Here is a 71122-nt window from a genome sequence, read left to right as displayed (position 1 = left end):
TACATGGTATTACTGCAAAACATAAATTACAATAATTTACTAGACTTGAAAGTTGCAGTATATTCACTTCTTATGTCCCAAGTATGTATAGTTTTTTTGCAAAGGAAAAATGTTTAAGAACCGCAGGATGATGAGTAAAGCGGGCAGAGAGGTTAAAAGTGAAGTACAAACCCTGGCCTCCCTCTCAGCATCCAGTGAGCCCCCCGTCTGCTCTTGGAGGAGGGCATAGGCCCGCTGGAGAGCCTGGTACTCTCTGGTCAACTGACGGAAACGAAGCTCTGACTCTTCACGGGAAACACTCTATTTAAGAAAAATAGAAATTTAAAATATTAAAGATATATCAAGGAGGGACAGGGTCAAACGCACACACAAAGCTAACTTATTTGTAAGCCCATCTCTTATTCTGTAAATTATTTTTAATGGTCTGTCTTGTTTCTGTCCTGTCAGTTATCTCAATATTTATGCAGCACATCTTTTATCTGTTAGAAGTATAAAATATAGTTAAAATAATTCCTTTCAATGTAGATTAAGGATTTAATTACCTCTTCCAAATCCTCCTCTGGAGTTGCAGGTGTGCGGTCAGTGAGGTCAGTGTTAAAGGAGGTCAGAGAGGACGTCTCAGAGTCTATCGACTCCTCATCAAATCCAAAATATGTCTCCACAACATGCCTCTGCAGAGAGGAAGACAAGGGAAAAGAGGATATGCACATTGTTAAATAAAACCCAAACATACATTTTGTTACCTGAATTTAGAAAGCCAACAAATCCAACATTCATCCGGATTATATCACACTTGATTTCAGATTAAAGAATTTAAATTCAATAAAGATCCTAAATCCACCACACACGTCTGCTGATCTTTCAAAAAACTGCTTCCTTTTGTACAGTAATTCATCAACATTTTGTCTAAAACTTAAACACCAGGCACTGTCATGCTGTTGTTTATCAAAGGTAAAGTAAATCAGATCATATCAAATCAAGTCTCTGCTTGTTTGTTTACTTCTCCCGCAGAGTCCTTACCATCATATTTATAAGTCATCTCCTGGCAACCAGAGAAGTAGAGGCAGACTAGGGCACAGAGGCAAATGAAGGCAGAGAAGTAGAGGATAAGGAGGATATACTCCGTCATGTTGCTATTAGAATAAAAACACCAACACTAAACTATAAAGAATCTCCCCAAAATACAGCTATGATATCTTCTACTATACTTGCTGATCTATACAGCGCTCTGCAGGATTTTAGTAAAGTCCAAAAAGCACAATTACTTTCTGTTGCACGCCCAGACAAAATGGAAAAGCTGACAACAAAGCTTTTGGTCACCATCAAATTACTCAAAAACCAGAAGGCCAGCTTGTCTCCAAGTTCATGTATTCAGCTTCAGCTTTAAACTCCCAATAAGAGAGAAAAATTTCTAGGTGCAAGTCCAAGAGCCAAAGCCGCTGTGCCCAAACCTGTATCCACCTCGCCAAGGTGACAAACTGGTTCCAGCCGGAGAGGTAGGAGAAAACATCTGACACACATCTACAAACTCCTCCTCCTAGCAACATCATAGACTCTAAAATGTCCCCTGATGTATTGGCCCAAACATGCACACTCACACGTATCACAGCAATTATTTTTTTCTAACACAGTCACCTCACCCAATTAGATATGACCATCTCTTTCCCCCACTTTAGTCACACACAAGGAAGCACAGACACAAACTGCTGCACACAAATTAAGCTTGCACTTTTTGGAATAAATGTATACATGGTCCTACAATAACACTAAATACACAAAATAAAATAAAACAACAGGAAAAAGCAAATTATTTTCCACTAGCTGTGGGAATGGTTCATGCAGGAGTTGCGTGTGTGCTCAGCATGATGCTCCCAGCTGTGAGGGATACTGTCTATTATTGTCTCCTGAGACCAATTAAACACAAACATATACAGAGAGACACACACACTCAACTGAAAACAGTGCTTAAGGATCAGTCAACCACAGACAGGGTAGTTGCTTAGTTGCACACCACTGGATTGTTTTTAAAAAACTCATGGACACTTACTTTAGACATTTTGAGAGGTTTCCTCCTGTTCTTTTTGTTCATCACCAATCGGTCACGTTCCTAAAGACAAACACACAGCAGATCAACATCTAAAACTTTGTCCCTGGCAAGACCAGCCTCACATCTGAGATTTAGATGTGACTCGGTGAGCTGCACAGGCTTTACACAGTTCAATCAAAACATTAACTGTCATCAGAATATAACGTCTCATGCAGCAGTGTCCAAATCTGTCTGTTTATACAAAATTCGAGGTCAAATGAGAACACAAGAAAATAAGAAACTGTACTGATAATTGAGATGAAGTGGTAATGATGGACAGGAAACAATATAATCATAAGAATAAAGCACGTGGGTTGAAACTCTATTTAATGAGGAAATTAGCAGCTTGTGATGAGTCGGGCTGTGATGGAGAGGTAAAGAAGATGTGTGGGAGGGGAAAGACGGGAAGATGAATAAATTAGACATTTTTTGCTGAATTAGAGATGGTGTAGAAATGTTCTTAAACCAATAAAACATTCCGCCATGAACAACCACTGCGTCTTCTGAAAATATATAACTTATTCCCTTAATCCAGAGGGATCCAAAAGGCAGAGAGGAGCAGGAATTAAGGTCTAGTGCTTTCACAATGTGATGCTCGATAGGGATGAAATCCTATTATCACAGTATATGTAATTTTATATAATGATATTGATATATATTGTGATATAACACATTTTCTGGTAAATCAACTGAGAAATTGTTAATGGATAAAATAACCAAACAGGAATGTCTATGCCTATCCAGTGAGGTAAAGTACGTCATCATATTGATATAAAAGCACGTAAAACAACAGAGCTGTTAAAGGGAGAGCTACCATAGTACAAACAGCATGGCAAAATGGGAGACAAATTCATATTATCTGAAAGCATATATTGTTATATCGTCCAGCCCTGCTCTCATTTTACAACAAAACAAAAAGTGTGAGATATCAGCACTCATTAAAGAAACTACTAGAGGACTCATATGTTAAAACCAATTAGAAGAATAATAAAATATAACAGGAATCTGACCCTGGTGGTTTGAGCAAAATCCTGACCTGCGTGAGCTCGTCAATGATGCCACGTTGCTCAGAAACTTGCATCTTGAGGAACTCCACTTCCTGTTCCTCATGGGCATGGCTCAGGTCTGTCAGGGAGCTTGGCCGCTTCAGCTGGGGCTGAATGGATTGTTGTTGTGAGGGGGGCCGAGAGGAGGAGGCTTTTTCCTTCTGAGGGAAGGAGCCAGAGAGAGAGTACGGAGAATTATTTCACACTTTTTCCTCAAATGGCCAGTAGAGGTCCCACTTCCTTTTTGATGAAATTCTCAGCAACACCCAAAGTACAGTAACACAATCCCTCTTTAAAACTAAAATATCTGCTATTTTCTACTAGTATTTGAACTTTTTAATCTTTAACTAGAGAGAAGAGAGAAACAACAGAGAGTAGAGGTAAAACATACGCTGGGTGCATCTCACCATCTCAGCGTTCTCTCGGCTCAGGTTCTTCAGTTTCTCCTCCATGCGTTGCAATGTTTGAAGGAGGTCATCATTCTTCTTGGACAGCCGCTTGTTCTTCTCAAACACGGGCTTCATCTGGCTCTCTGCCTCTCGCACCCGCTTCAACTGGACAGAGGAAGGAAACAGGAAACACTGTAATTTTAAGTCTTGCCTTCTAGTGACACAGAATTTCCAGTTTGAGCAGGAGACGCAAGATCAAGGCTGGAGGGCTTAGAAAATACAATGTTTTAATACACGTTTCATGGCATGTATGTTTCTTTATGTGTTTTCATGCGTGTATGTTTGTACTGTAATAGTGTGTGTGTGTATTTGCATGCATAATCACTGCATGTATGTACTTCTGCATGTGTGTTCCTCACTAGTTCATTCCTCTCGTCAGCCAGCAGTGCATTTCTGTCCTCCAGTTTCCTGATGACCGAGTGGAGCTCTGCAATCTTCAGCTGGAACCTCCTCATGTCACGCTCCTCCACTTCCTGTGGAGTAGGGGGGAGAGGAGAGGAGGAGGAAGACAAAATCTAAAAAAGGACATACATGCAGGCAGGCAGGCAAGCAGGCAGGTAAAAGAGGTGGATGGGAAAGAGGAGGTGGTGGGATGAAGGATGAGATGCCATTTCACAGTGGAACTGTGAAGCTGTACACATAGTATATCCAGATGCTCATGAATGTATGAGCTATATGTGCAGGTGTGACAAAAAAAAGTCTAAAAGCTATCTCTGAGTTTATTTTAAAATTAAAATGGTGGGTGAGTCAGCCTAGTAAAGTAGCAAAAACACATACAGTACAGTGACTACAGGGAGATTTGAATGTTTAAAAGTTTTAGAGTCCCATAAAAGTTTCAATCAGGGGATTTGATGATTACACTTTTTCTCTATAATACCTAAAGCTAGGGTACTGGCAGCTAACGCCAAGAACCAATCCAAAGCTAGTGTTCTTTCTTTTATTTCAATGCTATTTCAATGCCATTTTAGAGGCTTTGTCACCCTTCAAAAATCAAAACACCTAATGTTTTGCACTCTTTGTATGAAAATGATCAAATTTAAAGAAAGTAAATATCAGAAAATATGTGCTATCTACATCACCAGTAAAAAAAAAAAGCCTTCAAAAACTCATGTTTATTCTGTTACATAACTTTAATGTCTATATTTTGGTCTTATGCATGTAGAGCATGTGCACATTTCAGATGGCCTGTGATGTTGCAAGTGTATTTATGCATTAATGCACATGTACAGATGCATGTGTACACATTTGGTTTTGTGTCTGTATATACCTGGTTGTTGAGAAGGTCTGAGTTGTCCCCCAGCCCAGGCATCACCTCTCTCTTGGGGCTGCCGTGGTTGTATCTCTCAGCCTCTCGTACCTGGCCCAGCTGCTCATCCAAGGCTTCCTTCTGAAGCTGAAGCTTCTGGGTGTAGCCGGTCTGCAGACCCAGCTCCCTCTCCAGGGCACACACCACCCGGTCCTTCGCTTTCAACTCATCCATCTGTAAGAGGGATGGATAGGAACATGGTGGTGGACAGACAGTTTTCCATTAAATCCCAGATACTCCCAATACTCAAAATGTTCACAATAAATTATGCAGATTTTTCTGATCATGTTGCAGAAAATACATAAAAAATGTTTATGAAATTCAGCAAAAATTGAGCTTGATCCATTTATTTCACTTGTTTTACCACCAATGTGTGAGTATCTGGTTTACATGAAGTACGTTGTCCCACACTGGCTACACCTTCAGTCTAATAAGCTGCATACTCAGATGGCCGAGAACAGAATAAGGGAGTGACAGTGTTTTAACTTTTAAAATATTGTGCTTCAGCTGTGAATAATTTATGAAGCTTTGTTCTTGCTCTGTGTTCTTCTAACAAATGTTCTCACTTCTACTTCCCTCCGTATTTTGTTCTTAAACACAGGTATTTCCTGCACTGCCTGCTATCCATCAATCAGCCATGCTTTACTCTTTTACCACTCTGATTCCAAATATTATAAAGTCTCCTTGCTCAAACATTCCTTGCCTGACAACAATACCTGTTATTGTAAGCCTATTGTGTGTAATGTGGTTAATGAGTAACTGCAGGTATACAGACTTTTATTTTTGTAGATAAGCGCCACATGGTGACGTAGGGCAAGACAGACAGTGCAGCAATTAGCCTCTAATCTTCATACAACGTCAGTGAGATAAACCCTGAACTGGAACTGAACTTCAGAAGCAGGAAAACAGATGTTGGTGTGTGAGGGACTCTTGGTGATAGTCAAATGTGGTTGGGACTATAAAAATAACAGCTGCTGGGTTTGTCAAGCTAACTTATCACAGGAAAAGTAAAATATGGTTTATAGTGCAGTGTAAGATCTGTCTTTTCATTGCATACATTACAGCTCCATATTTTGTAATTTAATTAAGGTGAGCTCATTGTGATGGACATAACAAGACAGATTTTACTCTCCAACACAGGCCCAAGGGGGAAATGATCATTTATGGTATCGGATTTTAAAGGCCCTGGAAAACTATTTTCTCAATCAGCTTTTCACTGTGAGCAATGGTGACCTACATGAACAAAACATTTTATGAGAAATTTAGAACTGAGATTTCTGTCTGTGTGTCTTGCACCAATCAGTATTTAACAACATTTTAATTTAAATGTGATAACAGTTGTTGCTTATTTATCAAATATGATCAAACCACGGTCCTGATGAGGTAGATTAACTCAGTTTTTCACTTAATGAATAAATAAATAAATCATGAATATTTCAAGTTATTGAGAAATATTATAGAAATATGTCTGGGCAAGCTGATACTGTAAATACAAATTTGTTAACTGGCGCACCAAGGTAAATAAAGGTTAAATAGATTAAATCATTTCTAATTCATTTCAATTATCTGTTGTGTAACATCTAGGTAATATTATAGTCACCAGCAAGCACCTTACACCATACATATCCTGTATACATAAATACCCTCAGGGACCCACAAACTGCTTTTACTGTTGCTACAGCACTTTACACTTATTTACACCTTCTTAGATTTATTTGTTTCTATTTCTATAACTCTTGTATAGTTGTCCTGTGTATTGCACTACATTTTTGTGTCTTGTTTTGTATCCTGTTGTTGAACCTTATGTGTAGTCTGAATGTTTGCTTCACTCCCACTCAATGCTGCATCATTCATTCTTTTTGTTTTGCACCGGGGACCAGGATAAACACAATTTCGTTCCTCTATGTACTGTTCTGCACTATATACAGATGGATAACAATAAAGTCTCTCTTATCTCTCTTATCTTATCTTAAGTATACCGTCAACAGTGTCTAGGTAATATTTTAATTTATTAGCCCTTATCTAAAGACTTAGCTAGTGGCCACGTCAGTTTAAGATAAGACATATGTAGTGTCTGTCTTCCCAGCGGCATTTGGTCTCACCACTCTGCGGATGTCTCTCTCACAGTCCCGTTTGATGCGATGCACCTCATCTTGGTGCTGTTGGTAGGCTGTGCGGAGATCTGCTGCTTTGGCTTTATCTGCCTGCAGAGCATTTCCAAGTGCCTCCTCAGCCTGCTTCCTGGCTGTCTTCTGCTCCTGGATCTAAAAGACCCCCCCCCCACACACACACGATAATATTAATACACTTAAAACCAAAAACAAACAAAGAGAGTGATACTCACACATTCATAAACACATGTCCTATCCCATTAGACAGTTGAATGATGTTTGTTTAGAAAGACTACAATAGAACAATGGCTTGGCAACAGGCTTTTCCACCCTGCTTCCTGTTTTTCACCAGCAAATTTACAAAACGTTTACACAGTCCCACACTCAACACAGACACACACACACACACACACACACACACACACACACACACACACACATGCACACACGTGCACTCTCAAGATGGTTTCAGAATGTGAACTTTCCACAAAAAACTGTTTGTCTTTATCTAAGAACATACAGTCCCCTCAGAAAATATCTAATCTGCAACACTCATTCCACAATGTTGTGAGGTCACAGCCTAAATACATCAGAAACACCATGAATGTGTAAGTGCTTTAAATATGGTGAGGTGCATTCGCACAAAGAATTTTGAGGCATATTAGGCTGAGCTCTACTTTGAGAGAAGCAGAGCATACCAGATATAATGTGAAAGCAGCGTTAGGATTGATTCTTGGGTGTACTGAGTGACAGTTACCATGTCCATATCTTTGTACAATCTATAATAAGAACACAACTTACTATCTACTACATTACGGTCACCTAAATACATGCCACAACCTACCTCCTGCTGTAGCCTTAGCCTCTCCCCGTCAAAAGCTCTCCTGGCCTCCTCCCGAGCCTCTCCGAGAAGCGCATTTTTGAGCTTGTCAGCAGCTCCATCTCTCAGTGCGTTTACAAGCCCCTGGAGCCTCTGCACCTCAGCATCCCGTATCTTGATGGCCCGGGCCAGCTCGACTTCATGCTGCCGCGCCAAACCCTCACGGACAGCCGCTATATCCCGTAACTTTTCTTCATGGAGTTTGGCGCGCAGGTCAGTGAGCGCTACAGCATGTTTGTGCTGCTCAAGCTCCCGAGCCTGTCGCTGCTCCTGGAGCCGCTCACGGAGCTTACATACCTGGGAGAGTGACACATTTTGCAGTTAAGAGTTGCATAAGAATACAATCAACCAGTCATCATCATATATATCACAGTTCATACATTTTGCCCCAGACTGTGTGCAGCTATCGAGTCGTGATTTATTCCCCAACAGGGAGCAGTAGACACTCAAATGGAGAACAGTAATGGTTCTGTGCTGACTTAAATAACTGTTAAATCAAAAATAATGTTTCCTTGCATGTACCTCCCTATATCTTTGTCTGCTCAGCTCAATATTATCATATTTTAAATGAGCCAAAAAAAAGATGTATCTATGTACCTGTCCCACTCTAACTGTCAATATTGGGCTTTATGCACTGCTGACATTTTTACACCCATTGCTCCATGTGGCATCTTGTAGATGCTTTTTGTGCATATCGTATAAGTGTATATGTTTTAAGCATGGCTTGCCCCAGTAACATCTGAATCCCTGCACTATTATTGCCATTCTCCAAGTACAACCATGAAGGATGAAGAGAAGGGCACAGAGAGCACAGAGAGGTAGTTTGTGTCAGTCAGAAGGTACAAGGAGAGGCAAACCACCCTAGCAGCTTTTCCAAGACTATGTACAGTGTTTGCAGGCCTAACAGCCACTGAATAAATATAATGATGATTAGTCATGTGGTGTACACTGATAAAAAACTTGGAACTGGCATATCATAGTATTTGCAGAGGTATAAGCTCATACTGAGTGCAATCACCATTATTACAGCTCCTATTATAAGTATTACTTCTTTATAAGTGTGCTTGTATTGAATATTAGCTGCAGTGAAGGTAAATAATTTATAAATAATTCTTTAAAATTGGCCACCCTCTCCTTCCTCTGCTTTTATTGTGATGATCTAAAGAGGACTACCTCTCTACTGTCATAATTCTTCTACACATTTTGCATCCACTTCTTCCTCTTCTTCTTCCTCCCCCTCACCTTGCCCCGCTCCTGCTGCATCTCAATCTGGATGTCCATGAGTTTGCTCCTCAGCTCCTCATTGGTGGCCTGCACCGAGTCAGCCATCAACTCAGATTTCTCCGGCTTCCTTCCCTTCTTAAAGGGTGGGACCGCAGGGGGTGTGGCTGATGACATAGCACTCTCGCCGCCCAATCGGGACGGACATAGAGTGCCAGGTGTGGCGAAAAGGAGGAGAGAGTCAGTCGCTGCTCCTCCTCCCTGTGAGCATCATCATCATGTCGTTGTCAAGTCTACATCATTGCTGGAGGTTGCTGAGTTTCTATTTGAGAGAGACAGACAGCAAAACAAAGACAAAAAGAAAAGATGGAAAAAGGGTGACTCAGTGTTAAAAACTGGGTTACATGAAACTACTCTGCACAATACTCTGGGCCCAGGCCACATGACACACTACAGCCTGGGGAAAACAGACTATTTTTGGGACTAACATTTACACTCTCCTCTGTTGCCCTCTTCTCTCCAACATATACAGGTGGGCTATTTATCATCATCCTATTTCAGTCCCTAGGCTGTACTTAGAAGCTCCATAGTGCATGAAAACGTGTCTGACCACCATAGTTATGGTCCCTGGCCTCTCATGTCTCCTTCAACACTTTTCTCTTTCAGTAGACTAATAAATTCACCCTTTACTTTGATGATTCCTTTGTCCAGAAATCCTGTAATCTGTTCTGGGCCTGTATACATACTGTACATAATAAAGAGCTCTCCTAGCTCCTGTAGTCCACTTAACCCTGACAGAATAAACAAATCATTGTGTACTTTATCCCTTTACTACAAATTCCCTGAACACTGACAGTCTGTACTAAAGGAGTTCAAGAGAAGTCTCCTTGGAAATTTCAATCTAGAAATCATTGCTTGATTCAATTTTTCTTGTTCATCTGTCTATCTTCTTTATTGCCTTCTTTTTGTTTTCACATCTTCTCGTCGTTAAATAAATTACTGTTTCAAATAGATATCTGATTGATTTTGTCTCGACTCTTTGAGAAATGTAGGCCGCAGCTGCTATTCGGTCCTTCCACTTTATCCATCAGTGCAATACAATTGCAAGATTTGTCTCCACCTTTCTTTTTCTAAACATACCGGACATCCTGGAAAGAGTGGCCATTGCATTATTTTTCTAGTTATAAGAGCCATGATATAAAACAGAGAAAAGCAGCAAATGTAGATCGACTAATCGCTTATTTGACTAATAGTTTCAGCTTTAATGTAAAATAAGGGTGACATCCAATTGAACTACACATACCAAGGCAAATATAAAAGGATTTAAATTAGGCCTCATGATTAATATACTTTCCACTCCTCCTCCTTTTTCCCCACTGAAGGCAGGTAACAGTTGTGTGAGCAGGTGTATTTTGGGCATATTTTATTGTAGATGTGTTGCTACAATGACACACATTCACTGAGCTGAAAGTGGACTCTTCTAATCCCTTTCTGGAATGAATTGTAACCCAATAACCTTTCTGTTAACTATTAAATAAATAATGCAACGATTGAAGCATTAAGACCGCAGGCGCCGCCATCTTTTTCTACAGACACATTACCAAACATTCATACAACATACACAGATGGCAGTAATAGTTACCAAGGCAACCCTTGCTCTCAAAAACTCATTCCTCTCATAGCAAAGGGTGATGAGAAGGAGGAGTTTCACACACACAACACAGAGACATGGTGCACACACAAAAACACACCACCGTATAGAGGCTGCACATTTGAAAAACGCACGCACATGCACACATGATTTCCTTATCTGGTCCAATCTCTGAGCCGAGGTTGACTGAGAGACAGAAATGCATTGATGCTGGAGGGCAAGGGAGCTTTCTTCCACATGGATTTCTACACAGCACGCACAGTCAAACGCTAGGAAAAAATGAGAGAAAGGATGGAGGAGGATTAAGCCTATAAGAGAAAGGCAGAGAAGAGGAAAGAGCACTCTCCTCTTACATTCTCTAACCTCTCTCATCCCTCCACCCCCACTTGCTGGCATGGTGATGTTACCGAGCAGAGGCAATCACAGTGATCTCACTCTCATTCACAGAGACAGAAAAAGAGTGAGGGACACAGAGAGAGAGATCATTCACACACAGAAAGCACTGACACAAGCACACATTCTTAAACAGAACAACTAGGGACAGATACAGCTGACATCTATTCACAGAGGCACCGAAAGCTCTCTCTACACTTATTCGCATTAACAACAAACGTATTTATTTAGAGTAGGTCAATAGAGTTGACTCACAACCATGTGTATGTGAATTTGCACACATCATTTACAAGAGAGAACACCTTGCACCCTGCCACTGTTTTAAGCATGTTTATGTATGTCTGTGCCATTATTAGAGACCAGGTGTATCCAAGCTGAAATGGCTGAGAGGCATGACGGATGGTTTCACTGTTTCTTCTTCACAGGGGAAGGAGGCGTGGATGCTCATCCTACCAACATCTGGATGTAACGTTTCCTCAGTGGAAACAGAGAGTGATACCTTAAGTGGTCTGATGCATGTCAATCATTTTTATACATATTTGTCTTCACATATTTTGAGTCAGAGCTAGTCTACTGATAACCTTTGCTCGCATCACAACAGAACTCTTGGTTAATAATGTATAGTATATTTTTCACTTGACACGAGTCCAGATTTTCCCTGAGAAAAACATGTGTACAGGCACAAACATATATATATATGCAATCAACCACACACAGTTCCCACAAAGCCATGTGCTCCCAGGCTGGCAGCCAGAACCTAACTCTGAGAGTTTATAGTGGAAACTGGAACATTTTATAGGGGCACAAAGAAGCTAACAAGCACTTTTAATGTTCTCAGAAGCAAACAAAAGCCAGCACAGGTCATAGACCTTAAATTACCTCATCGAGTAAAAACAGTTACCCAGCATATATTGCACTAGAAAGCCGAAATGTTTAAACAAAACCTTTCAACAGACGGCCAAGATCAAAAAGTCATCAACGACCCTGCTATCACCCACATATAGCCGATATAGCTAAAAAATAATAGCTAAAAAAATAATTATGACTCATCAAATCAATCACAAGTCATATTTTGCAAAAAGTTGTAGAAATTGAATAATACAGCAACAAAAAACACACCTTCAATGCCTATTTATAATGCAGTGAATGTAGCACTGAGTCAATCAGCTTAAACAAACAATGGCGCTAAAACACTTCATGGTGACTGCAGGAAAGAAGTGATGAAGAAATTCTGCAGCTGTCGAGGAGTTTCATAATTAAGCTAATTGCAGCTTGAGAAAAGCACTCTCTGACTTTGGGCCACCCTGCATCAGCACCAATACAGCATAAGAATATTAGCTGAAGCATAGCATAATCAAGGCTTTGGGCTGGTACCTGGCTACCACTGGCTGGTGTTGAAACCTTGATCCTTTCTAAACAGGCTGAACAAAGTATTTGACAAACATATAGGCTAGCTAGTTCCATAACAACCCCAGTAAATCCCCCCTTCTCTGTGTAAAATGGCAGGCCTGTATAGGGTTACAACAGTACACTGGTTGGTGGGTGTTCCTTGGCTTTGCCTTTTAGTTGAAGGATTTAAATGTAGGTTGTGACAATGTTTGTTTGTTTTTTCTTTGTAATAATTTTTTGTAATAAAAGTCAGTAGTGAACTGTACAGTATAGTGGACAGTGGTTCAGATGCCTAAAGTAACCTACTTTAACAGCTGGAGACTGTTTTGATCGTTTGAAACAAGAAGCCCTGGCAAAAAAAAAAATGTCCGCCTACCAGTTGGCAATAAAACCATTAAGTTTTCTATTGCTATTTCAGTCCGCTGCCATTTGCCTCTCTGTTTGCAGCAAACCAGCCATGGCAAATAAAACCATTAAGTTTTCTATTGCTGTTTTGCAGATACAACTGTGATGGCAATCAATCTTCTGATCATAAACCTTTAATCAATTATTTGCCTCTCTGTTTGCATCAACTTTCCTTTGTTTTGTTCTGCAACCTTCAAATTTTGAAGTCATCTCTGCAACCTTCAAATTTTTGGCATCTCTGCTTGAAAATTAACTTAAATGGTTAATCGATTATCAAAATAGTTGACAATTCATTTCTTGACTAATTTATTAGTCAACTAATCGTTTCAGTTATAGTTGCTTCTTCCAGTGAAAAGCCAAGTTGCTCTCCACTCACTGCCAGACTACCTGATTTATCACACCTCAAAATTCCTATTAAGTCTATTTTTAAGAAGTCATCTATTCAAAACAAATCAAGTGTGGTGAAATAAGTACTGGCATTAGTGCAATAAACCTGTCCTTAGAGGACATCTGAAAAATTAAGCCTTCAGAAGAGATATGCAATTGTATTAAATGACAGTGTTGCTGAGGGATGTCACCATCATGATTAACATACACGTAATTTACACTTCACAAAAAGTCATGATGCATGGTACAATTGTCCCTGAAAAAAAAAAAAAAAAAAATCCCAACATTTTTGAGAAAAACTTCACATTTAATAATACATTTACTTGGGCATTTTTTCATGCCATTTTTGTGATTGCATGTCTGTGAAATAAAAATGTATAATAATGCACTTTAAAAGCTGACCTTGTCCTTTAGCAGAGAAACTATTATAGGTTATAAATGAAGTATAAAATGTTAGGTAGACAGACGTCTTTGCGATGGGGACAAGCTTATTACACACTTACAGATGGACCTCCTCAAAGCTAGACAGACCACACACACACACACACACACACACACACACACACTCACAGTGTGTCAAACATTAACTAGACTTCAGTGAGACATGCCAGCCCAATAAATACATCACAGATCAAAAGATCAAACAAAGACTCCTTGCTGCTCCGTCTAGGTTACAAATCAACAGTGAGGGTGTGGACCGGTGAGATATACTCCTGTTTATACTACACATTTGTTACAATGCCTCATAGGCCTATATATGGACACAACACACACACGTTCTCATTGTAGTTACATCAGCAGAGTGTACACTGTCAGAACAGGTCTGGCCACAGTCCAGACATCCCTCCACAGTCCACACAGACACACTCAGCAGTCTAGTGATACTCTAAAGACACTGTAAAAATCCCATTGAACAGCTGAGTAACCCAGCCAAGTGCAACACTAGTGAAGCATATGACCTAAAAACTACTATGCCAACAGAATGACTACAAGTTACTGACCTCAATGATTAGTCAACCCAAACAGATAAACAAGAAGTCTATCTCTCGCTCTGTGTCTGTCACACACACACACACACACACACACACACACACACACACCACCTACTCAGTAATGCTATTGCTAGCTTTATTGCTCAGGGTTTAGATCTATAGTACCCAGTAATGTGTCAATTTGGTCATTCATTGCTGGAGGCATTGCATGTTTTTGGCCTGCGCATGTACATCTATGTATATGTATGCTGTTGCATGCATCTGTGTGTGTGTTAGCAATGATAGCCTCCCCCCAGAAAGACATGACAGTGCAGTCAGTAATGTGATTAACCTTGCCTCTCTCTCTCTCTTTGACTACACAGCACTTTGGTCAGTAGTGGCTGGTTGCTATTTAGCCCCAGGCTTACATATGAACATGAATACACAATACAGACATTTACACATCTGTCTCACTCTTTGCATTAAGAATATAGGGTGAACTACCCTCGTATTTCTTCATGAAAGGGTTATAATGAAGGAAGTGCAGCAATGAGAGGCATGCACATGTGGGTATCGTCCACAGGGATTATCCTGGTAGCAGCCTGTTACTCAAAGTGTTATGCTGAGGAAGGCAGGGGTATGAAGGGAGAGATAGGATTATGAATGAAGAATAAGTGGGATGAATTAAGTTAGGGAAAGGAGTGTGGATCAAGGCAGGGGGTGAAGGAAAAAAGAGGGGGAAACTATGACATAAACAGGAGTCCTGGTGAATGTCAGCATTCATTGACTTTATACCTAACATTGACAGGTTGAGGTCAGGGTGAAAAAAATAACATTAAATAACCATAAATAGACAGTGACCCTATAATAATAATCATAGTTTTGTTCCAGTACCTGCATGAGAGCTATCCCTTTCTTAGGATCAGTTAATAAAACACATACAATGAGCACAGCGTGCATCATAGTGTTTGCAGCATGCCCTGAACAGGCTGATCAAACAGAAGTGAAACATCAAACATGTTGGCTGTCCAGTGTTGGGCAGATTTACGAGCCTCGTCTACTACAGCAGCAGAGCTGTTATGACAGACAGAGTCCCTGCATGGCAGAAGACTGGTTTGGTAAAGGAATATGGATGGTGGAGATGCTGGGATGGCTTAATGCGATGTGGGCAGTGCTCTAATGAGCTGTCAAATGGGAGATTATAGAGTGCTGCTGGAGGAGGGAGCGCTTTTACACAGCCGACAGCCTGCCTGTCCGGCTTGCCAACCACACCCCACGGCGACATGCACGGGGCTGCAGCAGCATCCTCCAGCCACAGAGGTCGGATGTCCTTGCACTCAGGCTGTACGGTCTAATGTGTTGATGTTTCTGTGTGAACCACTGTCATGTAGCATTTCCACCGTGCTGTTCTGCTGTGACCACAGACTCATGCGGTCCATATTCCGCCAGTGGCCTCACTTACACCAGTAAGGACGAGGGTAGAAACATCGGTAATGTAACGGCAAAGTAAACATCAGGAGGATGAGGACAGTGAAAGCAGTTGAATATTAATCACTCGTGTCGGGTAACGTTATCATCACGCTTCATACTTCCTCTTTGGTTAGCTGGCAGAGATCAGCGGTGTGACATAGGTTCACGATGCAGCCAAAATCCACATTCCTGTCTGGGTCGATATGAGGCTTGGCAGTTAGCCTACTATAGCTTACGAGCCCAAACTCACATCGAAAGCCAGATATGATGAAGCCCGGTCGGTGGCTCTCCGTCCGTTACTGCACCGTTAGCACATGAAACACGGATGTCGGATATATATCGCAGCAGCTAACCGCCTGGCAGAGTCTACAAATTAGCCGGCAGAAGTTGTCTATCATTACAGACCGAGCAAACTTACCTGAAACTGAGGTCCTGTGGTCACAAGTGCCCTGATGTTGAAACGTCGCTGCCTAATTTTGCTTCACATCCAGGAAGGGAAGCTGGGCTTCGGTGTGGAAGAGCTGTATTAACTCACCTCCAGCACTTGAAAGATGTCGACCTCAGCTAACTGCAAACAGCTGCCATTTACAACTTTATTCCTCAAGATATTACACACATTATAACAGTTAACACAGGAAGTTGTATTTCCACCACTGATATTATGCTCTAGCTACAGACTGGATTCAGCTCCGGGCTTCTCCTCCTCTCGCGCCGCACGTTGACACTTTGCTCCACGCCCACACACACATTGGAGTGCACGCGCGACGTCATCCGTTCCTATACATTGCATCCTCATGAGTGAAAAAAATATATAAATAAAACAGTTTCTACGCCAGTGTTTGGGGTGGGGGGGAGTAAAAAGCCGGGCGGGCGTCGCCGGTAGCGTGATAGAAGCGCGACACCTGACTGCGTGTTCAAGAATGACACCGCGCGCAGTGAGTGCGTGAACACGCCGCCAGTGCGGGAGAGGGAAAAACGTAAGTCGTCAGGGCGTACGGTGGCACAGACAGAGTAGACTACACAAAAAGAATGTGTTCATGTGTTCCCATGTGTTTTCTTCAAATATTTTAAAGACATTTTGCTTTTATTGTCTGTAAGAGCAAGATCATTCAGAAGTAAGCTCAACTCAAAATGAACAAAAGACGGAAAGAAGATTGGGAACCAAAACATTTCTGTTTGTGAATAAATAACTTTATAAGAAACTTAACAATAGGCTATATTCTAGAGATTGGTTACCCACAGAAACTGATATATCTTTCTAAGTTGTGAGTGACATCATCTTTTTACTTTATGTCTTTCCTTTTTATCTGCAAGTTTTTATTTATTTACTTTTTAACTTATTTTGGATATTAAATAGTCTTTCATTTCATTGTCATTGCATTAATTTATTTTATTTATTATTAGATTTTATTGTATAGATACCTTTATACTATGTTGAATATGTTATTAGCACTCCTGTACCTTGTGTGTGCTTGTTTTGTACCTGATGTACTATGTAGCCTACACTTATTGTACACTGCATGATGATGATAATGATGGTGATGATAATTACCAATATATAAGAGCCACTGTGCCTCATCATTATAAAAATAATTTGTTCTTTATAAGTAAAGGTTAACCATCATTATTATCACAGAAACTCAAAAACATCCCTACAGATATTCCACTGTCTGTATTTTCTTCCATATCAGTGATGCATTGTAACTGAAAAGCCTCAATTACAGTTACTGCAGGGCTCATAATTCAGTATATTTATCTAGGACAATATGACTCGCTAAATCATAACACTAGGTGAATTAATCTGACAATATGAAAGTGGCGTGAGTGTGACCCAGATTCTGGGGGATGCATTACTTACGCACAGCTGCCTGTCTCTGCCTCTCCACACTGCGTCTGCCTGTCTGCCATTCACAAGCAGCACCACACACATCATCACAGCTTTCTGTGGCTGCAGCATATGCAGCCCATTGCTGCAGGGCAACGTAGGCCATAGGAAGTGGAAGAAAGAAGAGCACACAGTCAGGAATGAGTTTCAGCTGTCTACATCATGTCCGCTCCTACAGTGGTCACACTCATCCAGTGATGAGCAGAATCCCAGTGGGCATTTTTCCCAGGTTGTATTAGGCTTGTGCTGTTTATATGTATGGAACATTTTTGAGTTGGGTAAAGCAGACAAGCAAAGGGGGTGAGTTTGGAGTATTAAGCTGCGCTCCATTCAGGTTCCTGCTGAGGCCAGCAAACAGACACCCAGATGGAGTGATAAAGTGAAAAAACATTGTGGTTGCAGGCAGGTTGCAGAGAGATGAGGGAGGGGGGTGTCCTGTTTTGTTTTGGTGAGGGATTGACTCTGAGAGCGAATGTGTGTCAGAGAGCGGTAATGAGTGTTTCTGTTAATTGTTTTGCCTGAGGTATTTTTACTGTTTTCAGCAACATGGTACATTGTGAGCCTGTTTTTGTACCATGCTCTCTCTGAACAGGAGAACAGCAGATTTCACAGAAAGAGGATAAAGGAAACCTTTTTGTATTTGACGTCACAATAACCTTGTGATTAGGCCTTGTGATGTCTCATCCTCTGATAAAAGAACAACCCAAGGTGTTATTAGATTCAGGTGATGGTGATGATTAAAGTGTAAAAGTGATGGTGAATAGCGTCCTGAGCCTGTTTTATGCTTCTAAGAGACGGTGTACTGACTAGGATGAATGGACAAGTTACAAACATGTTAATCACAGATTTCTTCATGGGAAGAAGGTTATTAGTTACACAGTCATGTGAGGAGTCACTGTTTTTATTAACTTAACATAATCATCTTAGGTTTTTGGCATATCCATGAGAGCTGTTCATAACAAGCTTAACATATTCATGACTGCTTGCAGATTAAACTTATTATAGCTTTTAGAGACGGCCTCTTGTATTCAGAGGGGACCGGAGAATCAAATGAGGGATATAACTAGCCAACTTTCCGTCTATACAGCATTTAGTTTAAGCACATAGACATAGACAAACATTAGACACCTTTGTGTCCATTTCTGAAGCCAGCCACCAAACCGACCTATTTTCCACAATGTAACCCTTAGTCCCCACTCTGCAGTGAGTGAGTGTGGTGACGTAACACTTTCACATGAAGGCAGTTAGGCTTCCCGGGCATGAGTCACACCACTGTTAGTCACTAAAAAATCTGAGTCTGATGTTCCATGGTCCATCCCCCCCAAAAAATCTTAATTCATAACATGAACATAACAAGATGACAGCCTAGTGTGTAACAGAAGAAAATGTTCTTTGAAATTTCTTTGATTTGTAAAAGCTTTTCAAACACAGTAACAAATATTTCTCTCTGTTTCTGACCCTCTGGGTAAGCTATGAAGTGTTTAGTGGAACTGCTGGTGTTAAATGTTCCATTAGACAGTCCAATACTTTGCTCTAGAAATACACTGCACACACCCAGAATCATAATACAAGTTGTTTAATGTAGCCACAGTACAAGTTGTATGAATCAACAAGGAGAGTTATAGAGCTTAGCATTGCAGTGTAGTTCTAGTCGCTAGAAATTTAAATAAACAATGTATTGTGTAATTGTCACCATAAAGGCACCATAATGTTATTGTAGTCTGTGATTAAGCGTCTGTGAGTATTGTGAACCACATTCTGCATAAAATTAAGTGTTTTCTATCCCTGCTTTGGGCCTTTTTCAGGACATTAATTAAATGGATTTTCAGCCCTTTGTTTTAATATCTTATTAAAGGGGCACTCCAACAATTTTACACATGAAGTTCAGTTTACTCGTCGAGAGGAATACTTCTCAGTCTGTTGTATGATGTATTCTGTGGCTCTGGAGGGAGGTTTCCCAAGTTTAAAAAAAAAAATCTGATCACGGGTATCTTGGGCTTGAGACTTAAACATTGTAACAGAAAGTCTGCCATTTCAAACTGGAGATGTAGGGTTTGAAAGAAGTGAGCATTTAGGAGTCAGGGAAATTAGTGTCTAATGAAAGACGCAAGTGAGTTGCATTATGAAAGATGCAGGATCCAGCATTTTTGGAGCTTGAACCAGACTACAGAGTACAAATCAGGTTATCTTGGCCTCTGCTCCTTCAGTTTTGACCTTTTTTTAAATGTTTCTCATGAGTCCACCACCTTTATGTAAGTGCAGTACTAAATTGCTGAAGAACCCCTTTAAGTCAAAACTCAGCCAATTTCAAAAAGAACATGAGCTCAGACCTAAAGGGTTGCAACTAAAGGCCACTATGCATACAATTATTCCTGTTCTCCATTTTTTCTTTTATTTCATTTTCCTCTCTCTCAGCTTCTTTTCCACTCAGGCCTCAAAATAACTACAGATCAATACATAGAGGGCTGGCAGCTGAAGAAGGGACATAAGCCACAGGAAGGAGTTGAGTTTTCCCCACTTGTGTGTAAGAAGTGCCAATGATTTAAGCATAACAGTTTGTAAGAGTTTCTAATAACATGTTCGTATAAAAGATGGTTCATGTTCTAGTCAGTGGCACCAACATTACAAGAGTTGGATTAACTCCCTGTCTGAGAATTTCTTCAAAGTGAAATCTGTATGACAACATGCTGTATGTTATTATATTAGTATCATAACATAAACACACTGGTGTGATATTTATAGAGTACATAATGTGTAATTAAAAAATACCCTGGGTCTTGAAAATTGACCAAAGTATCAGCTGGCTGCAGTCCATCCAGCATTACAGCTGTTTCCCTGCAGAGAGAAACTTCAAAGGTCAGAATAGCTACTGGGCTGCATTTGCAATGGAAACTCATCTTCACTGCAGTCAATGTCCGTTCTCACATAACCCTTCCTGTTGTCATGGTTACTGACCATACCTCCTCTCATCCTCCTCAGGTCTCTCTTCCTGTGAGAGTTATTGGCAATGCCGAGGAGACCGTGGGTGGGGCCTGTGCTGTTTAGGGACCTGTTACCTTCTGTTGACACAGAAGGAGACGAAGTGGAGGTTGAGTGCATTTTGGACTGATAGTCTCTATTGTGTCATGCAGCAGCTTTTAATTACTGCAACTGGTATAGCGGGCTTGTCAGATATGAGATTAGAAAAGATGATGGTTAAAGTCTCCATCACTTGGGCTCTAGAATAAGCCATTACTGCCTTGAGGGGATACAGAGAAAGAAAGAAAGCAGACTGAAGTTAAAAGACCAGCTTGTTTCAATTTTCAAGTAATGACCATGGTAAAAACCTGCAAGTGTTGACTGTGACCACCTCAGTGTGGGCCTAACAAATCTGCTAGGAGATTTGCATTATAGGAAGATTTGGAGGTCATTATTACACATATCTGTCTTGAGCTGCTTTGTCTAATTTAGATGGAAATTGCGTCTGTAAGTGCATGTGTGCCTAAGCCTATTTAAATTGAAGGTATGCATGTGAAAGACCAAAACCAGTATAACGGTCCTGCTTATCCTCTCAACTGGATTGCATTCATCTACTAATCGAGAGCTATTTACATAACTGCTTCAATGCAGCTGCAGTTAAGCAATTACTGCCCCCATTTCCTTCTTTTCCCACAATGTGGTATCTACTCCCAGTCCCAGACTTGAACTTTAATCTCACTCTTTCCCCTGAGTCCTGTTGCTTATTCTCTTTGTATGTCCTTTAATTGTCTGCTCCCCTTCCTTTTTTGCCTGGGTCCCCCTCTTCTGAACTTTAATGTTTTCCTTTCCTTGTTTGTTTCCCAGTGCTCATGATTGCAGGTTGCACTGCACATGTATGTGAGCAAAACGCTTCACTTCCGAGCACCCTCAGTAGCTTATGTTTGGGCTCAATCAATATATTGTTGTCACAGAGTAAAACTGGCAGAAAATATTACACCCAAATCACAGATTTAGAGGCAGGCTATCACAGTTTTTACCTACTTGTTTTGCGGAATAAATAACTCAAACTGCATTTGCATGTACTCTATTAGCAGATCATACTCTTGAGTTTGGATCGTGTGATTAAACATAGTTGTTGGACAAACACATTTACATTTAAATTCTTAAATGACACTTAAATGTGGCTAATGAGGGGTCATGCTATATTCCCCCAGCCAACATGGCTTTAAAATGTCATGGTACTGCCCTTTTTTTCTCCAAACCTTATTGACTAAAAAAAAAAAAAATTGTGAAATATTGAAGGAAAATAGTAATCATGGGTATTTTTTTAATCCACAAGCAACATGTACTGCCATCTCCTGGTAGAAAACATTTATTACGTTGTTGCAAACAGAAAAAAAAATCGAAATACGATTAATAAAAACAAAGCAGACATTTAAAGCTCTATTATAGAAACTGATTTTAGAATTTAACCCATTTAAATGAGTGTTATATGCTCAATGAACTTAAAATAACTGTCCCTGATATCACGTTAAGGATTTAGAATCTGTAACATATAAAGTCTTTCGACAATTGATTGATCTTGACTGAGATTAATTATTTCAACGTCCTTTGCAGCCAATCAAATTGCGCTTAAAAAAAAGTCCTCAGTTTTGTCCAATCACAACACGCAGAATATGAAGTGGGCGTGGACGTGAAGTGGAGCAGCTGACGGACTTTCCTGTACATTGTGTATGTTTGGAGTTTGACCACGCAGAGCCATCGGACAGGCAGATTTTACAGAAGCGAAAATGAAGAATGACTTGGGAAACTGAATAGCAAAGAAACTGATATATTTCTCGAGGCCCTTTCCCTTGGAGGATTTAAAATAAACTGGTGTGTTCGTGGTAAAGGTGAGCGGACAACAGTAGTGACATGTTTGAAGAACATGCATGTTAGCATTAGCAACAAAACCACCGGTTATTTTAGCTGCCTGCTACATCTATCACTGTCATGTCGGTCACATAAAGACTGTGACACTGAATAATACACTGCATTGCATTAGTGGAAAACGTTTATAAACGGTAGCTGAATTAGGATCGCTAATAGGTTTATTTGCACGTCCACTCCACCGGTTGCATCAGTGTTATCTTCTTACTGGCCAAGGGGGGTTCCCTAAATTGCAACAGGACACATCACGTTTCCAGTCAGGGTACTTCAAGGATGTCTCCTTCTCTATATAGCTGCGCAGGGCTCACTTGATAATGTCTAAAATAGACTGCAGGCCACATGACGGGTTTGCTATCGCAGAAAGCAAAAGGTGTTACACAGCTGAAACAAACTTAACTCAAACACAACATGGATTTGCAAAAGGGATATTAAGGGAATTGGGCTGTTTAGTCAGCGCAGGTCAATACTCAACTATGTGTCATTGAGGCAGATACGTCTGCAGGCTAATACTGTTCAACCAGCGCCAGTTTTTAAAGACTCATCTGCTGTTCGTTGTAGGGTTGGAATGAAAATCTGCTGGCATTTGTGTCTTAGTGGCACATGTTTGAGAGCCACAGGTGTCTGTTAGCACTGTGTTAAAGCTGTAAGATAGATGTCACAGTTTATTATTTTTTACAGTAAGTCATGTTTGCATCAGAAAACTTTGTCAGACTTTGTAGGTCATATCTAATATAAAGTGTTCACTCAATTTTCTCATCTTGGTCTTTCTTTTTTTGCAGCAAATTGGATTGTCACCCATTTAAACATTCATAAAAAGTCCTCAATCAAATTGTTTTTGTATGCAATTTTGTGACATCACTACTTTTGAATTGGTGTATCAATACGATATTCTCACACAAAATATAATACTTTCATTTATCAACATTATTTCACCAACCTGTGGTTTTTGGTGAGGATTCAGGAGGAGATTCAGTGATTTGTTTGTGTTATTGCAGTCTTAATGGCAATATCTGCGTGAGTGGAGGGGGCGTGCTGAAATGAAAGGAGAAAGTGTCCTTTCACAACAGCTGTTACTCCACCACAAGTGTCAACGCAGACACTGCCACTTCCTTCTCCTTCATACCCTCTCCCTGTCAGCCGTTTTGCCTTGAACATTCTGCTACACACACATTACCATATCACTTACATTTTACCATTACTGTTTCTAGATACACAGTGATTGTGATTAAAACGTAGAGTTGAATTTTTTAATTGTCATCTGCGATTTTCAGCCATGGAACCATCACTGACCGGCAACCCAGCCACCCCAAGACTCAGCCCCTCATCTCCCTCCACCCTGAGGCCAGGCCTTTCCTCTTCCAGCTCATCTTCAACCACAACCGCACCAACTTCAGACCGCCCTAAGCCTAAACTAACCATGCCAACACCTCCAACCACACCCTCATCTTCTCCCTCCCCTCGGACTTCTCCAGGTCTCTCCTCCCGTTCTTCCTCCCTCTCCACGCCGCCTTCTTCCCCTCTCCACCAGCCCATCAGGAGCCCCTCTCAGGTGGGCAGATCTCAGCTTAATGCAGCCTCTACAGGGAATCCCCCAAGTGGATCCACAGCTGGAGCTGCTGCCAGGGCTCCACAGCCTCCTCCCACACCTGAACCAGGTGAGAATCCAACTCTGACCGTTGACCTTTGACACTTTTAATCACTAAATCTTTATCTCACTGTTTAACTTTCCTCTTCTACACCAATCAGTGCAGCCAACACTCCCAGTTTACTGTGAGTACTGCAGTGTCTCCATAACAACCATAGACATTTACCACAACATGGAAAGCAGCCTCTCCCACTCTGCTGACTTGAGGAGAAAAACCTGTCTCACCCCTCTCTCTGTCTAGGTGATCTCTTAGCTGCACTGCGGGTATCACATTGTATTTGTTGCATGGATTTGCAGTGATGTCTAGATATGTAAATATGGAGTATTACTGGAAAGTGTGAAATCTAACACCCCAGTTCTGTTCCCTGAAAAATACACGCCCTGTACCATGTGTTTGGCTGTCTGGATTTGAAGAGATAATCATAATGAAGCTTATGAAAGTAGGAATGGGAAACAGATCACATCACTGTGTAAGCATGTCTGTTCAGGGAAGCCAGCAGCTGCTGTTGACTGTGCTGACAAACAGTTATTTTAGGGCTCAGGCGAAGGATAGGGGTATGAGCAGCGTACCAGGAGATGGAAGTTACCAGATCCCATAACATTTACTTTTGCTTACAGACAGGCAGGCACAGACAGACCACCACTTGACTCACCAGTATCACTTACAGCCTGTGGGCGTTTCCACATTTGTTGCCACCTCCATCTTTTTCCTAATAAACACGATTAGAAAGGTTTCCTATCATTTATTTTAAACACAACAAATATGACGCTTTACTTTAAAGGAAGTAGACACATTTTCCATGTGAGCTCTAGCTCAAGTGAGGCACTGGGATTTGAGAGAAACAGAACTCATCAGCCGAAAGAAGATGATAATTAGACCAAAAGGGACATCCTTATCAGGACAGAAGCTGTTTCTGGAAGGATCTGACTCATGCTCACGCTCTGGGATCGCTTATGTCACCGACTGGCACATCGAACTGGACTGTTTCCATCTGCCTCTTTATGTTTCTCATGTGTGCAGAGTATTTTAAAACCAGAAATGAGTAAAAAAAACTATGATTATACTTTAAAGCTAGTGTAGGTAATGTATTTCAGAAGCATTTTTTGTTATTTGTTGGCTGGCCTACCTACCTGTATGCATCCGTGCACTCATTGCACATGAAAATGTGTTTTGGGGAGTGACTTTGGAGGGAGGCCACACTTGGATACTTTCAAAATTTAGCTCTCTCTGTTCCTAGTTTCTCCAACGTTAGCTACCCTAGCTTTAAATACTCACCTGAAGAAATTATTTATAGTAATTTATTTTATAGTTGAAATCTCAGTTTTTTCTCAAACTTCAGGCTATAGACATGAAAAATAAAAGTATTCATAATTCTGTTTTAGACATGAACTTGAAATGGAAACAGCTTGGTCACCAGGTTTAGGCCCTATAAATCAGAGTAACTTGGATACTATACTTTCACTGTCCTGTGTCGTGATGTGTGTGTTGTGGGGGCACATGCTTGGTTTCTTTTATATCTTGTCTTAATGCGTTTTATGTCTTGTTGTTGAAAGGTGCTATACAAATAAACCTGCCTTGTCAAGTTCAAATCTTTAGTGTCCCACAAGAAAGAATATTTTTTTAATTAACTGTCCTTCTGTGTTATTGACCTATTTATAGAAGACAAACTTTAATAAAGCATTAATAGCCACACATTTTATGAAAGAAGGCATTTTGTTGGACACTGTTTTATTAAGAGTCTGTTGTATATTGTGTACCCATTTTTGAAGACCCATGAAATATACTGTAGAGTGTTTAGTAAATAATTTTCTGTTTTCTTCAGAAGAGCCAGAGGAGGAGGTCAGTTTTGAGGATCTGGAGGAAAGCGCAAAGTCAGGAGATGCTAAAGCACAGACCAAGGTCAGTGTCAATGAACATATTGCAAATACTCTGACTTTAATGACCATATCGTGGCCACAGAACAGATCAGCTAAGTAATGATAAATGTTATTTTAGAGTGACATATTGACGGGTCATGAGTCAGCTGTGTGACAGTAATGCTTGCCTTGCAAGTCTAAGAGTGTGTGTGTGTGTGTGTGTGTGTGTGTGTGTGTGTGTGTGTGTGTGTGTGTGTGTGTGTGTGTGCGTGCGTGCGTGTGTCTTTAACCTGAATGCACACTAACCTATGGGGACTTGTGTCACTGTGGGGACAAAAATTGAGGTCCCCACAGGTATAGACTGCTTTTTGAGGGTTAAGACTTGGTTTTAGGATCTGGTTCCATTAGGTTAGGGTCAGTGTAAGGGTTAAGGTTAGGCATTTAGTTGTGATGGTTAAGGTTAGGGTAGGGGGCTAGGGAAAGCATTATGTCTACTGTCCAGCCTGGTGATAGTGAAACAAATGTTTGTGTGTGCGTGTGTGTGTGTCCAGATGGGACGTTACTTCCTGGCACTGGCAGAAGAAAGGGATGAGGAGCTGAACAACTGTACAGCGGTCACTTGGCTCATCCAGGCTGCTAAACAAGGCCGCAAGGACGCTGTCAAACTGCTGCAGCAGTGCTTAGCCTCCAGGAAAGGTACCAAAATCTCCCACTGCTACCCTCAATGTTTGGCTACTAGCGAAGTAGCATGAAAATCATTGGTTTGATGAATTCAACTTCACCTAATGCTGGGAATAGTTGTCGATCATCAGCGTGCACATTTGTGTTCATGTTTTTCAGGCATCACTCTGGAGAACTTTGAGGAGGTGAAGAAGTTGTGTACAGAGACGCGCTTTGAGAGAGGAGTTAGGAAAGCAGCTCTGCTAATGTACTGGAAGTTGAACCCGGAGAGGAAGAAGTCAGTGGCTGTTTCTGAGATGCTAGAGAACGTTGAACATGTCCACACAGAGCCAGGTATGGGAGGGGATATACTGTAATTTTACACACTGACATTGCACAGTTTGATGTTTCTTATTAAAACAAATGTATCGTAGAAGTAGTGGTATACTCAACAGGCTGTAAATTATTTTAAAGAGGCAAAGAAATACAGACCAGTTTCATGTTAAGGGGACTTTTTTTACCCTCTTGTATTTACAGGCACACCAGTCTCACCGGGCCCACTAAACAGCTCTGCCAAGAAACAGAGGAGAGTCCTGGAGTCTATGGTCACCAGTGAGGGTATGTGTGGTTTGAAACATGGCCCCAACTTGTAGGATATCTTTAACAAACCCGAGAAAAAAGTGTTTATTAATACAATTGTCTATGTACAATTTGTAATTGATTCCTCTTTTCTAAGATGATTCAGTAAATACATTCTTTTTATTTATTCATGTTTTAAGATATGAAATCCCAGCTGCAAATGAGGAAAAAGTAACTTTCACATTTACATTTGCTTTTAAGTTAATGTACAACATGTGTCTTCTGTGTGTCTTGGTAGCCAGCTCACATGTGGGTCTGGACGACTTTGTTGAGATGACTAAGAAGTATGCTCAGGGTATTGCACCTTCACCAGTCATGGCTGCAGCAGGAGATAACGACGAAGACGATGATGATGTAGTAGTGAAGAATCCAGATGAATTGCCCTTACACCAAAAGGTAGGAAGCTCTCAGACTTTGTAAGGATGTGACTGGTGTCTGCTGTCCATGCTCTCCTCTTTTTACCCTGCATTTGTTAAACGTCCCCTGCCACTCATAAATGTGTGTTGCTTATGGTTACTTCACTTGGATGTTTGAGCTTCACTGTGCAGAATGGTGTATGTGCAGTTTGACACTTGAAGGCTGATGTGCTGACGCTGCCCTACTCCTCTCTTGTGCTTCCCCCAGCTGCTGAAGTTCCCTCTGTACGCTTTGCTGGAGATCAAGGAGCACCTCATCGACTGGGCGTCACGCGCTGGCATGCAGTGGCTCAGCACCCTGATCCCCATGCACCACGTCAACGCACTTATCTTCTTCTTTATCATCTCTAACCTCACAATCGAGTTCTTCATCTTCCTCATCCCACTGCTGGTTTTCTACCTCTCATTCTTCTCCATGGTCATCTGCACACTGCGGGTATTTCAGGTTAGTGACTACTCCTATTAAAGATGTTCACTCAGTTATATTGTTTTCTTACTCAGTATTGCTGATTTTGGCAATACTGAACCTGTAAATGTGAGCGTTTTTACCAGAGGACTTGGTTTAGATTTGTGTACTAGAATACATATGTACTTATCTGAAGAGATTCAAGTAAACAGAAATTAATAAGCATCTTTTCTTCAGAATTCAAAAGCATGGGAACATTTTCGTGCCCTGACAGACCTGCTGGCTCACTTTGAACCTGGTATTGATCTGGAGCAGGCTGAGACCAACTTTGGATGGACACACTTGGAGCCTTATCTGTAAGTACATCTCTGTTTGCATGAATCCATGTGGAAACATATTCATTTCTTTGTTCAGTTGCCTACTTTTAGTTTACTCTGTTTTGTTTGCAAATGGTAAGGTTTAGTTTTGTTTGGGTTTTACTAGTTCAGTTGTCATGTATATACAGTCATGCAGTTGCTTAGTTCAGGCTGATTTTGTAAAAACTTATTTTAATGTTTTATTTAACTTCTTTAACCTGAACATGAATAAACCAGATTGTAAGAATATATAAAGAAGAGTAGAAAAGGTGTAAAGTATTATTCTCAAAATAAACAGTAAAATTAAAGAAAGTGAATGAAATCAAGATGACAAATACACATATTGTGCAAAATTAATTAAAAATGAATACATCCTGCCTCTTTGTGTTCTCAGGTATTTCCTGCTCTCAGTGGTCTTTGTGGTTTTCTCCTTCCCTGTTGCTGATAAATCCTGGATCCCCTGCTCAGAGCTGGCTGCTGTCGCTTTCTTCTTCACCGTCACCGCCTTCCTCAGCCTTCATGCCTCTGCTCAGCTCTTCGCTCGTAAAGCCCTCCTCACAGAGGTCCTCTCCGGAGCTTGTTCCCTCACTCACCTCCTGCCAGACTCCTTCTGGTTCCTCAGGGTCTTTGGGATGACGTTCATCACTGTGCCTCTAGGGGACATTGTGGTGTTGAACCTGGGGATGCCATGTCTGCTATATGGACACCTTTTCTATCTCTTCTTCCGTATGGCCCAGCTGAGAGGCTTCAAGGGCACCTACCTGTGCCTGGTGCCCTACCTGGTTTGCTTCACCTGGTGTGAGCTCTGCTTGGTGCTCCTTAATAACGCCACTGCAATAGGACTCATCCGCACCTGCGTTGGCTACTTCCTCTTCCTGTTCGCCCTTCCTATACTCTCTCTGGGCCTGGCTGCAATGCTCATCATCCAGTTACTGCAGTGGTTTCTCGCCCTGGAGCTGACCAAGATGGTGGTCACACTGACAGTTTGCTTCGTGCCAGTAGTGTTGAGGCTTTGGACCCGCTTCAGCCTCAACCCCATTGTGGTTTTTCGGTCTTTGTCACGGAGCAACATTGTCAAGCTCATCCTGGTGTGGCTCAGTGCGGTGGTGCTCTTCTGCTGGATGTACGTCTACAGGTCTGAAGGCATGAAGGTTTATAACTCCACCCTGACGTGGCCCGAGTACAGCAACCTCTGCGGCCCTCTGGCCTGGAAAGAGTCCAACATGGCCCAAACCCAGATTCTATGCTCTCATCTCGAAGGACATCGTGTCACCTGGACTGGACGCTTCAAATACGTCCGTGTGACCGACATTGAGAACGGGCCGCATTCGGTTATCAACCTGCTGCCTGTATTTATGGGGAACTGGATGAGGTGCCTGTATGGTGAGCCGTATCCTTTGTGTGAGGAGGTGAAAAATGTCACAGCTGAGCCCCAGCCCCAGCCTGCCCCGGCTCCTCCACCAGAAGATCCCCTCTGCAAACTTAAAAAACTAGCCAAGCACGAATGCCACATCAAACGCTTTGATCACTACAAATTCGAAGTCACGATGGGCATGCCGCTGGAGAGGAAGACCCGGAACGGGACGATCATAGAGGACGAAGACGCGACTAAGGACATAGTTCTGCGGGCTAGTAATGAGTTCAAGTCTGTGCTTTTACACTTAAAAACAGGAAGCCTGGTGGAGTTTAGCACCATACTGGAGGGTCGTTTAGGCTCCAAATGGCCCGTGTTTGAACTGAAAGCCATTCACTGCATGTCGTGCGCCAATGCCCGCGTGCCCAGCAGCAGGCAGTACAAGATTGAACACGACTGGAGGCGCACAGCTCAGTATGCCCTGCAGTTTGGTTTTGACTTCTTCTTCCACCCCTTCCTGACCGTTCAGCTAGAGCAACACTCAGAGAGTGAAACAGAGACTGTGACCCAGGAGGGGGGGTAGAGGGAGAGAGATCTGGCAAACACACCTCTGGGAGAAATAAGATGTAAGATAATGATAATACTATCTTCAGTACAGAACATTAATGATTATAAAGCACTGTTCTGAACAGAATGTAATTGCAATACTGGCGATTATTTAGTTCTGTAAGAGGGTGGACAGATACTCAGAGTGTGTGTTTGCATTCTTATAACGTTTGAGCCAAAATGTGCGAGTGTGAGAATATATAATATAATGAAATTAAATGTACAATTTTTAAGGCGAGAAACACAAATGAATGAGGTTTTTAGAATAAGTAATTTACTGCCTAACACTAAAGAAAACCATGAAATAAAGCTCAGTTGTGGTCAGTTGTGCATTTCATCCAGTTTAAGCTATACTTCTCATCACAGTGAGTCTGCTAATGAATTTCGATTGTTTGTTCGTCGTACAAACACTGTCTGCTGCACCCATTTTTATGTTTATCAAATATTTGTGGCCAAAATCATCAGTATTTACATTTTACAGTTTCCTTGTTGAACTGTACTCTGGTTGTTGTGTCTGTGGCCTACACATTTTAGAAGAAAAAGTTTCTTTTTTTTAAACAAAAGGTTGTAATGCTGATGATAACTCATAAGGGTTTCTCCTCATTTAACATTATACAGTATATGTCCAGTATGCCATTTTGAAATGGTTGGTATTGGAAATTATTGGAAGTGCCTTTATAAGACTCTTAGTCTCAATTCAAAAATAATTTGGAAGAAAATAGACAAAATCATGTCTTTAATCCTTAACCCTTAAAAAGCTCAGCTGCACCTGCGCTTGTATTTATTATAGAGCAGTTTATTTTATCAGAAGTTTATCTCTGCCTCCTCTGTTCTCATGTTTCTTGCCGTTTCTCCTTTCTCCTCCCTTATTTGTCTCCATCTCTGCTGTGCAGAGACTTAATATATATTCGGTCCCAGATTGATGATGTGTTTTAAGTTAGGATGTCGCTACTGTTTTCTATACTGTGACCCATAAACATAATGAAAACATTTGCTTCTTGCTGTTTTTATTTAACAATAATTGCATTACATTCATTTTAAACACAGCACTTTAAGGTTTTGAAGCATGCTCTTAGTCCTGCCTTTATAAGCATGTGCTAATTATTTATTTTGCTCATACTGTATATGTTTGAGATCACCATTTCAGTGCAATAGGTATTCTGACATGTCATAGTAGGAAAAGCACAAGTGTAAATATAAAATTAATGATGGCTGAATTCCATTTAGCTGCTTCGTGTCCGGCTGTTTTGGTTCACTCTCACAGCTCTCATAGCATCGTTTTCGGCTGCAGCAAACAGACCAAGTTAGCAACTAGCTGCTAAAGAGCCAGATATTTCCCTCAGGAGATGGTAGAGATCAAAAACAGGGTGAATATAGGACTTACGTTCGTTAGGTGGCCAAAAGAATGATAATGTTGCTCAATAACTGCTAATAAGTTCGCCATTATAAACTTCAAAGGTGATGTGTCAATGGTGTGTTCAACTTCTTTTGCTGCCCCTAAGTGGCCAAAACAAAAAAAGATATTATTGCAGGTTTAATGTGATTGGTCCTACCTGTGCTTTTCCTGCTATGACAAGTCAAAATGTCTCCTGTAAAAAAAGTCTGTGAATGTGATTCATTTGGGAAGAACAAGAGTGCACAGATATGAACAATTGATTGTATCAAAATTCAGGTTAGAAAGATTTATTCACACAGCAATTAAGCATGTAAAGTACAAGATGAACACACTTTAGGAAGAAAAGAAAAAAACTGATGCTCATCAAACACTTAAGAGAAATCCAAAACCTGAAAAGGCCCATCTAGTTCACCATCAGTAAAGCACAGACGTGACTTTTGTGTGTAGAAACTTGCATTTTTATTTGCACAACAGTAAATGAAGAGAAACAATGAAGAAAAGAAACACGCAGTAATTTTAGTATATTACTAATTTAGTAAATTAGTAACACATTTTTTTCAGCTTCCAAAATGGGGCATGGCAGAAAAGGTTAGGAGGCATTAGAATCTGTCAGAATCATTTTGTTTCCAGATGTAATAAGTGTATAATGACACTAGGTGGTGCCTCAGACCACATCACTAGTATCACAGACTGTAATGATTACCCCTTATAGACCCATATAAATTGAAGCTATAAAGTGTGCACATTTCCATAATGGCAGTGGCAATTATTATCAGTCTAACAGAATTACATTGCAATAAAAGTCACAGATGTAGGCTCATTGGATGCAATTTCGTTGAAATCTTTATTCAGAAAAAAACATATTAACATTATTTATAACTGTCCATTTGACAATTATGTCATTAAACATACATTAACACAAAATAATGTGAATCAACATTAGTTTGGTCGGGACGTGGAGTAAAACTGACAGATGTTTCCAAAAAAAAGGATAAATAAAAGAATAAACTAAAAATAAAAGCTTCTGCGCATCAGAAAAGTAATCAGTGAGGAAGGCTGAAGAGATTAAAGTATCATCTCTCTGATGTAGCTTTGGAAGCGATCATCAATACAGATGATCGAGTCCGCAGTCTGTTTGTGGATGTTAAAAAAAAATAAACCTGATACATGTCAAAAACAGAGTTGATATATACAGACACCATTTAGGCCCTTTGATTTTTTAATTCCTTTTTTCTTTTAGAGAACAACATTAATGAAAACATTCCCCATTCTTCTTGGTTCTCAGTTTAAGTTGAGTAGAAACTGATTCTTGGACGGCTTCATTCAAAATGTACATGTAAGTGTATGAACCGAACACTGGTAAACATGCTTCAGTGTCCAATGACACAAATAAAGGTAGGAGAGCTCGGCCTTCTATGGTTACTCGTGCTGCATGGGGCCCCCGAGGGCCCCTGAAGCCTTTGTACAGCTGGGTCTAAATGGTTAAGAAGGCAGCCAACTCAGTCAGTCAGTCAATTTATAAACACCTAGGCTAAATTGGTTTCACATGCAGCATCTTTTTGCTTGATTGTTGAAATTATTTAGTTCCTTTTTTTCTTTTTTTGCTTGATTTGAGTTGTAACAGCAAAGTAGCACACGACGCAGCCCCAGACCAGAAGCAGAATCCACAAACTGAGAAGTTGAAGGGCCTGTTCCAGCAGAGAAAACATTAATGACTGAAACACAGTGTGTGGAGCAGATATGAGAGTGTGTCCTCATATTAGGCCGCAGTGTAATAACCTATTAACTTCTGCTTCTATCTGCAGGACTGTAAATGTTTTAGCTCACTGAACACGGTCCAGTTGAGCTCAGAGGCGTCTGGGTGCACTTGGGTTAAGGGGAGGGTCCCGAGTTCATCCTTGCACATCACACATATCATTTTAAATTGTCACTGTCATCATAATTACCATCATTAACATCATTTAACAAGAAGTTACAAAAACTGCAAGTGGGGTAGCTGATCTGAAATCAAACAAATGGCCAGTTACATAAATGCCCCAATTTTTCATCAGTGCCGCTGGTAGACAACCACGAAGGGTTTTGTTACACAAAACAGTGGGCAAGGGATAAGAATAGGCTTTGCTCGAGCACACAAATACAGAAAAGAGAGGAGGAGGAGGAGGAGGAGGAGGTGAAGAAAGCAAAATAGCCCGAAGAACCAAAAAAGAAAAAAGACAAACATGTAAACATCTCTCCAGTCTGGGGGGGGGGGAGAATCCCCCTCAGAAGCTGAGCTGTAACAACCCACCATCAACCACAATCCAGAGGTTAACAATCAAGAAATCCACAGTTTGGACAATTTTGCAATCCATAATCCATTTTGTAATCCAGCCTGTTCCCTTTCTAGCCCTTTCTAGGTCCTTTCAGTTCTGGGAGGCTGGGGAGGAGGTGAGGGGAGTGTGTCAGAGTGTAGACCTAGATGTGTGTATGTTTTCTGACCGTGTGTGGATGTGTTAGGCATATTCCTGTGCGTGTATGTCCATAAATGTGTACATTCTGGCATAGTTGTGTGTTCAGGTGTAAACTCATTTGTATCCACCACTGACATCCATTGATTAATGCATCTCAGAGTTGAGTTTGTCCTGGAAGATGTACAGGTTGTTGGTGGCGGCGATGGCGATGATGTTCTCGGTCGGGTGCCAGGCTGTATGGAGGATCTTCTTGGTGAAGTCCAGGCTGTCCACGCTGATGTCGTCCTTCCGGCGCTTTCCTCCGGCGGCACAGACTCTCCGCGGCTTCAGAACAGCTCGGGGTTTGCTGCTCTCTCTTGACGCCTCCAGGGTCACGTCGCGTTTGGTGTTCCGGTCAAACATGCGGAAGAAGTTGTTGTAGGCTCCGGTCATGATCACGCTGACAAGAGGAAGAGGAGACAAAGGATCAGCTGCTACAGTCTGGAGTCTTTCATTCTCTTTTCTCTGTTGAGCATTAAACTGGTGAGGACCTTCATTGACTACATTAATTTCCCAAACTAACCTTAACCCTACACTACATGCCTAAACATAAAAGGGTCACTTCCTCCAAATTACATAAAGACTACTGCCATTGAGGTATCTGGCCATGCAGATGATTTTAGTCTTATATCCTAAGTTTTAAGATATTTAAGATTCAATTGTGGTGCTCACAGCATTGGTGGAACAAGAATTCCGATCTTTTATTTAAGTAAAAGTATCAATGCCGATCTATAAAAATATCCAAATAAAGGTACTGCATTCAAAATTCTACTTAAGTAAAAGTTCAAAAGTACTATCAGCAAAATGTACTCAAAGTACATAAAGTAAAAGTACTCATTATGCAGAATGTCCCCAACTGCTTTATGTACTGTTAAGTAATTTAATCTGTAACAATGCATCATATTTTATATGGTGATTATTTGTTTTGAGAGTAAAATATTAATTCGAAACTAGTATGGCTGTTAAATAAATGTAGTGCAGTAAAAGGTACAATATTTCCCTCTGAAATGTAGTGGGGTAGAAGTATAAAGTAGCATAAAATGGAAATACTCAAGTAAAGTACAAGTACCTCAAAAGTACAGTATTTGAGTAAATGTACTAAGTTGTGTTCCACCACTGACTCACAGCATTGAAAAATTAATTTTAAAAAAAGCAATAACTTGTCTTTTCAAAAACAATGTCCTGGTTACACTGGATAATGTAATTGTAAGATAATGTACCTTTATGGGTAAGTAGAATATTATAATTTGGGTGAAGTTACCATTTAACTGTAAACCCATTTATTAACTTAAATATATGTTCTCATCTTGGGATATTTAGTTATCATAAGTATATAAACATAAAAACACACAGACAAACACATCCAGACACTTCAGGTACCTGTCCGAGCCGTTCCAGGCACACTCAAACTTGTCGAAGATGCAATCGTTTTCGTAAAGGGAACACAACTTGCTGCGGAGGTAATCATGAACCTGGAGGAATAAACACACACACACACACACACACACACACACACACACACACAGATATGATTAAAAATTAGTCCAGCACACCACTGCTTCACTCCCAGGTATCAACTCTCTTTATAAACTATAAATAGAAGAGTGAGCAAGTAAGACACACACACACACACACACACACACACACACACACATACACACAAAGCTCAGCACAGACAAAACACATTAAATGTGGGCAAGTTGTAACACAAACCTCCCTGAAGGCAACTCTAATAAGACACAACACCAGCCCTCGGCAATACAAGGGCCAGGAGTACATTTTAATCTAAACTCCTTTTCCATATCAGTAAATCCATTAACATCCAAACCCACCAAGGGCATGATAACAGAGACACACATGTGAACACACACACACATATTCACTGACTAATAAAGCTTTCCCTTGTGCTTTCGTTCGACCTGCCTGTGTCAGCACTGTGTCTGCTCGGTGATGCAAAGGGTTGAAATCTACACCTTCTTCCAGCCGCTGCACTCTGCATTAAGCCCCCTCAGCCCCCTATTTTCACATTCTGCATAAAGTCAGCAGTCAACAGTCGCCTTGCAATCAATAAACGGTCAAGCTGAGGTCGGCTCATGGTTGTACATCAAACCCGGTGACATTTTGGTTTTTCCCTATGGGTCTTTCTGCTCGTGGTGAAATGATACAGTGTCAGCTGAAGTTGAATATACAGTCTTTTTTTTTTTGTTTTTTCCAGTCCGCATGCTCTCTGATTCCAGTCTGAGTCCAGTGCCTCATCCCTCATGGATTTGTGCATATTTTTCATGTTCCAGGAGGAATAAGAGTGTAAATTTACCATAATAAGAGCAGTTTAGCTCTGAAATCCTTTTTCATCCCTCTGTTTCACTCGGTTTACTCCATTCAACCTCTGCCATCCTTCTTTCTCAATCTCATCCTCTCATTTACAAACTCTCCCCTCATCCTTCTCTCCTCCTCTCATCACACCATACTCACACTCCCTCCCAAACCCTCACCCCTCTTCGCCCTCCCTCCCCCCTCGTCCTCCCTCTCCATGCTGCATTGCAGATCTAGGTGTGGGGTGCTGTGTAAGGTATCCCTCCTTCTTGTTTAACTTTATGAGTGGATGCTCGGTAGCCTATAAATAGCTCCAATGCGTCTTAGCCTCCCACTTCTGGCTGCCTCATGGGTGCTCACACGTCAGGCAGACACACACACACACACACACACACACACACACAAGTTCACCCACACGCCCGCGGCAGGAATACTAAACACACATTGAAAAAAGAAGTTGATAAATACTTTTACTGCACATAAATGCATAAACAGAAGCTGGCGTGGCCAATTGTAAACACTTAGAAGTGACACACGAGTGTGGATGTGTGAAAGATGTATGTAGCTTTGTATGTGTACATTTTCAACAGCACGTTAAGCCAATTTAATCTCAACCGCATATACAGGGCATAATGATAATTTACTGTTTGTGCTTGTGTCACGTACGTATTAATATGCCAAACACACAGAGATGCATCTACAGATTACAGTCCAAAGTTAAAAACTTAGGCCACAGTTTCTGGTGATTCTGCACTGACGAGAAAGAAGTGGATTTTCTGGCGCATAATCAATCCAATTATCCTTAAAAGGTTTGGGAAAAACCTAATCATCAGTAAGTACTATGATTCTAAGACAAATGCCTTCCCATGATTCATTTCTGTCTCTAATCATGAATATTTGCAGGATGACAATGCCCTCTTTCTACTAGTCACCTAGCAGTTTGAACAACGCAACAGTGATTTCAGTCACAAATCAAAAGAGTAACAAAAGAGTTTCCCCTCGGGGATCAATAAAGTATTTCTGATTCTGATTCTGAAACACTCTTCTGTATATTTTCATTTGGTAGAAAAAGCTCTGCTCAAAGAGTGTACTGGAAGAGTAAACCCCCCACATAACAAACTGAACTATCTTGTATTGAATTCTTAGTAAGGTGTTGGGCCACCACAAGCCACAAGAACAGCATCACTGTTATTTGGAAGAGATTCTCCAAGTCTCTTGAACACAGTGAAACCAAAAGATTTTCCCTCATTTTGTGTTTTGATGATGGTGGTGAAGAGTCAAACAGATCAGTCCAAAATCTCCCATAGGAGAGTTGGGATGAAATCTGGCTAAAAAAACATATCATTTTCAGGTATAATTTCCACCAATTTGTAAAACTTAACACATAAGCAGGACCAACTGATGAGAGCAGGTGTTGGAGGTGTAAGAGAACATGCTCATGCTTTGTGGGCTCCGTGATAAAACTTTTACGGGAAACAATACTGAACTATATGGAAGAGGGTCTAGGGATTTGTAAGTGCCCTACGTTTTATCGTGTGATTTCTCTAATGTACCTGGACCGAATCAAATACAGGCAAATATATTATGTTCAGGACTTGTGTTAATGATAATCCTTAGAGAATGGAAGAGTTCGAACGCGCCATCATTTAAAAACTGGTTTGATTCATTCATTAGACCATCATATGAGATAATGTTATTAAAAAGAAGTAAGAAAAATGAAAATTATAAAGGAATATGGAATAAATGTATGTTACATATGAAGGGAACAAATGGAATTTAATCAGTCTGTATAGTTAAGTCAGTTATGTTTGTGTTGGCCTTTGGATTGAATAAATAACATAACAGATGTTGACAAATTAACTGTAATCTAAGAGCATTAGAAAAACATGTCCATAATGGCTTTCAAGAGAGAACAAAAATAAATATAATTTCTTATTTCTCAGAAACGGGGTGTGTTTGTATCATTGGTTTGTCTTCACATGGGTGTACTTTATGTAATTGTGATTTGTGATCTTGGTTTCTGTATTTAAATAAAATTATGCAGCAGCATATGGGGTTGGCATGAGGGTATCAGCAGAGTAATAATGAGAACTGTCAGGTTATAAAGTCTATTGGCTATGATTGAATGTTGACTGTCAGCTGATGAAGGAAGAATAAAACAGCCAATAAACCACAACTTAAATGTTCTGCTTGAACACACTGCTGTATATTTGTGGTGTGCCAAGAGTAGTTAGTGGAGTACCAGTATACAGTGACATTTTCCATCTTATACTGCGTTTAAGTTGTAGAAAACCGATGATCATTCGACATCATTATATTATGATCTGCAATAATCCCAATCTCCCTCTAGGAAATGATGCTTAATGCTTCCTCGACTACTGATCATGTCACCTTGCCCAGAGTAAATTTGCTCCTTGCCAGAAGGAATCTCATCATAGTAGCTGAGCCTGGGAGAAAATATTCATTCTCATGTTTTTTGTATTGTAACACTCCCTCATGCTTTTCACAGGTGGTCAGTCACACACCTGGTACGTCTCCAGGGGCTTGCTCTCCATGTTGAGGTCCCAGACTTTGGCAGTCAGGTAGTCTCTGGTGAGCAGGTAGCGACCGCTGTGGCTGAACTTGACGTCCGACACAGAGGAGATGATCTCAGAGAAGAAGGAGCGGGCGCTGGGGTCCTCGGGCTCCTCGAACACTGGAGAGGGTGGGAGAGAGACAGAGAGGAGGGGGAGTTAAGCCAAAAAGAAACCCATAAATCTGAATCATAAGAGAAAATGTGCCATGAATTGAACTGTTGTCCCTTAAGGACAGCAGATTTATGGGTAAACTAATTCTTCTGTATTAATGAAATAATATACCTGCAGTGGAAAGAAATATTATTGAATGGTGAAAAAATGTTCCAAAAGAGACATATTGTGCTCCTAAACTGTAAGGAAATCAAGCTTCTTACTCTTTTGATTTTAGATAATTTAATATCCAATAAATAAACATACCTGAGGTTTTGCCAGTTTCAGTTAATTAACTACAAATTAAATACACTTGGTGGAATGCACCACAAAGGAAGACAGTCCCTGCTCTTTACTACATAACCACACACAAATAAATCAAACTAATGATAATGATCCACTGTGATGGATTAGTTATCCTAACCCAAGTCTCTGCAAGCTGATTTTCATGCGATAAATAAAAAGTCAGGGGATGCCCAAAGTGATTACAATCCACTCTTTGGGAGGCATGAATGTGTGCAGCAAATTTCAATGTCAATCAATCCAGACATTTCACTCAAAACCGAAAATGTGAACCTCTGGGGGGGTCACCAAAGTTATTAGGATTCGTCATTGCAAGCATAACTAAAAACAAGATGGCAATAACTAAAACCGTGGACTGTATATTTTGAAACTTATGGCTGCCTTAAAGGTAGGACAAATACATCTAAAAGCTTTGAAAAATATTCAGCAGCAAAATTGTCTCTGATTTGTAGTTCATAGGCTAAAACATGCAAAACTACCACATTTTGACCTTTTAAGGACCTGTCTGAAGAGAAAAAAAACATATGTCTCCATCCCAGCTCTCAGCCTATTTACTCACATTTGGAGTGTTTGTCGCACAGCGCTGCTTCTCTCATGTCACAGAGGCGCAGGGTGCCTTTGCTGCTGCTATAGACAAACAAGTTACAGTGGTGGGGGTGAAACTCAGCCGCTGTGATCACCTCTGTCAGATCCTCCATGTTGGCTGGCTTGATGTCCACAATGTCTGAGAGAGAGCGTCGCTCAGGAAAACAACAAAGAGAGTCAACTTCCCAAGGAGTTTTTTTTTAGCCTGAACTGTTTTTACCTGCTGAAGTCTACCATACTGTATATACATATAAGTACATTGATTTATTAATCCTTTTATCAATTTTAATCACTGACTCAATGAGAAACAAATTCGATTTTGTTCGAATTCATGTGGTAACCCCCACAGGTCCATAATCCACACACAAAATAAAAACATGTACATTATGTAAATGTATACATAACCATCACAATGTAAATCATTTACAGAAGAAATAAAGCATAACAATATAAATATATCTTGGGGGGATTGTTAGGAGAAAAGTAATTCCATATTCAGATAAATTGTAATATTATAAATCCTGTCTGGGTCAGGGATATGACTGTGCTGTGTCCTATTGAGCTGGATTAGAACTCAGAAAGGGGCTGAAATATTTATGCAGGCTTTGAATTATTCATTAAGCTACATTTTCACTCCTCACGAATAATATTCCCCTCCCCCAACACTGTGTGTCTTTGTGCATTTCTTTATACAACAAAGTGGGATTTGCAATGTGGGAGTTTGTTGTGTGTGTGTGTGGGCAGCGATTGAGCTTTGAGCATGTGTAAGCATCAATGTGTTTATGTATGCATGAATTATCTGTGTCCTTGTGCTTTAATAAATCTATTCCTGCTCTACTCCCTCTATTCCTATTCTTTTATACGTGTGTTCACGCTCATGCCTACATGATTGCATGTGTGTTTGACTTCTTCTCTCCTCACTCTGCATGCACACCACAGCCCACAAAGGATACTGAAGCTGCGGTCGGTGATGTCCAGATGCCAGAGGTTGACCCTCAGGTCATCAGCTGACATGTAGGTCTCATAGTCGGAGTTGACGGAGATGGAGTTGACGTGGTAGGTGTGGGCGTTGGCAAACACCCGCCGTGGGCTCACTTCCACCATCAGGTCCATCGGCCTTAACACTGGCACCTTGCAAAGACAGAAAGAGACAGCAGTTTATCATCCCATGTACCTGATTAGTGAGAGGAAAGATGGTCAAGGTACAGACAGGAGATTCAATTTAAATCATTTCATTGTATCATGAATAAATATTTATTGCATTACTTCCTTTGACATCAATAATACATTATTGCTAGAACCCTTACTTGTTCGCTTGCAAGATCAAGAGCCAATTCAGTGCATGACTTAAAGCTCATTTGGCTGCATTTTCATATCTTGACATTTGCATTTACACTGTCGATGTATGATTTACATTTTTATACACAGCTTAAATGTGTGTCCTTATTTGCATACAGCCCAGTAGGAGCACCATACACACACATGTTCTCAGACCTCTACAAAGAAGGACATACTATACATGGGCAAACTGTGTGTGTACTGATGCTTTGACTAATTTAGATCCAGATGTGTTGCTGTTCTGTACAGCTGGAAATAGAGGTTTTCTCCGCCCCCACACACTCACGCATACACACATGTACTATTGTGCCAGTGACCCAATTTTGCACATGCAAACACATCTGTACCCACTGACCCAGTTATGCTGCACAACTGACTGCGATTATGAATGTTTTAGTGTGTGCAAGACAGATAGATAGACAGACAGACAGACAGACAGACAGACAGACAGACAGACAGACAGACAGACAGACAGACAGACAGACAGACAGAGACAGACAGACAGACAGACAGACAGATAGATAGATAGATAGATAGATAGATAGATAGATAGATAGATAGATAGATAGATAGATAGATAGATAGATAGATAGATGTTACCTGTAGGGAGGTAACAGTGGACATGTCCTTGATGCGACCCTCCTCATCCTTCAGGTTGTATCCCTCCGGCCGTTTGTCTCTTTCACTCACCTTCCACAACTTAATGGTCTTATCTGGGAAAAAGACAGGGCCATTAAGCAATCAGAAAAGAACAAATATAATCTGAAAGTGTAACAAATTAATAAAAGGTGCTTGCTGATATGCTCTGCGGTTAGGAAGCTATTTGGTGATGTCAGATTAGATGTGATTACACATATCAGAGTAGGCTAAATATAGAATTTCATCTCAAATTGGTGAAGCTAAAAGCCTAAAATCATTTTAAAAAAGAGCTACTTTAGGATTTTAGCATAAAGACACAGTCAACTTAGGCACTTGAACCCAAAACAAATGACTTAATACACAAGATAATCCACCACACTCCAAACTGTCAGCTCTGAAAGACAGCTTGGACTCTGAAGCTCCAAAAGAGCCAGCAGTGAGGTTTTGTTTTATCAAGACCGGCAGACACAAAAAGTCTCTGTATTATATTGAAAAAATGACAGCAAGCAGTCCAGTAGCAGCATTACCCAACTGCTGAGGCAGGTCTTACATTTGTCATACCCTCCTTCATAAATAATATAGTACTTAAATAAATCAATAAACAGGGCGCTCAGGGAAAATCTATAGATCTTCCAATATAGCCATAACCTGATGTATATAAACTCATGATCGGACCTCTTATCTAAGACAGACAAACTCCTAATGCACTACAGAAATGTGATGCAACACGAGCAGCAACTCTTCTCTCTTTAGGCGAGGGAAAAACTGCTTTCTGACCCCAAAAACTCAAATAATGGTCTTAATTTCAACTGCAACACCAGGCCCTTCACTCTGTCACACAAGGGAGAAATAATGGTAACTCAGAACTCAAAATAATGCCTTTTAAAAACATAATCATTCATATTAACTAAGCACATCACTACTTCCACATCTTCCTGGCTCCTCTAACATGGATGTGTTTGTGGGGTCTCTCACCATTGGTGGAGAGGAGGAAGTGTGCGGCGTTCTGCTGAGGCAGCCATCGGATCTTATTGATCTTCTCCTCGATCTCCAGACTCTTAAGGTAGTCGAACTCGGGCTCATGGCTCTGGAAGGTGCTGTAGACATTGTACTCTCCCTGGGAGAATGGCTCAGACTTGCTCTGCGGGAAGAAAAGGAGGTGAAAATGTGGAGAGAAAAATGTGCACTTGCTCACATGTACAATCATGTAACACCCCAGGCCTGAGTTGGTCTCCATCACCTTGATCATGTGAAGAAATAGCATGGCATGGACTCTGCACAGCTATAATGATACACTATCTGACACAGCAGGAGCATCAACTATTTATCAATCAATCTAGACTGTAGCTGGAGGGGAACGGTGTGTGAGCTGGAATGAAAAATGGTACAATTGTGTGTATGAGTGTAAGTGTGTGAGTGCTGGTGTGTGTCTACCTCAGGTTCCCTCTGAAAGATGACCACACGGCCCCCTTTGTCCCCTGTGGCCAGGAGCTCTCCTGTGTGGTTGAACTCAACAGTGGAGATGATATCAGCTGAGGAGGGAGAGAGAGACATAGAGACAAAGAAGGAGGAAGAGAGAGAGAGAGAGATGTAGCATGAGAGGAAAGAACGGTAGGGAAAGAGAAAGAAAGAGTAGCCATTAGCTAATTGACCACACATCATCATTCATCTATATAATCTGTTTATCTGACTCTAAATTATTAAACCGAGTCAACAGTCAATGCATTAACATGTAAATGGATTAAATATGCAAATTAATGTGTAGAATGAAACAATATTTGATCCCTAATACAAATATTGTGCAATTGTGTGTAAGCTTTCAGAGAAAATTCAGATTATACAGTACATATTAGCCCATCAAAGCATACAGAAAATCAAAGAGACACACACACACACACAGCTGTTTCACATTAGACACAGGTGTTATCTGTGTTCCACTATGACACATACATAATGACGCACACAATGACACACACACACACACACACACACAGCACACAAGATTACAGTGTCACTTGAGTTCATCGTGCGTGTGTATAGGAATAATTTTGTACTCTATAATCTCTGTAGTGTCTTGAAGTGTAAAAACAACTCATAGTGTATTTGCGTTAGTGATTCAATATCATTCAAATATCATTTTTCAGGACATTCATTTGCATATTTACGACAATGTCCCCCATCAGTAGCTCTGTGTCCCGAAACACCAACACAGTGTGACTCAGTGACAACACTGTAATACGAGGTGTACGCACGTTATTAACCACTTAGCATTTACCGCCTCAATGCTTTCAGTGGACCTTCCTGCATCACAGAGTGCACAGAATGTGAAATAGAAAGCACTTGGTTGTGTCTTCTCCTCCCTGTCCTTCTGTCTACTTATTCTCCTTTTACCTCTTTCAAAGAAATTATAAACTGAGGTTCAATGAAAGAGAGGTGCTATGAGATGATGTAGCTAACCTTGTAGAAAGCTATGTAAAGTCAAGTCAGTTTAAACTAGCCACACTAGGTAAGCTAATTTGCTAGTCTGCTTTGCTGACCCTACAAAATCAAGAATGCCATGGTCATGAATGGCTAATTTTAAAAATCCATCATCATGTAAATATTTGATGTAGGCCCATATTTTGACCTGCTCTGTCATCTTCCTACATTCATGCTTCTCAGTCACCCTAAACATAATTGATTTGAACAAAACAAACAAGTAAAGAAGTCACTTTATTAACAGAAGTGAACTGAATGTTCAGCTCAGCTGTGAAGTTTTAAATCTGTGGTTGGACTATTTTCACACTTGTAAATACAAAGGCTGTGTTAAGGACAGACAGTTGCTGGTGATGCTGATCACCATGGCGATGACTTCAGTGACTGGATAATCTCCAAAATAGTCATAATCAACCACAGTCACAACAAACGCACATATTCTCAAGCTTTCTTTATCAAATTGTATCCATATATTGTTGTCCTCACATGACACCCACAACATACTGCATCATGATACAGGCTAAACTGGTTCAGTTTTCAGTTCAGCGGTTCAGTTACGGTATGGGACAGTAAGTCAGCTGCTGCTATTGCACGATTCTTTCAGACTGACCAAATCAGTTCACTACTAATGAAGTTATTTAAAAGGAATAGTTATTGGCTTCCTGGAGTCACCAGGAGGTTAGGCAACCAGCAGAGACTCCACGAAGTTACCGCGCCCAGACAAGAAATAGTTCCAATATGTAACCTCCCTAAAACCACAACTTGTCATTTTTAAACTTTGGTTTTTGTAGAAAGATTGTAGATGTAGACTTTAGACTTTAGAGCCAGGCTAGCTGTTTCCTGTCTTTTTGCTAAGCTAAGCTAACTGACTGCTGGCTGTAGCTAAATATTTTGTTTACAGACATGAGAGTGGTACTGTATCTTCTCACCTAACCCTCTGCAAGAAAATTAATAAGTGAATTTTCCAAAATGTCGACCTATTCCTTTGAATTGGTCTTTCACTACTGAAATCTACTAGGTTCTTTGGCTCAGCACATCAAGGTTTAACAACAAGATCGGGTTAGCACAACAACCAGTTGTAGAGACTGTGCTCTGCGGCAACATTTTCTAAAAAACACCTGATCTAAAATCATTGATCATCATCGTGATGATCTAGCCTAAAGAAGATAAAAGTCTGCCAATTCTCCTACATACAGTTGTGTCTGATGGAACATAAAAGCCAATGTAGTTATTTTTTACTGAAAACTACTCATTGCTGATAATACATTTTTTAAAGCAATTCCACCTAAAAACACAAAACCTAGTTATTTTCAAATTATGTTCAAGATTATCAAGAAGGAAGCTGCACAACCCACAGGTGAATTAACAAGGTGCATTCTGACTGACCTCGAGTCCTAGCCTCCAAAGCAGTCCTGCCTCACAGAGATTTTTGTACAGCGAAAGCTCAAATCTGCTACTGCACTACCAAATAACCAAATAATATCATCTAATAGATTAGTTTTAAAAATAAGACTAATTTCAGATTCTGTATCCCACCAAGCCTTCGACAAGAGTCTACTGAGCTCAGTTTTGATAGAAAAGAACATGGTCCTTAATAAGCATTGACTGTAATAAAAAAAAAGAGTGTATTTAAGAGTGTATTTATTGAGACTCGCAGTGATTCAAAGCTGTAGCCTTGCCTATTTTGTGGTGGCCTTGAGAGAGAGAGATTTTATGATGAGGGGAGGCAGGGACTGCTCCTCAATCTCTACACTAACAACCTTATTCACCCTGTTCCTCACACACTTCATTTTTCCACTAGTCATTGCACTCTTTCTTAACCTCTCAGTTACTGCAGAACCTTCTTTATTCTTCTGTTTCAATTTCTTCCCTCTATTTCAGGCTTTCCCTTGCTCTCTCGATCCCTCTCCCCCCACGCGTTCTTTTGTCATCTCTCATCTCGTTCCCCAGTTTCTCTCTTTTGCCCCATCTCTCTCTCTGTCTCTCTGTCTCCCTCTCTCTCTCCCTCTCTCCTCCCCCACGGCACTGATGCCTGGCTGTATGTTAGCGTGTATGTAGTGGTGGTGATACTGGTGGTGGAAGAACGGGAAGGATGGAAAGGGAGATGGAGGGAAGAGGCGCTGGGGCGGAGGCGTTGGAGGGGTCGTGAGCAGGGGTTGCTATGGTAACAGGCTGAGCCAACCATTAACAGCGGTACTCGTAACGGGTAGCCGTATATGGAAGTCTGGTGAAGGAGGAAGTGAGATTCATCAATCCAATCCTCGCAGGAAGAAGGAATGTGGTAAAATAATTATGGCGCTGCAGTTTTGTCCACTAACAAACATTGCTAAATTACTACCAGGAGATGGAGCAGACGCTATGGTCCAAATTGAAGATATGCAGATAATTAATGCATACACACACACACACGATAGCATATAAAAACAGGCAGTTTTGAATGCACACAGTCATGTAATGATGCACAGCAAATCTGTGTGCTTGATGCTTTTATGTGTGTGTGCACACCCAACACATTTACAGATAACTGTGTCTCCACTCAAGTCACACAGAGAGAGAGCTAAGCTAAGCAAAACCACAGGAGCAGCACACAATATAGCTGAATAAAATATGGAGCACACACTCTCCTCTCATCCTCATCTTCTGTCTGTTCTTAACCTGAAGCCTCTTTCTATCTTTCTGTGTTTCACTCTTTCACTCTCTCTCTCACACACACACACACACACACAGCTGACACCCATCTGTCTCTCTGATGCTCTTCATTAGAAGAACACTACAGAAAAATAAACCACTACAAATACAAACAACAACTGAAGAAACAAGCATCATCATGAGCACTGAGGCTCTCCTCCAAGAGTGGAGTGTACTGTACTGATGTAATATGTGTGTGTGTGTCTGTTAGGTTGTCAAGCTGTAAGTCAATGTCTTATAGTGTGGATGTGTTTGTATGCTACAGTATAACAAGCTAGCTGTGTTTATCTCCCACAGACAGTCCATTAGCATCAGCAGGCCCGTCTGACTCATCGCCCCACTGCAGGAGCTGGGGGAACACACTGTGACTACAAGTGCATGCGCCTGCACATACATACAGCACACATCAACACAAAACAACACACAAACATGAATGAACCTAAAGCATAAAAAAACATACACAAGTGATAAACACCAAACACACAAATGCACTCTGAGGTGTTTATAAGGACAGCTCTGCTCCTCATCGATTAAAGGATGTTGTAGGGAGAAATTATTATTCGATCAACAGAAAATGAATCTGTAATAATTTTGATAATAGACATTTTTCAAGTAAAAATGACAAACACTACCTAATTCCAGTGTCTTAATTGCGAGAATTTGCTACTTTTCTTTGTCTAAAGTGATAGTAAACTGAATATCTCTGGGTTTTGGACAATTGGTTGGACAAAACAAGCAATCTGAAGATGTCACCTGGGGCTTCAGGAAATTGTGATCAGCATTTTTCAGACATTTTCTGACATTTTATAAAGCAAAAGTTAATCAATTGATCGAGAAAAGAATAGGCGGATTAATTCATATTGAAAATAGTCGTTGGTTCCAACCACAGTCTGTATTATACACATATGCTCATCTGTGGCTACAAAATTAGACCAGGCAGGCACTCTTGAGAGGAGAGGAGGTAGATAGATGAGGGAGGTGGCGGAAGTCGAGGGAGGTGGATTTCCTTATTTCTTTTTGTTAGGGCTACAATGGGTACAGAGAGGGGAGCAGACGTCCTACAGTCCCAATTATAGATATCTTAGGTCTGGGTAAACATGGACCATTAAAGCAGAGCCAAAAGCACACACTCCTTAAAAGCGAGGACAAGCCACCACTCAGCGGGAGATGTGTGTGTGTGTGTTGGCACCCCGCATTTCCTGTGTACGTGTGCACAAGTGTGTGTACTCAATTACCCTGTAGAGAAATAAACTGGTTGGAGGGAGAGAGGGAGAGGAGGGAGCGAAGGAGACGAGGGGAGAGACTGCCGGAGGGAGACGTTAAATTGATCCCTGTCCTGCAGTTTTGGAGTTATCTGGGAAAAAAACTGGCGCATGTGTTTGTGTTAGAGGTGCACATGTGTGGAGAGAAGTGATTTAAGCCCAGCACAGCAGGGAATCGGCCATTTCTCCAAACACACATCTGCACAATGGAGCGGAGCTGGTGTGAGCCTAATGGTTATAGACACAAACAATTAGGATCACAAACCAAGCCAGCTTCATGTGTCAAATACACCTGTAATCCTGCTTTGCTTTGCCTAGCTGCAAAGACATCTTCTAGCTGTATGAATTCTCAAAGATGCAATGTGTGATTCATTTTTGATAAAAATCAATTTGTTTTTCCAACAGATTAGTGAGACTGTAACATAAAAAAGATTAGGAGTTTAGCTGGTTTACATCCAATATAACCCCGGCGATACTGAAAAATGAGATTATGTGTTGACACCTTATAAATACTAAAATGTAATCCCATATTAAGAAAACTCATCATTTTTTTACACTTGTTTCTTTCTGTGCAGATGTGTGTAGAGCTGAAACGATTAGTGGACAGAAAATTATTCTGCAAATGATTTTGATATTTGATGAATTGTTGTCTTTTTTTAGGCAAAAAATGCCTAAAATTCACTGGTTTCACCCTCACCTTTAAAGATCATTTTTTTGGGCAGTTTATGTCTTTATTTGATAGTGATAGTGGAGAAAGACAGGAAATGTGAAGGAAAGAGAGAAGGGGAATGACATGCAGCAAATGGTCCGGCCAACCAGGAATCGAACCAGTTACTTGCTGTTCAGGGCATTCTTTTAGCAAGCTAAATACCTTTGGGTTTTGGACTGCTTGTCAGACAAAACAAACAGTTTGAAGGCTCTGGGAGATTGTGACAGGCATTTTTCACTATTTTCAGACATTTTAACCACACAATTAATCAATAAATTGAGAAAATAAACTGCAGATGAATTGATAATGAAAAAACATTAGTTGTAGCCCTACGGGTGTGCTTATGAATATCTGCACCATAGACTGTATATTAAGATGGATGACATGACAGCTCCCCAAAAGTGAAGCCAAAACAACTCGAGTGCCCCCTGGTGGCTGGCTACAGTATAGGTCATAAACCCCGCCCCCTCCGTTGTTAGCGGATGGGACATGGTCCGAATAAAAAAAACAAAGTACACGTCAAATAAATTTTTCCCAAAGATGGTTTCTGTCATTTAAGGTAGTTCTTAATTTTTCTGATAAGTATGGTTCTATTTAGTTATTTGATGCTATATAAAGGGGGTATAATGTCATGATTGACAGCTAAGGCCGGCTCACAATTGAGTCACTACTGCGCAGACTCCAAATGATGTCACAAGTGCAAGATGGCAGCACCGGTATCCGGGATATTCTGGCTTCATTTTTGTAATGTTGTTTGCATTGTGTTTAGAGGTTTAGAGTGTGTGTCTGTGCATGTTTGTGTGCATGGATGTTTGTGTGTGTCTTCCTTCGTATTACGGAGTGTCGTCTGGTCAAACTATTTAAAGAAATAAATCACACACACTCACACAATCCACACTGAAGCAGGCAGACTGAGACAAAAATAAAGAGGCAGGTACAAAAATAGAGACACACAAAAAGGATGAGACAGACAGACAGAGACAAAGTGATGTTTAAGATATTTATAACACTCAGTCTCAGACGTGAGAATTCACCTGACTCAAACACACATACACTTAATGACACACACACTCCATCTGAACACACACAAACTCTCATGTCTCACACTGGGGTCATATGGCGCAACTGTGCGACATAGAAATGACCTTCGGGATAGAAGAGGATAGAGCACACACCTTCAGTGTAAGAGGCAAACGGCTCGGGTTCCAGAGAAAGGGTAGTGATGTCGGAGCACAGGACCTGGATGGGGCTCAACATCCTGGGGGAGGACTCCAGGGTGGAGAGGGGTGGACAAGATGGGCGGAGCTCTTCAGGCTATAGCCAGGAGCAGCCCTGCAAGAGGAGCAAGGATGGAGGGAAGGGAGGAGGGCAACAGGGAGGAGCAGAGGGGAAGGAAGGAAGGAAGGAAGGAAGGAAGGAAGGAAGGAAGGACCGGGGAAGGTGGGTGGGGTTAAGGGTAGGGACTGAGTTACTGCATCACCACATTTGGCCATGAGTACTCACCAGAGAAAAAAATATTGATGGTGTATTTATGATCATTCTGTATCTATACAACATGATGTATTCACATGTTGGGTTTGGCAGGAAGGCTAGCAAGACATGCAGATAGACAGCTCATGGGACAGAGTCTTAATATGTCTTAGTAGGTAGATGTGTAGATAGCTCTCACATTTCACAGAGGTGACAATGATTGACAATTAGAAAAGAGCAGTGAGAGCTGGTAAGCTCACTTACTTACATACAGTTATGATGACTAACAATTATTTTCATTATTGATTAATCTGTCAGTTAAAATGTCAAACATAATGACATCTCCTCATCACAGGTTGCTAAAGGCCAAAGCAATTTCTTTAAACTGTTAAGTTTGTGTGTGCAACAGTTGAAAAACTCAAAGGGATACAGTTTGAAATTATATGAAATGAAGGCAAGCAAGTAAATATTCATTTGTGAGATGCTGTAATCAGCAAATGTTTGCCATTTTTAATTTTAGAGTTACATGTTCAATTTATATTTATACATATTTGTTGTTTTTACAATGGTCAGAATACTGGCTTGGCTTTAATTCAATTCTTATTGGTTTTAGCTCCTTTGTTCTTGCAGTATGGTGTTCAGGTGCATGTTAGTGTCAAAAGTTTGTAATCCCAAGATTTTTTGTTGTCAGTTTTAGTTCCAATAAGGTTTCTGAAACCTTTTCAAAATCAGCTAGATTCTGTCAAAAACACATCAATCTAAAAACTAGGCTGTTTTTTTAGCTCCTTAAGATGTACCATTTTGCAGTTTTCACTTAACAGCATTGATGCTTTTGTATATGGTGCACAATAATAATGGGGGTTGGTGTTCTTGCATTTTTTTTATAAATGTCATAAATAATTTATTTACAAAACTGTCAAAAATGCCAAAATTCTGAATTTTGATGCAATGTATAATTGTTGTTATTATTTCCTCATCCATACTTAATCCTGAGGTCACTCCAGTCAGGGGTGAGGTTGTTGCAAAGGGAGATATTGAGAAGGGCAAAAGGAGTGAGAGGAAGGGAGTAAGAGATGGAGGGAAGAAGGGAAGAAGGGAGGGGAGGGACGTTAAGGTAAAGGGAGGTTAAGCATCCCTCCCCTGTAGGTGTTAAAGGGCAGGGGAATCCCCACGGGAAGATCTACAAGACACACTGTTATGTATGCGCATACACACAGAAAACCCAGGCACACACCCATACACACAGACCTGAGCAAACAAAAAGACACACAGGATGGACTCAAAGACACAGACATGAATATGAATGTAACACAGGAAAAAAAATAAAGAAAGATGGAGACACACAGGAGCTAACAAAATACACCCAAGCATAAAATCACATGCACCACCTCACTTTGTCTGTCTCTACTAGCCTCTGTCTTTCTCTTTAACACACACACACATACAGAGGCACATTGTGTTTGAGCAGCCTTTAGAGCAATTGTTTGGCAGACGAACCACTTCAGCACCGGGCAATGCTGCAAGTTGCATTAGAGGACTGATGGGGAAAGGGAGGGAGGGAGGGGGAGGCAGTGGGGGATGGAAATGGGGAGGAGCACGGGGGATGGGGTGAACATGGAGGAAAGGTGGAGGGGGTTGGAGTGGACGTAGAAGAATAGGCAGGTAATGAATCATTTTGTTTATTTGTGACAGGACAATTATCTTCTTTGGTCATTAAGGGAATACCTGTGAGATTGATTTTTTTAGCAAAAATTTGCACTTCTTCTGCAACTATCTCTTTTCAGGCTGTCCATGTGTTGCACAGCCCTTTCAGACCAATAGTGTTCAGTGGCATGTTCACCTTGGCGTATACACATCAGCAATTCACCCTGAATAATGTCTGTGTCTGCCTGAGATTTGTGGAATAATTAATACTGCCATTATTGGTGGGTGGAGACGACCTGTCAATCATAATGGCCAAGCATGAAAAGGAGCATGTTTATCATCACAGACTGTTGCTATGGCAATAATGGATGGTTGGTGATGGATGTTAAGACTGATTTTCTGCCACTATTTCATAAAAATCCTCTTCTGAAATGGACAAAGACACATATTGGTCATGGAAATACTTTATGTATAAGAAAACACAGACACTCGCACACATGGAGACAAACAAAGACACATACACAGACACACACATAGATATTCTTCAATCTCAGCAATACAATACGTTGAATGCACACATTCAATCAACAGGCACCACTACAGGTCTTCCCTGACTACATGTGCTTCTGTGTGAGGGAAATTATAATACAGCACAGACACAGGAAACAGTGATACGAGGATCACAAATGAGCTCACAACACGTTCATGCCCCCAAATGATAATCCGCTGTTCTTGTCTAAGAGGCGTGGTGAACAATGAGCTGAGTGTAAGAAACAGATTGGGGACAGACAGACAGGAAGGCAGACAGGGAAGCTAGTGTGCAGGTGAGATTAGTGGCGTATTTGAGATTAGAAGAAGGGGGGTTATCCAGGGTTATAATCCATCTGTTTTATGAAACAAACCAAAGGAATCCAGTGGTTTGCACGGCTTGTGTGCTGCTGGACTTTTTAATATTCCCCCGCCTGAGATGTGATACGCTATATATTCAATCTGACACCTGCACCTGTTATATTCAAGAGGAGAAAGTAACAAAGAGTGGATGTGTGTGAGAGATGACATACAGTACAATGAGTACAAAAGAATGTGGTGCTGTTACAGAAAAAAAAACTGTTCTCCCACTCTCTGTCTCTGACATACAGACACAAACAGAGACATACATATACACACATTCGGACACAGACCAGATCAATTACTCCCTGCAGTGTAGCAAAACAGCTGTGTTACACAAGGTAAGAAAGTGGTTACAAAAGCAAAAAATATACAAAATAACTGAAATGCAGGACACAAAAAAAGTATGAGAGGAGGGAAGGTGGAGAGGAAAACTTGCCTAAGATGGTTTAAGAGTGTTTTGCTCCCTAGTTCTTGTTGCTCTGTCTGCAACTCTGTCTGAACACTGATTAAACAGATCTTACAGAAGATTAGAAAGCCGTCCTGAGCTTGTTTTGTGTAACAGACAAGCATACACACACTATGTCACACACACACACACACGCGCGCACACACACACACACATACTCTCTCCAGAAGTCCTTTAGACACAAGCAGCTTCCTTTGTCATTTTCTTACCTTCAGTCACATAGTTGTGGTCGGGGAGGAAGCCGCGGTGGTTGAGCGTCGGGGTGGCGTCAGTGTCTTCGCCCATCAGCGGGGCTGGGGGGAGCGCCCGTCTCGGTGGGGCAGCGTGGTGGTGGCAGATCGGTGGTGGAGGGGGTGGTGGGGATGCCGGCCAGCACAGCGCCCATACTGCTGCCCGCAGACGCCTCCTCAGCACAGGGGCGCAGAGCCGGGCATCCTATCCTTAAATGAGGATGAGGGGCAGGTAGGGAGGGAGTGGGCCAGTCCCGAAGGAGCGATGGGTGCGTGTAGGAGTCCACACAACTGCTTCTGAGAGCCAGATGCAAACCTGCAGGAGGAGGATTATTTGAACAGTTAAAAAACTACCAGGGGTGAGTTTGATTTGTGCCTCACAAGAGCACACATCACTCGTGAGGCAAGAAAAATCCAGCGCACCTTGTGGCCACCCTGCTGCTGCTGAGTCCAGGTGTGGCCAGACCAATTTTACTCTCTCACAAACACACACAACATACACAGTTCTGTGCTCCCAGAAATGGGCAAAGTCCCTACTTGTTAACAGACGCTCCGAGAGAAGAGAGGAGATGAAGAGGAGGAGGAGGAGACTGGGGGGAGGGGAGAGAGGGATGAGCAGAGCCCCTGGTCGGTGTATCTGCAGTGCTACTGCTTCTGCAGTGAACTCACATGCATGGACACACATATACAGTGGGACAAACACACACTCACCTACACACTCAGCAGCTTGTGGGTCAGGTACTCCTCAGTGGATCCTCCAAGAACGACGTCTCTCGCCTCCTCAGCCGGAAACTGTCTCTCTGGTTTCTCGGCTGTTTCAGTATGAGGAGGAAAACCCTACTGGCTCTGCGTTCTGCTGCAGTCTGCGCTCTGGCGTACATATGAAAGGCAGAGTGAGAGGTAGAGAGAGGGGGAGGGAGAGTGAGAAAGGAGCTGTACTGCTGCGCTGGTACGTGTGTGATGCATCAGAGCAGGCCCCGCCCACTCCTCGGCGCAGCCAATCATCACAGAGCTGAGATCTGCCTGACCACTGACTGCAGGTGATTAAATATGATAAAGAAACAGAGAGGGATGGAGGAGTGGGTGGCAGTGCGGAAGTGGCTGAGTGTCTTATAAGGTTGTGACTAATGGGAGAGAAAGCAGAGAGAGCAGGAGAGAGGATGAGAGTAGGACTGTTTCACTTGACTGAGTGCTGAATATGAACCACAGTACAGTAACTACTAGAGGATTCACCTGGAGACATAATTCATTTAGCACAGAGACGACTAACACACCGCTGACACACACACACACACACACACACACACACACACACACACACACACACATTTTAATACACAGCAGAATCTCTTGCACACAAGTCTGCTTAGAAGGTAGGGATCTGCGATAATTCAATTACTGTTTATCAATTTAGAGCAGTATCTTATCATGATATGATCTTATCAAGTTAACGCTCTACAGATTTCTGTTGTTCAACTTTTGGAACTTGCATTAATTTGCCATATGCAATATACAGTATATCAATATCAGAAAATTAACATACATTGATATTATATTTTATTAATATGGAGATAAATATTTCATGCCCAGCCCTACTAGAAGGGACCAGAAATGACCACTGTAAGAGAAATACTTAAATTCGCACACCAACGCACTCACAGAGGCTTCAGTCTGCATGGCAGCAGAGAGTGAGGGGCTGCCAGTGACAGTTGGTGCCATCACTGGTGCTGGCTGTCTGCCACGAGGCTTTAACCCCCCCACAGCAGGGAACAAGAAGAGCTGTTTATCTGACTTACTCTAAGACTGCCAGCATTGCCCTCCCCCACCCACCAATGATGGGCAATGCTCCACACACCACTGCCATATCTGCCCTTCTAACTGCCCCCCACCAGCCTAACATCCACCACAAAGCTCCCCTAAGCCCACCCACTGTTTCCCATATATAGCTACTGTTCTACCTGCACGTCTCCACCTATTCACTCCAACCATATGCCACCAAAATCCCCCTCTGGTTAAATCCATAAACCCATAAGGTTTGGTGTTTAGCTCTTACTGAAGATCCCATCAGTGTAAGATCTGACCCTTTGCCAAACCCAGCGAGCAGAGAGGGAGAGGAGAGAAATACTACAAATGTTTTTATTGTTTTCAGTATTCTTTGACATGCTTTCATATCTATTGGTATAAATATGTAGATCGCTAAAGCTATAAAGACACATTTGGATACTGCATGTTTGCAATAATTAAGGCATGTTATGCCTTATGTGCTACATAAAGTATCTAAAGTTGTTCCATTTAAGTTAATTTTGCAATTTTCCATGTTCAATCTGTTGTTCACTCAATTAAAAATGGAGATTTGTAATGGTGAAGAGGTTAGTGGATTATCAAAAAATAAATCATCAATCATTTATCAAGCACAAACGCCAAACATTAGCTGGTTCCACCTCAAATATGATGATTTGCTTCTTTTTTCTGTGTTAAATCACTTTAAATTGAATGTCTTTGGGTTTTGTACAGTTGTTCAGACAAAACAAGCCGTTTGAAGACCTCACATTGGGCTCTCAGAACTTGTGATGGCATTTCCACCATTTTCTGACACTTGTAGACCAAAAAGACAAATCGATTCATCTAACAAAATGGATAGATTAAAACAAAGATCAAATCAAGTTGTAGCCCTAGAACTTTTGGTTTTCACTTAAACCACTTAAATAAATAGGAAATAAATAGGTACATACAGAATCATAACCTAGCATAAAAGATGTACATTTACACAATAGGCCTAGCCTATATAATAATTAAAATGCCTCCAAAAATAAAAAGTATAAGGTCCATGTCCTACAACATTTCTTACAGTATATCCATCTCTTGGTAGTTTTTAATTAATAGCAGTGGGAATAAAAGAATAAATACATCTCTTCAGGTTTAACCCCCATCAGTTTTTTTCCTTTTGACAGTTGGTGTAAAACACCTGCTGTGACATCACTGATTAGCATTTAGCCAGAAGTATTCAACCCATAGAGAGCCATACAACAGCAGTCTGTAAAACATAAACAAACATAAATAACTAATAGGTAGACCTAAACCTGCATTAATCAATTTTTGCCCATTTTGGAACAGAAAAACTCCGAAATACGCTCCAAAACAGTCTTGACATATAGCATTGCTATGGCTAACGTGTTAGCTAGCAAACGGTTGCCTAGTAACTTGAACATTCAGCAGACACGCTAGCCGAATAATTGATATGGTCCAATATTTACTAACCTTTTAGTTCTGGCTTGTACTCCACCAGCTCTAGAGAAGACCAATGTCTGCTTTAGCTTGGTACTGTAGATGTTCAACTTTCTTCACCAGCTAGCAGCTAGCTATTGTCTGTCTGCATTTGGTGCTAGCAGGTAACCTCGTCCTAGCGTTGCCTACAGTTTGTTGAGCTGGAAACAGCTGCCTGCTGGAAAAAAGGGGTTAAAAGTTTTAAAAAATGAAAAGCTTAATAGAGCCGAAATGGGTGATGAGTCTCTGTCCTGGAAATATATTGATGGTGTTGAATTTGTTAAATGTAATTTTTGACAAATTAAATTCAATTTACCCTATTGTTTTTCGGAAAGAGGTCATTCAAAACCTGGGCAAAAAGAGCAAACTATCTGCATAGCTAGACACCACAAGGGGTAGGTGAAAGAAATATATATATATATATATATATATATATATATATATATATATATATATATATATATATATATATATATATATATATATATATATATATATATATATATATATATGTGTGTGTGTGTGTGTGTGTGTGTGTTTTTGAGTAAAACAATACTTTAGGAACTGCCCATGTTCTTTTTATTGTAAAAAATGAAGTTGCTCCCAGAAGAGTTTGCACAACAGAGAAAAAAGCCTTCAAACACATTCAGTGATCAACAGCTGATCAAAGATTATGTTTAAAAATCCATTTGACATGTTTATTTCAATGTCCTAAAATCCAATCCTTTTGTTATAAAAAATCAGATACAGAAAGACAAGCACACACACTAACATCATCAGCCAGACTGCCTAACTGTCCTCACTCTCACACTGTAAAATCCTCATCATCGTACTAATAATCACTTTAACGCAGTAATCATCATCATCATCATGTGGCAGGTTTCCCCAGGTACAGTAAATCCAGTTCAGCTTGCCCTTGTTAACCTGCCGTGCCTGACTCTGGGCCTGTGTGACAGCAGCCTCCGGCCTGTCTCCCGTAGCGACCGTGCCATTCAGCCATGAAGGCTTGGCCTCGAACCACTCCCGTTACCGTGGTGACAGTGGAGCGTGACCACCCACCATCCTCACCGTCACTTGGACCCGTTGTGCTGGAGTGAATCTGAGCTGTACTGTGTACTCACATCATCTCCTTCAGTAGAGATGGTGGGGACACTGGTGGAGAGTCTTCATTTGGTCTTTTACATTTAACCAGAACATCCAAAATGCACTGAGAAAACAGGCAAAAAAATAACCAAAAAAGACTCAAAATGAAGTGAAATAAGTGATGATTTACAGCTGATCTGTTGAATCACCCATGACTCGTGTTTAGTTCACACATCAGCTGTAAATTTCAAATAAATCTGACCCTTAACATAAACAAAAGGACAAAACAAAAGATTTCTAATGATTGTTTATCTCAGAACTTAATACATTAAATAGCTATCTGTGTGCAGGAGGAACAGGATCTTGGGCATAGTTTTCTTTTTTATTATTCTATTTATTCTGTAGCTTTTAACATGTCATCAAATCAACAGACACGCACTTTGACAATTAGATTTTTTTGGTTCCCATCATCAAAGTTGATTCTATATGAGAGGAAAGTGATAAGTGAAAGTGTCCTCCGAGCATGATAATAACTAATAACAATAAAATAAGTCTCTGTGAAGTATAATTATTTTATTTACAGGTAAAAAAAAATATTAGACCAAAATAAATATAACATTGGACACTCCTCATCTCTCTCTTAGCAGTGTGTAAGAGAAATAAAATCTCAGGCACAGTTTCTGATACAGATAAATGGAGGGAGGGAGTGGACTTTGAGACCCTAACACAATCAGGGCTACAGCCAGTCAACATGATAATGATCAGCATCATTCATCAGGAGCACTGATGTGTCCAATCAGACACAGCAATGCTTGTGAGTGTCTGTCTCTGTTGACCTGCTGCTTCTCTCCCTTCCCACCCCCACTCCAATGTGCAGACACAGGGTTGCTTAGCAACCCAAGAGCGGCCTATGGAGAACACACACTCATTCGTGCAGACACTCTCTCTCTCTCTCACACACACACACACACACACACACACACACACTTTGAAAACCCAGGAACTCTGAAGGACGAAGATAATGTACTTCCACTCCACCCCTCCATCTTGCTCTATGACCCCCAAAATGTGAAGAGAAACAGTCAACCCCACTGCCTGGAGGAGATTCAACCCAGTAACCATGGCCCAGTGACCGCTCCTCAGTGCCTTGGATACACACGCTCACGAAAACATGCACACATAAAGTCCATTGCATCCAGAACCTTATTTAATATTTTGTGATTGTGACTGATTAGCGATGGATTTAAGCCAGCAGCCATGAAATCAGCATTTCCAACAGACAAAGAGCATTAGAAGATGAAAGTTAAAAGCTCTGCTGCGTCTCCCCAGTCTAACACTATTAGCACATTAAGTGAGTGCTTAAATACAGTCAGCAGACGATGGATCAACTCAGTGCCTTGAGCGGGAGACAGCACTGTAATCCCCTAAAGGGGGGTTTCACTACAGTAATGGCAACCCGCATGAAACCACAGCCCCTGGGGAGTGGTGGGACTGGGTAGATTATGAGCCTCGGGGCGACGCTAAACCCCTCATAGCCCCGACACACACACAGAAAGAAGCTGGTAAGTGTATACACATAAATACAACTATAACATGCAGGAAAACACACACTTCAGCATGCTTGAAATGGAAAACATAAAGACAGAGAAGTGTACAAACATACAAATAAACACACAACAACAGGGAGTATAATTTGACTGATTCCTCACATGCACATACATCTCCAGCTGAGTGGGAGTAAATATTTCCTCTTTTTATTAATTTTTTTTTACATCTGTATGAAATGTTTGGTGAGGACGGTGCAGTGTCAGGGGGATAATTTTACTCCTGGAGGATTATGGGATGGTGATGGAATGACTCTCTGGGCCGAGGGCAAGGAGATGGCAGGAGGTTGAGACTGTGTTATTTCCCCCTGCCAAATTAAAGCAGCAGCCTCAGGGGCAAGAGAAATAAACTGAAACATGTTGACATAAAAGGTAAAGAGCACATTATAGCCCGATCCCTTCTGGAAAACAGAATGATAACACTATGGCCTGGTGATAAAACACTGACTAGGACATGGTTATTATTACATGCAGACTGTGAGAACAAATAGAAAGATCTCATTTAAACAAAATCACTGGAGGAATGGACTGTGGACCCATTAGGCTTGGGTCAAATAATTTTATCTCAATGTTTACCCAGCGCCAGAGGGCAAAACATGGGTAAAAAATATTGTTTTGAGTTGGAGTATTGATGAAATATCTACATGCAACGCAATGCTTTTATCACATAAATTCAAAGCACTCGTAGTGTAAAGTCCTTCTAGCCTGGTCAACTGTTTATTTGTTGCTGCTCCGACCCCCTTGGGGCAAAGCTGCTTAGAACAGAAAGGAGATTACACATAACCAAATACACAAACAGAAAACACTGCAAAGCCTGTGTGACCCCTGCCTATGAATACACACACACACACACACCTATTTTGAGACCCAAATCTGTGCATAGATTTGGTTTGCTATCTGACCTGACGCTTTCATCCACACATAAATATAGTACTTACACAGTACATTCACCTAAATGGTCTGTAAGAGTCTGCAGCTTTACTTAGCGGGGATTCAGTCCTCTCACATTAACAGTAGTTCACTCACTCTCACACACACACACACACACACACACTGCCGCAATCTGATTCATAAATCCATAAATATAAAATTCTATAAGCAAGACATGCACCCATTCGCCTTCCTATCTGTCCTGTATTCGAGCCAATATAGGGTTGGCCTTTGGCTGTGCACTCTTTCACTTTTATAACCGCAAGCGTAAAACCCAGAGGGAGAGAAAGGACACAGGTGACCCTTGGGGGAGGGGAGGTCACTGGAGGAGGTCACTGAATGTAATCTTTCATTGAGCAAGCAGTAGCCTGGGGAATACATGGACACAGCTTGGCCAAGCCTCGCTCAGCAGTTGAGACCGTGTGTGAAAGGGAGAGTGAGTGAGAGACGGGGACAAATGTCTCATCGACCACCACACATCCCACATGCTCGAGGCATTTTTATGTGGGCTTTTGTGTAAGTGATCAGGCACAAAAACCACAGCGAGGCTGCAGCAGTCTGAATTAATTAAATTGAGTGGGTATTTTCCAAAGTTACAGTCTTATTAGTACAAAGTTCCCTCTTTGTGTTTCCACCATACAGACAGTGTTTCTTTGCTGAGCAGCAGTAGCGGGATAGCAACACAAAGATACTAAAAACACTAACTTTGTTAGATACCTACTTAACTCAGTCTGCTGAAGCCTCATACAATATCAGCTTCTGCTGAACTTATTTTTTTTTTTTTTACAAGGACAGTGGATTTTGTCCCTAGTCAGTTGAACTGAAATCAAATTAGGAAGGAACAATTGCAGGGACTGATGACTCAACGTACACAAGGGCATGTGAATATTGTTTTATGACAGAATTGAAAGAATGTGAACCTATCCTTTAATGAAGAGGGACTTAGGTCAAAATGTCATGGTTCTGTTAAAGGTGATTGCTGCTCACACTTTTACACACACTTGCATACAAACCCAACTGCGGGAGATAAATTAGGTTCTGTGAAGGCCAACACAGTAACCTAAGGACTCACATCCTCACATTTTGATTTTACCTTATAAGCACATGCTTGCAGACCATGACCATGAGAGAAATGGCATGATGACACAAGTGCATACATCAGGGAAAAAGATCTGAAAATATAGGGCACATAGTAAAACATGCTGAGAGCAACACCTTTATCAAAAATCTATTTAGCAATGCTGTCCAAAGCCATTCCTATAAATCCTTTGTATGTTGACACTTCCCCCTGGTGTCTGGCAAAGAATAGTGCAACAATATAATATTGCACTGTACAATGCATTAATGTTCCAGGCTGAGGAGAACAAATAGTTTGTACGCGAGTATATTATTTAATTTCACTTTACAAAAACAAGATGTAAAATAAAAGCACAGTTCTTCTTTAACAACAGTTAGGTACTTGTTGCATTAACACGTTTCCATTTTACAGCACAGTCAAAATAAAAGTCTGAGGAGATGGGCAGTACATAAGCACAATTGTAAAGGAAGAGACCTGCTATCCTACCTCTGCATGCCACACATCTAAATCTAATACCAACTAGATTTTCTTTATTGGCTTTATGAAAAACACTATTTTGCAGTTTTTCACTTGAAGTAATGAAAAGGTACTTCAATTTGTTCATTGACTTTTCATTGATAGGGAAGAACATCATTGGAAGATAGGGTCATCCTGGAGAAAAATTATTTTCTTTAAAACAATAGCCAATATTTCTTATTCATGGATGATTATATTTACTCATTTACAAAACAGTTGAATACAAAGCTCTCCCTTTTAGTGTGACCCATAATTCTGACACTGAATCATATTTAAAAAATAAAATTATGACATTCAAATAAAATTTACTTTGAACAAGTATGTCATTAATTACATATAATAAAATGTGATGGTGGTTAATTTTATGGTTGTCCCTCATAAAATTTGATAAAACAAACAAAACAAAAACCTTAAATACTTTCAAACTGTTGTAAGTGTTCAGTATCAAGTTTATGTGGTGTACAATAGGCAATCCTGAAACAAGTTCCTAAGGTTTATTTTGTGAGCAAAATTAAGGTGCAGAACCATTATTTTTAAAGTCTTTTCAAATGGGATTAGGGCCCATGTCAGGCTCCTGCTGATCATCCATGTAGTAGGGATCTCCTTGATGAACTCTGTGATTGTGCACCCTCAGGTTCCCCCTGTGGGCAAATCTCTTCCCACACTCTGTGCAAGCAAAGGGCCTCTTCCCCATGTGAACGTCCCGTTGGTGGGCTCTCAGGTTCCCGCTGCGGGCAAAACGTTTACCACACTGAGCGCAGCCAAAAGGCCGCTCGCCTGTATGTGTGCGAGTGTGCACAGTAAGCTCAGAGGGAGTGAGGAAGCTCTTGTCACAAAACTGACAGGGATGCAGTCTGACTCCTGTGTGGCGTAAAAGGTGTCTGCGCTGGTGGGAGGGGTAGGTGAAACACTTAGTACAGTATGGGCAGGTGTAAGGTCGTCCGTTCCCTCCACCAGGAGCTGCAGGGTGGCTGAGAGTGTTTGTGTGTCGTAGCGTGAGTGAGTGTGAATTGGACTGTGGTCGGAGAGGGTCTCTGTTACCAAAAGTTGTGACCCGCCGTGTGTGATTGACAGGGCCTCTCCCACCCCTATCGTCTCTGGGTCTCCATGCTGATTCGCCAGAGGGGGCTTGGGGTTGAACCTGCCGAGAACCCCTCTGCCCCACGCCCTGGCCCCGCACTGAGTTCTGATTGGAGTTCTGGTTCTCAGGCTCCTGATCCAGGAAAGGGAAAGAGCTATCGTCATCTTCGTTGCTGGTCTCGTCAGAGCCGAAACCAGGTCTGAAGCAGGGTGCGTCTGTGCCAGTGCTGCTGCTAGCTGGACCAGAGCAGCTGGTGCCATCTGCCTGCAGGTTCTCCAGACCGGACACCCCACCTCGGGTGGCATCCAACCCCGGTAACCACTCCTCTGGTTGAGCTAGGCTTGGGTTGGGCCTGGGGGAGCAACGTCCGCTCTGGGAGATGGAGAGAAAAGGGGTGGAGGCTTGATCCTGGAGGGGTCTGTGGTCTGTACTGCGACTGCCCTGATCCCAATGAGACACTGCAGAGAAATTAGGGGGAAAAGTACAGTTGATGCACTTTCATCTCACCACTTATAATAAAATACCCTTACACTCAAAAGAATTACAAGGTCATCTTGCTCTAGCATTGAAAAGACTAAATAGTCAATAGCGGGAGAAGAATGTAGTGACTTCTTACATTTGGCCTTGGCTTGTGTGGCAGACAGGGTATCTATCTGCCTCTGGTCCACAGCAGAAAGGCTTCCCTCTGGGGCTTGGACTGCGACAGACCCCAGCGTAGGTCGTGATCCAGCACGCTGTGGAGAAAAAGTAAAACAGGTCTGTGAGACACAGAAAAGCCAACAGCAAGGCATGGTGCAAATGTGACTTTGTGCTTGGCTGTTCAAAAATAATAAAGGCTTTATTACTTCAGTTTATCGAAAAGCCAACTTTTGAATCACAGAGAGGCAAGACAAGGTCTGACCTCATGTTTTACTGAAGCTCCATCCTGGCCTGTGACCTCCTCTTTCAGCCCGCTGAGTCCGTCGACTGGGTCTGATTGAGAAGACACGTCCTTTCCCACATTCAGTCCTGTGCAAGAAAGGTGTAGGTGGTCAGTAGTTCATAATCACGGGCAAAAAAAGGTTAATCTTAATGCAACCATGCAAGTTATAAGCAGGTATAGATGGATTAGTTTGAGATACAACCTAGGATACAAGATTATCCTAGACTATGAGCATATTATGTATGTCCACTTCTATTAAGTTTTGTACTCTTCTGTCCTGCACTGACAACGACAAAAGTGAGTTATCCATGAACTTAACTCCTGACTTGAATAAGACCAAGTGAGCTGTATTACCTGATCCTGTCAGGGTCTGTTGCCTCAAGCTACCATCTCTGTCGCCTGATGACAGCTCCCCTTCCTCGCTCCCTCCACCTTTCGCCTTCTGCCTCCTCTCGACTTTCTCCAGTTTGCCTCGGAGGATGGAGATCTCCTCTGTTTTCTGCGCTAGCTCCGCCTGCTGTTCACACAGGCTGCCCTCAAAGATCTTGGCGATTTCACACACAGCGGCTGCCAGCAGCGAGTCCATGACAGTGGCCAGTTGAGCGTGGAAAGCACTCCTCACAGACTCCATTGTCCTTTGTTTCAGTGATGATGTTTTAATATCAGCGACTGATTGACACCGTTGTTTTCTTCTGTGGTTGGCCTCCAGAGGCAGCTGAGGGACGATGTGGTTACCACTGTACACTCCTCTGCTGTGGCATCTATGAACTGCCATGAGACGTTGCCATGCTAAGTAGCTATGCCATTTCCAGTAGCAATCTATTGCAGTAATTTGCTTTTATAACCCAATCTCCTTGTGGTTAAATATCGCTTGATAGTCAACCTGTGCGGCGTTTTAACGATCTCAATAAAGCTATGGTGTAAATGCTTGTAAGCTAACGCTACTATAATATACAGTGCATAGTATAAGGACATAAACTTGGTCAACGTCTAGCTAGCTATAAGAAAACAGGTTGTAATCAGGCAATGCAGTCGATGTTAGCTAACATTACCTCAAGCTAACGTGTAAACAAGAAAGCCAGTGAAGCGTAGCCAGTCCTAGCCCGTTCTAGCTAGCACTCAAGCTAACTGTGTAAATACAATGGAAACAACCAAAGACGCGGGACGGCAATGACTCTTGGCAGTCGGCGGCCTAATATCTTCACTGGCTAACATTAAATCCATAAAAACACTTCTGTCACATTCAAAGATACGGCGACTCGTCGTCCAGCTAACAGGTTGGTATCTGTGATGTGATAATTGTTGCAAGTCTCGCGATAAGAAAGCTGAGGGATTCCGATACTGTCGATTAAAAAAAACAAATCAAAGATCCTAAGCGCGCACACATATATGTTGTACAGATAAACATTCAGATTTATCTCTTAAATTTTACAACTTTACAAAACGTAAAATACACATTGCTGGAAACTCCCTCATTTATATTACTCAAATAATATGCAAGACAGGTATAAAATATGGATTTTAATAGGATAGCTTTGATGCTGACAATCTAACAACACTATTACAACACTGTCATTAAAGTAAAAAAAGAACAGTAGGCTTGTAAGACCACGTCTTCCATTATATCCATGTGGATCAAAGAAAAACAATACAACCCATACAAAATAAAACAGACTTAGTTTGTTACAGTTCAAACTGTAAAATACTGTATGTTCACTTCTGTTCTGGCTTGTGTCAGAAATCAAGCATCAGGTGAAATAACAACAGGACAACTTTGAATGTAAGAAGTCCTCAACAATGGAATGTTTTCAGATATCTGTCAAGTAACAGGAGACATTTTACAGTATAACCAATCACATTTTGTCCAGCAAATACAGTCAACATCGCAAAGCTGGGGTCAAACGTCTGACTCCACAACCAAGCACGTCACCAGACACTCTGTGGTGATCTGAAAGACTGAGTGATGCAGTTTGTCAAATTCTGCTGAAACTCGTAGACTTGATACCAAACAGCATAAGCTCTGATTAAGGCAAACAGTAGACAAATAAGTACAGATAACTGAACATTTACTTTCAGTAAATACAACCGGGTTGGGACGATATGCTGGATACTGCGAGACAACAGATTTTTAACAGATTTCGTTATACAGCTTCCACCGAGGTAGCTATTCTTTTGTGTGTAATAGACCATTGCGGCCAAAATTGTCATCAAAGAGCAGGTCTGCTTTAAGGCAATATTGGATTTACATGACTTTCCATCAATGTGATGATTTGTCAGGAATGAATGAAAAAAAAAAACACACACATTTCCATCACGGTATTTTTTCTATAAAAATTGGATTTCCTAAAAGAATTAGGAACTATATCACAATATGTGCCACTATCACAATATAAGATTAAATGTACTGTGATAACTTTTACCCATCACCCACCCCTATACAAACTCTTTTTCACATGGTATTGATGAAAATATTCATAATATTAACAAATATTTGGCTAAAACTTTAAAACAAGAGTGCTTGGACATGTACAATGACAGAGACACTGATGTTTTGTCTCTGGGCTCTTACTGTAGATTGAAATGACACAAGAAGTGTGATGTTGAACTACAACAGTTACTAACAAAAGACTTCCAGGGTTCAGTCTGTGGTTCTCCTATTCCAGAAATATTTTCAATAAAGTATGCATTTTTAATTTGTTATCAAAATTATATCTTGCTGACTTGCCATTTGCAGAAACCCTTCATGTCACCAGATTTTTTGTTACTGGTTTTAAAGTACTGTTTTAATATTTGACAGAGATGGGGAATACCGATGTGATTTATATATTGATCTTATTACCACATCTCAAAAAAACAACAGAACAGTTTAACTTAAGCCACCAAAAAATGTTAAATGCAAGGAAAACCCCATCAATCAGTACATGCATGAATGTCAACATCCACTGTTTCCATGTCCACAGACAGGTGATGCTAACTGTATATGTGCTTACTTATGGTAACGCTCCATATGGTTCCTGAGGCGCCCTTTAGTGACGAAGCCTTTTCCACAAACCTTGCAGATATTAGGCCATTCCCTGTGACATTTAGACACATGCTTATCATACTTTGTTTGTGAGGGGAATTTCTTCTCACACTTCTCACACTGGATCACAGGATTAAGGCACCTTTTTTTGTGCATGCAAAGCTGTGCACTAGTACGAAACTTTGCGGGACACCTGTCACATTTGATGGGCCTCTCTCCTGTGTGGGTGCGAAAGTGTTCAATCAACATGTATTTGTTTCTCACAAGCTTCTGACACAATAGGCAGATGAAACCATTAGAGCAACATGTGCCCATTGTTTGCCATCTTTGACTCTGCCTTTTGTCTGGATTGCGTTTATTCTGAACATTGTTATGGTTGATTGCTCGACTTGTGTCTTTGCTGGGGGAAATCAAATCCTCCCGATTATCCTCAGTCTCTTCTAAAGGCTTGGTCCATGCAAGGCTTCCATTTGTCTCACTGGAACTCACTTGGTCTTTGTGTATTCTCATTGTGTGAATCTTGAGTGACTGTTTAATGCGGAATTTCTTTGGGCACATGCTGCAAGGAAATGGCTTTTCACCAGTATGAACACGCATGTGCTCTTTGCACTTGCATCGTGAATTAAACTTCTTGTTGCAGTGTACACAGGAGTGCTTTTTGGTGGTTCCAACCTTCTGAATAGATGATTCATTGTGGTTGCTAGAGGAAGGTGTGCTTTCCTTCGTAATGACCACCTGTTTTTTGCTTGGTAAGGTCGGTTTTTCTTTAACACAGGACTGAGGTTTTGGAGGGTCAGCGGACCGTGCTTCTTTTGCCAACAATTTCTTGAGTTTTCCACAATATGGTTTGTGACACTTAAGAGCACTTGGAAAAGGGAAGTCTTTTTTGCAACCTCGACACCTCTTGTGTGATCGTACATGCACACTTCGGCCAAATACTGTATCAAATACCTTCTCACAAAACTTGCACGAGTAACTTTTTTCACCTTTATTTTCCACCGTCTCCTGCTCTGTAGACTTGGACTCAGTTGCTGCGATTTTTCTTTGCTCTCCTTTGCTCTTCAGTTTATTTTCTTGCTCTTTTCCTGTTAAATGTCTCCCTTTTCTTCTAAGACATGTAGGTCTGCCTTTTAGGTCAGTATATTCCTGTTTGATGTCTTGGAGCAATTTCTTCATGTCGTTTCTTACTGTTGGACGTTGAATTTCTTCGTCACGCATTGGTAAGCTTCCGTCCTGAGTGTGTTTGTGCCCCTCGTTTAATGAGGAAACTGTGAAAGAAAAACATTGCAAAAAAATTCAACTGTGACCTGGTGAAAAAGGAGAGGTGGCATGAATATAACAAAACAAACTGTCTAATATGAAAGAAACTGATTTAATTAGATGGACGGAGCAACAAAACATAAATGATTTCTACAAAAATGAACTTGGAAAATACAAATATGAAGATGTGGCATTAAAAAATATTGAGCCACATTTAAACCTATAATGTTGTTACAACTAGGATGTCAAATTTAAATAGTCAGTTCATCAAAAACAAAACAAAACAAAACAAAAAAAAAACTCCTAGTATGTACTGACAGTTTTGGTTTTATTCAGGCCAAGTTCTTAAATATCCATCCCGGGCTTTCTGTCACCACGCCAATACAGTGGAAGGAAATAGAGTTTGTAGCATTGAAAGATGACATTTAATAAATTTTACTATACACATCTTTTCAGAAGCAGTTTCCAAGTGAGAGAGCTGATAAACTTTAAACAACGTACACATGATGGCTACCCCACGTATCCCGCATTCCTTCTGAGCATTGGTTGTACACATCTTCACAAATAAGCGCTGTGCTTCCGCAATATGTTATTAAGCACATGAATGGTGGTGGTGTTAACTCAGTGATGTAAGGCCAGACACAGACACTGAACAAATGACAACAACAATGGTGAGATGTTGAAGTAAAGTGAAACTAATAGAGCTTTTGCCACTGTCATTTTACCTTCCATAATCTCGACATTAACAATATAGTAACCTAAAGTGTCATCAAGGATTAGCTATGACAATGTTGTGCAAAACATCAAGTTCTCGAGGAAGATATTGTGGTGTCAGCCAGGCAAGATTGGGCCCAGGTCTGACCCCTAGACCTCATTTACCTTTTAACCCTCCCACAATGTATGCTGGCAAGTATGTGAACAACCCTGCAGCTGCTTGTCACACATTGGTAAAAAGGACTGTATATCACAACCCGTACTCTGGATAATCCACAGAACACCCCGAGCAGTTTTGACTTGAACAAATGTCTAGTGAAGAAAAAGTCCCTACAAAACCTCTTTACAGTGCGTTCTGTGGATTATCCAGAGTAATGGCGACCCTTCCTGGAAAAAGATGCTGCTGCTGAATTTTTTAAACCCAATTTTTCACTGCAGTGAGCACCACAAACTAAATTCGGCTCCACTGAGGGTGGAAGCAGTAATCTCAGAGATGGACATCTTAAAACCTGGGTGACTAAAACCAAAACTATCTGCATGGAGAGACAACAACTATAGTAAGTTCTGTGTACCCTTTGAATAGTGGATAACAGTACAGTTCTTATTTACAAATGGAGCCTTGGAAGTAATTAAATAGCTATCTGTAAATACAAATGTGTAAATGAGTGAATGTAAATGTGGATGTGAGAAAGCAAAAGAGAATTAATTAAGAATGAAACTCACCTCTCTTGGATCTCCTGCAATCCTTTGTTTGCTGGTGGGAGTCAATGTCACGGTTAACCACCTAAAATACAGATGTTATTGGCTATATCTCCAATGATTAACAATGCAAAGTACAAAGAAAATAGGTAGGTGCAGAACTGTGTTTGCGTAAGCAGCAATTAATGAGATGAACTCTCATATCCAAATACATCCAGCCTATCATGAAAGAGTGCCAGGCAGTCAATACAGAGCAAATCAAAGCTTAAGCTGTTCTTGCAACCTTTTATACCAGAGGATCTGCACATCTGCCAAAAAATACGTTTTCTTTTTATTTATTTTTTTAAAACACAATTCCCTTAAAAATAAAAATAAATAAATAATCTAGTTCCCTCAAGGAAATGTGTTGTTCAGGCTTCATTGACTGGCTGTGTTGGTCTGAAAGACATTAACAACTATCGGATCCGGCTGAGGCGTTGTTGTTGTTGTTGTCAACACAACACAACAGTGTGCCTCTGCAAACAACATAAATGATCAGGTTGTCATCAGCGGTTTTCTCTGCTGGTTTATGATGCTAAATTGTAATGCCACTTCCAGTTACACACCTCCTGCTTGATGATTGGAATGTGCCACAGAGGAATGGACAGCGGGCGCAGTTTTACGCTGGGACACACGATATCATCTTGCTTGGTCACGGTCTTGCAGCCCAGGGGGGCACACCAGTCATCAGGTACTGCACAAACCCATACACAAACATGATCAAGCTGCACGTGTAAGCCATATAATATTGTGATTCATTTTACTGCAAGATATTTACATGCACACAGTTAAAAAGGCTTTCTCTTTGCT

The 71122-nt window shown here is 41.1% G+C and overlaps 5 protein-coding genes across 18 annotated transcripts in view; 1 reads left to right on the top strand and 4 right to left on the bottom strand.

Annotated features, from left to right (window-relative positions):
• Nucleotides 1-16673, bottom strand: part of jakmip1 (janus kinase and microtubule interacting protein 1) — a 25188-nt gene extending 8515 nt beyond the window's left edge. The window contains 11 exon segments of the mRNA XM_044205842.1: nt 172-300; nt 543-671; nt 2048-2107; nt 3123-3293; nt 3540-3686; nt 3941-4054; nt 4849-5061; nt 6990-7151; nt 7843-8175; nt 9121-9421; nt 16184-16673. Of these exon segments, the coding sequence (XP_044061777.1) occupies nt 172-300; nt 543-671; nt 2048-2107; nt 3123-3293; nt 3540-3686; nt 3941-4054; nt 4849-5061; nt 6990-7151; nt 7843-8175; nt 9121-9276 (1614 nt within the window). The 5' untranslated portion in view covers nt 9277-9421; nt 16184-16673.
• A 5625-nt stretch (nt 16674-22298) lies between these two features.
• On the top strand, nt 22299-31466 carry wfs1b (Wolfram syndrome 1b (wolframin)). Of its 3 annotated transcripts, none has more exons than XM_044205822.1 (10): nt 22299-22500; nt 23809-24192; nt 26009-26082; nt 26591-26735; nt 26880-27053; nt 27237-27317; nt 27577-27734; nt 27963-28199; nt 28398-28516; nt 28911-31466. In XM_044205822.1, exons 2-10 carry the CDS (start codon nt 23811-23813, stop codon nt 30451-30453), a joined length of 2913 nt encoding a protein of 970 aa, XP_044061757.1. In that variant the 5' UTR covers nt 22299-22500; nt 23809-23810; the 3' UTR covers nt 30454-31466. The 3 variants fall into 3 exon arrangements, with proteins under 3 accessions (XP_044061757.1, XP_044061755.1, XP_044061756.1); XM_044205820.1 differs by having other exon boundaries at nt 22300-22500; nt 26006-26082; XM_044205821.1 differs by lacking the exon at nt 22299-22500 and adding an exon at nt 23633-23669 and having other exon boundaries at nt 26006-26082.
• Nucleotides 31467-32692: 1226 nt separating this feature from the next.
• On the bottom strand, nt 32693-57529 carry LOC122880563 (serine/threonine-protein phosphatase 2A 55 kDa regulatory subunit B gamma isoform). Of its 8 annotated transcripts, none has more exons than XM_044205827.1 (13): nt 57359-57529; nt 54812-54970; nt 54080-54416; nt 52315-52406; nt 50575-50731; nt 43700-43797; nt 43241-43406; nt 42227-42339; nt 41242-41419; nt 40263-40427; nt 39200-39369; nt 35742-35833; nt 32693-34761 (listed from the first exon to the last, which is right to left on the bottom strand). In XM_044205827.1, exons 5-13 carry the CDS (start codon nt 50654-50656, stop codon nt 34467-34469), a joined length of 1359 nt encoding a protein of 452 aa, XP_044061762.1. In that variant the 5' UTR covers nt 50657-50731; nt 52315-52406; nt 54080-54416; nt 54812-54970; nt 57359-57529; the 3' UTR covers nt 32693-34466. The 8 variants fall into 8 exon arrangements, with proteins under 8 accessions (XP_044061762.1, XP_044061764.1, XP_044061763.1 ...); XM_044205829.1 differs by having other exon boundaries at nt 52367-52406; XM_044205828.1 differs by lacking the exon at nt 52315-52406 and adding an exon at nt 51853-51858 and having other exon boundaries at nt 57359-57528.
• Nucleotides 57530-62349: 4820 nt separating this feature from the next.
• Nucleotides 62350-65873, bottom strand: LOC122879789 (zinc finger protein 16-like). The gene is made up of 4 exons (XM_044204222.1): nt 64933-65873; nt 64558-64664; nt 64273-64390; nt 62350-64114 (listed from the first exon to the last, which is right to left on the bottom strand). The coding sequence occupies exons 1-4, from the start codon at nt 65351-65353 to the stop codon at nt 63120-63122; spliced, it is 1641 nt and encodes a 546-aa protein (XP_044060157.1). The 5' UTR covers nt 65354-65873; the 3' UTR covers nt 62350-63119.
• Nucleotides 65874-66084: 211 nt separating this feature from the next.
• LOC122879786 (zinc finger protein 605-like) overlaps nt 66085-71122 on the bottom strand; it is a 6774-nt gene continuing 1736 nt past the window's right edge. For all 5 annotated transcript variants that reach the window (XM_044204219.1, XM_044204217.1, XM_044204216.1 and 2 more), the window contains 3 exons: nt 70879-71006; nt 70298-70358; nt 66085-68868 (listed from right to left, as the gene is read on the bottom strand). In XM_044204219.1, the coding sequence (XP_044060154.1) occupies nt 67565-68868; nt 70298-70358; nt 70879-71006 (1493 nt within the window). In that variant the 3' untranslated portion in view covers nt 66085-67564. The remainder of the gene's footprint in view (nt 68869-70297; nt 70359-70878; nt 71007-71122) is intronic.

This window comes from Siniperca chuatsi, linkage group LG8 (assembly GCF_020085105.1).
Source record: "Siniperca chuatsi isolate FFG_IHB_CAS linkage group LG8, ASM2008510v1, whole genome shotgun sequence".
In the NCBI taxonomy this organism is placed as follows: Eukaryota; Metazoa; Chordata; class Actinopteri; order Centrarchiformes; family Sinipercidae; genus Siniperca; species Siniperca chuatsi.
The sequence above is the reverse complement of the archived record's forward strand: the minus strand, read 5'-3'. Positions and strand labels throughout refer to the sequence as shown.

Bases quoted from the DNA above. Each gene is read 5' to 3' on its own strand.
- wfs1b (XM_044205820.1), top strand. From the start codon at position 23,811: ATGGAACCATCACTGACCGGCAACCCAGCCACCCCAAGACTCAGCCCC. The intron at 26,083-26,590 runs GTCAGTGTCAAT...GTGTGTGTCCAG, and splicing joins ATGCTAAAGCACAGACCAAG to ATGGGACGTTACTTCCTGGC. The intron at 28,200-28,397 runs GTTAGTGACTAC...TCTTTTCTTCAG, and splicing joins GCACACTGCGGGTATTTCAG to AATTCAAAAGCATGGGAACA.
- LOC122879789 (XM_044204222.1), bottom strand. From the start codon at position 65,353: ATGGCAGTTCATAGATGCCACAGCAGAGGAGTGTACAGTGGTAACCAC. The intron at 64,665-64,932 runs GTAATACAGCTC...TTTCTTGCACAG, and splicing joins ACAGACCCTGACAGGATCAG to GACTGAATGTGGGAAAGGAC. The intron at 64,115-64,272 runs GTAAGAAGTCAC...ATTTCTCTGCAG, and splicing joins CACACAAGCCAAGGCCAAAT to TGTCTCATTGGGATCAGGGC.
- LOC122880563 (XM_044205827.1), bottom strand. From the start codon at position 50,656: ATGTTGAGCCCCATCCAGGTCCTGTGCTCCGACATCACTACCCTTTCT. The intron at 43,407-43,699 runs GTAGACACACAC...TTCTTCCCGCAG, and splicing joins TCTTTCAGAGGGAACCTGAG to AGCAAGTCTGAGCCATTCTC. The intron at 35,834-39,199 runs GTGTGTGACTGA...TTATTCCTCCAG, and splicing joins AGCCCCTGGAGACGTACCAG to GTTCATGATTACCTCCGCAG.